The following is a 72089-nucleotide window of genomic DNA, read 5'->3' on the forward strand; positions in this document are numbered from 1 at the left end:
AGCCGTTAGATAAGTCAGGTCTGTAAGAAGAAACAAAAACTGAAGACAAAGCTTGTTTCATACAAAGATCAGCCTCCCTCTCTGCATCTGTCTGCCTCTCTTTGCTCAAGGCAAACCTTTTCATCTTGTGTACCCACCCAAACAGCCATCCATGACACTCATGAGTCCATTTGAATCCAATGGAATAAAGACCGTGAGTAGCAGCTGATCTCGCCAGTCGAAGAAAATTACAGTAATAATGAGCAGCGTCGATTATATAAGATGTCTGATGGATCAGCATATGCCCTTTGATGGAAGTTTATCAAACTGAACAGGAACAGGAAAAAGAGAGAAAAAGAAAATAGTTGTATGCCAAGTTGTACTCAGTGTTAAATTTAATGGTACAAGTCAGAAAGGCTGAGTTACATCAAAGGCCACTTTAAACAGTGGGTTGTTTTTTCTGCTCAAATAAAAGACAAGCTGTCATCATCATTAAACTTGGCAACAGATTGTTTTTTCTCTGCTTTGCACAGAAAAAAAAGGTTTATCTATCCTCCATTCCTCCCACTGCCATGTAGGTCAGTGTCAGTGAATCAGATGTAACATATATTAGGAGAAAAAATGCAGAGCTGTAGCCAGACCCAGACTGGCCATCTGGCAATTTTGGCCCATGCCTGAAGAGACTTTTGAGCCATTACTCACAGAAATTATTTGATGATAGATATTTGTAAAATATTGTAGTATGAATGTGAGGGGGTGTTTCTCTGAGCACCTTCACGGCGTTTTATTGTGAAATCAAACCACTTGGGGTGTGCTCAGAACAAATTGCAGTCTTGCATCAAATATTTGGAGACTACAAACTACAGATTAACTACAGATTCTCCTTGATTTTTCAGGTTTGCTTTGGAGACAACATATTACATGTGCAACAAATAAGAAACTCCTGATAAAATTAGTACTTGAAAATGTGTATGTCTTTAAAAGTGGCGTGCTATGTCTACGCCTTCATGAGATCCCATTATTCCACTACAAATGATTCTTGGTTCTTGGAGTTTGTGTACCCATGATAATGATGATGTAAATCCAATATTCACTATTCGTTTAGCTCTGTTTTGGTCTCAACCAACTCCTGAGGGAGATACCAGGCTCTTCAGTTGCTAAATGTTATATAACTTTGAGGGGAACTGCAGATCCAGGTCATAATTCTGATTAATTGTTAATAAAAAAATAGTGTTGATGAAACCATTTTTAAGAAAAACAAAAGAAAATGTATCGCTAAAAAAGCAAATTGAAATTCTTCATATGTACTTAGGTGCACCTATTCACACACAGTCCTGATCCAGTCTTGGGTGATTTATACTTTTACATTGTGATGATTCCTCTGCTGGAGGTGCACCTGTGAACCCGGTTCAGATCATCAAAGGAAGTGCCGACCGTTCACATTCTTGTTCCTCGGGTCTTACAATTAAATATAAGAAGATCGGGTTAAGTGATCAAAGACCCTTGGTTTCTGGGGCTTAAGTGTTGCTCTATTTCATCAAAGGCCAGCAGTCTTTTTAACCTCCACTACCTCTAGGTAACATTAAACTAGCAGGTAATGGAGCTTTGCCTTTCCTGTAAATACTGTACGGGTCTTCTTCAATGGGAACCAATGCGAAAGAGGATATATTGACACCAAATGGCCGCTTCTTTTTTTACATTCCTCATACGACCGACAACAAAGGCACCTGTCTCTTTAATCTGCAAAGAAAAACAATACAAACAGACTTCAAAAGAATATCCGGCTGACACTTGGTTTTCCTCCAACCAAAGTGTTTATCAGGCAGGCATATATCAGGCCAGTCTGGGCATTGTGTTGCCTGTAACCCACTTCCTCTAGCCCCTGGGTAATTGTCACGACATGTGTCCTTCTAAACCACAACTTGGGAGCTATTAGTATTAGCTTCCTGTTGATGACTAATGTATTCACACGATGCTTTGAAGCCCTCGGTTCAACAGAACAGCAGTTAAAGGCATTTGTTTTGTGTTCCTCAGCTGGTTTATTAATCAGATATAAATGGACAAACTCTTTGATGCAAATTATCTTTCACGACATAATCTCATGAGCAGTTTGAGGTTTTGCTGAAGGCCAACAAAGGACAATAATGCTCTCATACAGGACAAGGTACAAACACTGTCAAAGTAAAAGAGCTCAGTTCTTACTGAGGCCACCCATGGCGCATCAGGGATACTGTGTGGCACTTTGGATGAAGTCATCCTCAAAAAGGCAAACGTTGACCAAATATTTCAAGGAAAAGACTTCAGGTGATAACCAGTTAATCAGGTAATCAAGTGCATGTGCTTCTCCAACTCAGGCTGTTTTCCTCTGGTCTATTGTACCAAACTGCTGCCGGCTCGACTAGATGGAAAGGAAAATGAGGCTCTCTTTCTCTTCGCCTGTCTCATCCATTCTTCTCTGTGTGAGAGACAGAGTAAAGGTCAAACAATATGCATTGCAGACAGACTCCTAAACATAAGGCGAGCATGTGTTGCCATGCTGCTCTGTGTGAAACTCAAGCCTTTCTAGTATGCACAGCAGCCACATCCCCATCGCCCCGGCCTCACTGCCTGCATTAGAGCAGCGAGTGATCGCTGCGCCTCTCACACAAGAAGTGCTCGCACTGACAGGCCCGAGTGGCCCGTGCCTTGTGCTGCTCACTTTGTTTGCTTCAACAGCTTAATTTCTTATTTTTTTTCAAAAATGTTCAATTCAACAACCATGACCAATTCACGCAGCGATTGGCCTTCCCTAGAGTGTAACACAAAATACTTTTTCAGATTGTTCACCATTATAAAATGTGTACGATTTATCGCAATGGCAGGCTTTTTGCCCCACATTTAATGGTAGCTATTGATAACTGGCTATTGACTTTTGACATTACGTAAAACCAGGTTTGTTTCAAGCTCAGGCCTTAAAGCTTCTTGAGAGAGACACTGAACTCCCTCAAGCTTGATCAGCCTTGTCACTAACTGTGCACAGAGATCTCTGGGGGAGGGCAAGCAAAAAGAGATTTATGTCTATCGAAACATATGTTTACATCAATGATGACTGACTAGGCGATCGATTTAGCATTTGACCAAATAAGCATCTAAAGAACTCCGTATGGTCCACATGATTCCCCTGCACTAATGAGCACCTTGTTTCCCTCTGGGCATTTATATTCTTCAACATAAAACATACCTTTCCCTTTCTTCTAGCTATATCGTCATTGCTGGCCTCTTCGACACTTGTTCTGTCTCCTTCTCAGTATCTGCTGCCAGCTGGCTGGGAACCTAAGCAGTGCGCTGTGTATCGGTAAATATTCCATACAGCTCTTTGGCCACACTTTTCACTGACAGTAAATTTTGTGACTTCACAGCACTAATCAGATATCCTTTGAAGCTCCACTGATCTCACTTTGTAGCCGACAACAAATAAGATGCACTTTTATTACTTGCTGGACATTTTGTATTTTTTCCCCTAATCCTTTCAAGTTTGTCCTCAGCAGAATTGTATGTGTTGTGATCCGTCTTTTGCTCCCTCCCTATGCCTCATCCCTCTCTTTTTCTATCTAATCCCAGACGAAAGGGAGTTGGACACTCATTCCAAAAGTTGGATTTGTAAATAGCTTGAACCACATCTAAGGGAGAGACAGAATTAGCAAGAAAACACCAACTCAGAGCAGAGAAAGAAAAAGAGATACATACCATATTGTTCAATATTTAGTTCCAGAAATAATCTAATGCATGTCCCATACAAGAGGTAATGCAAGACGGTAATCTACATTCTTAACAGGGGTTAGTAGTCCAAAGTTAATATGGAGACATGCACAATTTCCATCCTCACTTAAATTGTGTTTATTCTCTGTTTCTCCACTAAGGTAAGGTAAAGGTAATGCGATCAGTTTTAGTACCAATAAGAAATCCTAAACATGAACAATAATAACCATGAAATCTGGAAAGACCCATAGTGACCATCTCAGAACCTTCATACTTCAAACCATCTCTTTTAAATGTGGGTGACGTGTCCTGCCTGCTTCTCCAGGAGACGCCAGCAAGGCACCATGGTACGATTAGGGAGCTGCTGGCGAACAATACCAGGGCCCAGTGCCATCTCCAGCTGCTTCCTCAGCACAAAGGCCCTCACTGAAGTGGATTGTACTTATTTATTCCTCTTTTATAAGTCTGACATGAAAGACAGAGCTGTTTATGTCTGTTTATTATGACTTGGTTTCGCAATGGGAACCTTAAGGAAGACTCCCTCAGAGTCAAAGGGCTGGTTTGTGTTTGATGCTGAACCCTTGAATGCTGGGATCAGCTGGTTGCTCTGGGTTCATTAATTCTGCTGACATCCAGGCATGATGTAGCATGACCTCAGCTTCTCCTCAGCAGTCTCGCATAGCCAGACCTACCTCCACATTGCTGTGTCAGCGCTAAAGAAAGGACTGGCTGCACAAATTATCATTCTGGTGTATGGGAGAAAAACGCTCTGGCTTGTTTGTATTTCTTGAAACCACAGTTTTGGAGAAACAGGATGTAGCGGCGGTCCCCTTGCAAACTAGTTAGTGGAAGGGAGCATGGAACAGGCCGCATGAAATTTACGGCCGATGGCAGACAGTCGACATTCAGTGAGTCAGTCTGTCTCCTCAGTAGCATGTGCTCCGTCTCCTCTGCAGATTTGAACATTATGAAGACTAACGGCAAGGTGGCACACTGAGTTCTCAAAACCTGAAAGTGACGACGCTTCAGCCATTGTTGCACCAAGTACCTCCACACTCACTCTGAACACTTGGCCACATCCCATGTGCAGCCCTGTGGGGAATGGCAAAGCCTCACGTCTGCTGCCGATTATGGAGAGAGATTAAGGCCTGCCAGGAGAGACCAGGCCATGGTGGAGGTGTGGGTACCGGTAGAGATAGAAAGAATAAAAGACGAGTTCAAACCACATTAGGCCTGCTGGGCTTATCCACCATCAGCTCCATAGTGGTTGGAGCTTCCTGATAAAGATGCAAGGAGTCATGTTGGGAAGAAGGAGGGGAAAAAATAAAACGTTGGACCATTAAGTTTACATATGACCACCAATTGCTTGCATGCTATCCAAACTCTGCTCGCCTTTTGCTTCTTTTACCTTCATCTCATCTCTCGTCCGATGTGATGGCCGCTTTGATTCTATTCTCATGCTGGTGCTTTAAGCTCTTTACCAGCCAAAGCAGATCTTTCTGTTCTCATTGTAATTTACAGTACGATATCCCTCTGCATATATTCATTCCCTGATGAGAGAAAACTGTCTGATCCATTTATCCATTAGACATAGTACTGACAGTTTCTTTTGGTTTCAATAACATCTTCATCTGGAACCCTTTTCATCTTGGTTTATAAAGAAAATTGACTTAAAATGTATGTTTTATTAGAAGAATTCTACAGTTTAACTAATGTCACTGGATAACACATATCACCAGTGGGCACAGTGAGCATGCAGAGTAGGGTACCTCTCCAGGTAAAGCCTTTGTTGGCACAAATCAACTCATTAGCTTCTCCTTTCTGGTTGAAGCCGTGCTCATCAGTGAGACATCCTGCTGTAAATTAGGTTGGAAATGTGTAGTCCCTCAATGCCACATGCTTATAAAATGAATATATTCTGAAATTAACCAATTATACCATGACGGTATAATTAGAAGATCCAGTTGAGATGGACCAATCAAAGATCCATTAATCAGTGTTTAGCTTTGCACATCCAAATCATTTCAGGTTTGTCATTTTTAGTGCACTGCTGAATTGGATGCTTCTGTCTTTGTCCTCTTTCTTTGTTTCACTCAGCTTTTACTGAAAGGCACTGACAATGTGGTGGCAGATATGTATATGTATTAAAAGATTTCAGAGGATGCGTATAGCTTGGTTATGTTGTTTGGACCTGCTTTAAACTGTGATTATGTGGTATAAAATATCCCCAAAAATCTCAAATATCTTCCAGTAATTCTCTACTTATAGTCAGTCTCATTTTGAATCAGGAGCAGCTCCACCATCTAGTGGTTACATCTGAAACACATCGGCTTTCTTCAAAACGCGCCGACCTCCTTCGCAATGCAACAGAAGATAAAATAGTACTCATGTTGCTTCTATGGTAACACAAATAACTCCAAGCCAATCATTTGAAGTTCATCCATACTGTGGTAATGATGCTAATAAGGCTAATGACAAAGAGGATCCTCAGTTCTCCTTTCATGTCAGCCACGGAACAAGAACAACATCTCCCTTCCTTAGGATAGTATTGAATGGATTTTGGCTTCAGAGAGTTTCTCAAATCGCTTTGAAAATCTAGGTTTTCTTTTTTCTTTTTTTTTCGTGAGAGAGGAGGCGACTGGAGCAAGTGAGAGAAAGCGGGAAAAAGATTGTTTGGAGTCAGAAACACATTTCAAAGGCTTCCCCAAAAAACAGCCTGCAAAATCTGAGATGAAACCAGCTAATAAAGCGCCACACGGCAATAAATAATGCAACAAGAGGAAACAACATGAAAGATCTTTTCATCTCCGTATGGTGAGGAAAAGAGGAAGGAAGCAATGAAAATGTGTGTACGCTCAGTTCTGTAGTCAATATGCTAGATTGTTGGACTTTCCTTTGAAACTTTGGGACATTCGGTCAAGAGTAGAAATATGTTCCTGGTTTCCGGTCTTGATGGTGTGCCTAATTAATGTTGCAAAAAAAATGTAAAGGTAAAACATGCTTCAATAAAGCTGGGGACATGAGGAACATCATGACCTTTGACATTTGCCGTCTGTTATTTCTTCTGTGTATCTAGCACATCTTCTTGTATCTTCTGTGTATCTCTTTTGGTCTAATTGTCTCTCATTATTACATTAGATTAGATAATCCTTTATTAGTCCCGCATTGGGAAACATTTCAGGATTACGGCAGCAAACCGGGTAAAATGCACACAAGAGACACATTAAAAAATCAAATTAATGTCGTAAACTTTGTGTTGAATTTGTTTTGCTTTTATTTCGCCTTTTTCCCCATCAATCCACGTAAATAGAATAGTATAGTTTCCCTGGTTTTACCGCCACTGCAGCCCATCTCCCTCCTCTAGTTGAACACGTAGAGCCAATTCTTATGACTCAGAACAATCAAGAGGCCAGAAATTCCCCATGCGCCCAACCAAAATAGTTCCATCCACCAGCTGACAGCCAAGGACAGAGATCAAACCGACCACAAGCAGGGGCGGCGAAACAAGAGCAACAAAAGGGTTTCCTCTCCTAATCTCTGTTAAATTAGAGTGGACGTGCGTGGTGGTGTGGGCTTCCTGGACAGGATAAAGGGGCTTGAATTGTGACTGGAAGTGAACTGTGTGGTTATGATGTTTTAATTAAAGGCAGCATTGAGAGTGGGCAAGTGCTAAAGCTGCATTTAAGACTAAAGTGTGTGTGTATGATGATGAAAGTGAGTGAGCAGCCGTACAGTTGTCTAACACTGACATCTTGTGGCCAGATGTGGAAGCTCAGCTATTAACCTCAAATTGGACCATAAGAGGCAGTTGACCCTCTGTTACGTTTCCATTATCCTGATAGGACTGCTCTAATCAGAGAACTAATGAACGACACTTTTTAATTTTTAATTTAGATTAAACTGTAGTATGATGTCAAATATTTAATCTTGTCATGTTCTCAGGTGCACCTGTCCTGTATTCTGAGCATCCATACAACTCTGGGCACACACATTGTCAGTATGAGAGTCTTTGAGTCCTAGGAGTTGGGACCGTGCTGCAGTGTGAGGGAATAACAGACAGCATTGGAGATGAGAGTGTTGGTGTACACATACCTACACAAAGAGTTGTTTAATCAGGCAATCAGGTAGTAATGCAATCTGCATGCACTGTCAAAAATGGACTGCAACATATCCTGTCTGCATAGTCTTAATTCCAGTTGGCTATAATAATGGCTGTTTAACACATTTGGAAGACCTGTGGTAAAAGAAAAAGTGCCAACCAACCAGCGCCACACTGGGATACTATACCTGCCACTAGTTTGTGGTAATTTAATGGAAAACAACTTTATGTCACCATTTGAACAGAATCTACACAAACATAAATAACTGAAGGATTTGTGGGGCCCCTCGACAGTTTCCTCTGTTTGGTAATTAAGCCTGGAACATCTTATTAGGCCTACATTTGAAGATAATGTAGAGTCACAGTAAAACGTTAACGCCAGTAGGAGGCGACAGAGACCAATTAAAAGTCTATCTATCTATCTATCTATCTATCTATCTATCTATCTATCTATCTATCTATCTATCTATCTATCTATCTATCTATCTATCGTATGTATAAGAAACTTCATTTAAAATGTTTCAGGGCTGACAATGTATAGTATTATAATTATTGAAAATATATATATATTTACTGATACCGACTATTAGCAGGTGTGTAAACAACAGTGAACTCGTCGTGCTTTTGCTTGCGAGGTTCCCCGTCACCATTATTACAACTTTATGCGAACGTGTGTTATGTGTGTCAGAGAGAGAGAGAGAGAGAGAGAGAGAGAGAGAGAGAGAGAGAGAGAGAGAGATTACAGTCGCCTAAACCGCGTGCGCCGAGCCAGTCTGCATCTCTCGCGTTTACCTGCACTGGACTTTATGAAACGCACTTTAACGGGGACCTCGAGCCGTTCCTCCTCGCGCTGCCTACACTCCAGGTGATGATATGGATTAACTGACTTGTTTCTGTCCCATGAAGGTGCGGCTTTTTTTGTGAGTAGCGCTTTTCGAAGTTGTTCCATATGCAGGACGGTCGGGACGGTTCTCCCTGCGCTCAGGAGGCGGATTAGAGAGGAGACACCGTATACCCGGTAAGGTCTTTACGCCTAATACCTCGTCATCATACAGCCAACTGACTGGATAACAACCACACGCATGTATTTACCTTTAGTGCCCCACTGCAAGCTAGCAAAGCAAATGACGGTGCTTTGGCTCGACAAACAGACAGAATAATTGGCATCAATTAATAGAAATAAAAGCCAAAAAAAGAATGCTCAAAAGTCTTAATTATTCCACCAGCTCACTGATATCCGGCTTATAGTTTAACAAACTGGAAATTATAGCAAGCTTGACAGGTTTAGCTGTCCAATTGATGCCTTACATGTTCCCATTTAAATCCCAACATGTATATTTGAAACCTTGCTAATTATGCTAGCTAATTGTAATGCTCAACCTAACGTCCGTGAACGTTACACCCACTTTTTGCCAAAAGTGTCTCACAGCTAGGAGAGGACACCAGGTGAAAGTTACCACCCAACCACGAATCTACCTGTTTTAAGTCCACCTCAGGCATATGATGGAGGATGGAGGCAGGTGGATGAGGGATGTTTAAGCTTAGATTCTCGGATGTAGATTGTTTAGAAAGGGAGGTGGTCCTAATGCTCTGGATGTCTCACTTCAGTCAGATGAGATACGAACAGACAGAGACATCCCCGGCTCCTTTCAAAGCAAATGACTCAGTCATTTTCCATATTCAACTACTGCTAAAGAATTGATGAATAGACTAAAGGTACGTAGTCTGTTTGAAATCAAAATGTGTTTTTATAAATGCATCGCTGCTACCAGGAACATGCACACACCAACATCAGTATGCACACACAGATATATTCCTACATGCATTTGACACATTTTACAGTCATGATGTTGCCCCAGTTATTCTGCTGCATCATGCCTCACCCTCATGAAACAAGGCACACTGTGTTGATGCCCTTGTAACATGCTAATAAGTGGAACAGTCTGCTGTATGTGGCTTGACTTCATGTGCATGTTAAGTGTATGTGCCCATGTCCCGTGGGTGTGTACAGTACCGGTATCTGTGTTTCATGAAGAGACATGAATTCAAAGCGCGCAATGACACTTAGTGCAGAATTGAAACAGAAGAAGAAGAATATGTGGCTGGCTGTGTTCTGAAGCGTTTACTAATTTATGATGTTATTTTTAGGCTCGGCTACATTTTTGATGCTTCGAATTTGTCAAGTTTAATGCTGAGTGAAAACTCTGGGTGTGTCTGTCAACTTCTTTGTATGTGACTGTGTGCACACACATGTACAGTACACACACACACACACACACACACACACACACACACACACACACACACACAAACCGCTGCACACATACAGATGATGTATGGAGGTACTCATAAGGCCCCTTAGCACTGCATTATTCATAATAATAGTAACGTTGATTCCTAAGACCAACGTTTACAAAAGTGCCTGACATGAAACTGTGCACTGTTGAGCTTTAGCTTACCTGATGTAATTAAATCTCCTTCAGCTCTCTCTTCACTGTCTGAGCCTCAAAGTTTTACAGCCAACCGTAAAATAAGAAGCATAGTCAAATGTTGTTATGTCTCCAAACCAAACAAATGACGTATTGAACTTTCAACCCCAAAGCTCATTGTCGCACTTCAAATTGTGCTTTACTTAAGCTACTTTTAAAACCTGACTCCCTTAATAAAGCTTCTAAAAAAAGGCATAAAAAAATAGGAACACAAATAGGAACAAAGCAAAACTGTGCCTCTGTAATGCAAAAAAAAGAAGCTTTCCCTGATTTATGGCTTAATGGTGAATTAAAAACTAAAGAGGTTGGATGAACTGCTCTTATGAGGTCTAAAAGGTTTTAGGTCAACCCTAATCTCCTTTGCCATATAGACTGCACTTTCACCTGGTTTGGCTTCAGTCTGAAACTCCTGATTAAAGGGTTTTCCGACAACAGCAGAAATAGTTCTTTAAGCGCTTTTAGTTCGGTAGGCCCATCAGAGGCTATCCATCAGTTCTTAGTAGACGGAGACAGGCAGACTTCTTCCTGCTGATTCAGTGACCTTTCTTTTAGTTCAGATTTTACCTCTAAACATTATTATGCTTATCAGGTATTAATGGGAAATGTAGGCTACCTAGAGCTGAAGGAAAACATGCATTCTAGTAAGATGCTAGAGGCATACATCAGTACACAGAAAGGGATGGCCGTACTCTGATGCAGACTCTTATATTTTATTCTTTAAAGATCATTGTTTTAAAACTTTGCCTTTTTTCAGGATCTTGAAGAAGAACTTTAGATCGTAAAATAAAAACTATTTCATCAGAGTTTTAAACATGCAGCCTTCCTCTCCTCCTGTTGTTAATTGTGAAACAATCCTCAGCCATTCAGCCCCACTGGGACAATGTCCCCCGGATCTGGAAATTAAGTGGCTCATTGCGGCTCGCACGGCTCTTTTCTCCACTACGCTTGCTTTTACATGCTGGGTCTATTTTTGCTGAACCAGATCATTTCTTTGAAGGGTGAAATACACCTGTAAATGTGTATAAACACTCATATTCGTAGACAATTGATACAAAGTAGTTGTTTGTTAATGTCACTTCTCTAACCAAGTGTAAAGCAAGAGAAGGAATGCAACAATTTTCCTCATGCTAATACTCAATATTGAGAAAATACAGATACCAGATGTCCAGATGGCACACTGTGGTACAGTTATTAAAATAAATTAGGTATAGCCACCAAGTATGTTACCACATCAATCATAAATGAGCTTTGATCGTTAATTCAATGTGCTCATAAAGACATACAATGTCCACAAAGCAATTCTGATGGATGCCAAATCAATAAAAATGGGTTCATGAATACTAATGAACTAAATAGTAACAACATTATCATAATCAGACCAAACTATGACATTCGCTGGGAGAAATATCTTCCTTGAGATTAATCTGCTCGGTTTGTTACAAAAATGCAGTTTGAGTCAATGTAGTGATGATTTTCCAACAAGTTAGAAGCAAAGACATTGGATTTAGTCAATAATAATAATACACACAATGACTAAGCTTGTGTATTGACAAGAAACTGGTGATACGTTGTATCGTGATACCAGGGTTATGATTGAATATATTGCAAAACATATATTTTCTTTTTAGGAAAACTGTCATAGGATAAAGACAAACAATGTCCGCAAAACATTTCTGGATGTTGTGGGCTAAAGACGCTCTGCTTCAGAAATGCTTTCAGTGGACATTTGAACAGTGGACTCTGAATGCCACACGATGCATCCAGTGAACATTAGGATTAAACCAGTGCTAGCTAACTCATCTGGTCCTTGACAGGCTTGGTTTCAGTAAGCGAACTTGGCAAAATACCCAAATTACTCTTTGGAACTATTTCTCAAATTGCCAGCAATTTGGCAGAAGAAAAAATGAGTCAGCCAATATGAGACAACATTTCCAGTCATTAATGATCTTGAGTTAGCAGACCCAATCCCAGTGCCCACATACAAGTGGATTAATTAATTACCCAGCAGCTAAACGTAAAGCCAGTGGCTGTGTATCTGTGACTCACTAAGACAAACACTTGATGCCTGTCTCCCTCTTCCGTCTCTCTTGGCATTAGTAGACGGATATCTCACTAACAGGATGGAACTAACTGGAGGCTCATGATCTCAAGCTGTTGCCTTTAATCAATTCACAAAAGCATTTGTGAATTAAATAAATAGAGACAGAGTTTGCAGCATTGGCTACCTCCTATCCTATTCTTATATCTGCCGTAAACACCCATTTACCTTATTGACCGAGTGGAGATCTTAGATAAATGTGTTCTCTGAATCAAAGCCAAACTTCTGCTCCCTGAGACTAAACACTTTACATTAGAAATTGCAAAGAAATATGAATCAACTTATGACAGAAATGCGACATATCATCTAAACCATCACTCTGTCTGGCACCGCTTATAAAAACCAAATTCTTGAGAAATCTCTCTGGACTTTGTCCCAACTGTAAATGAAATTACTTTACTGTAGTGGAGACGACATGTACTGTAATTCACTGTGTGTGTGTGTGTGTGTGTGTGTGTGTGTGTGTGTGTGTGTGTGTGTGTGTGTGTGTGTGTGTGTGTGTGTGCGTGCGACGAGAGCTGCTAAGTGGATTGTGTTCCCACTCTGCTGTCGTTCGTGAACAAATAATTATCTTGGGTCAAGAAGAGAACAGACAGGAGAACAAAAATAAATGAAAGATCTGTAACATCCCAGATATGTGAATCATAAATAAAATGTTGACCGAGAGCATGAACTAATGCAAAGAGGCTGACATGTTGCGCAGCCACTGATGGACTCATACTGTATATTTTATTATTTTATTCAATGATTTTGCATGACTGCCGACGGGCAGGGGAACTTTATTGTTTCTTTGCTCACTCTGAGGTGAAAGCAATGGAGACGGACACAACACCATCACCAGCCTCCAATAGCTACATGCTCCCTGTGCAGGAGCGCGATGTGAGGCGTGTGCTCAGAGCGCTGAATCGGAGGAAAGTTGCAAGCCGTGATACTGTAACGAGAAGGATGCTAAAGGTCCGTGTGCAGATCAGCTGCCTCAACGACTACCGTCCGGTCGCACTCAGAGCGGTCATATAAAAACTTGACTAATGCTGAGTGGGCGTAGGCAGCTTAGGCTTGCTAGCTAAGCTGCAAAAGCAACACAGCTTTTTTACGAAGCTTTGCACATCCAGGGATGGAGCAGCCAAGACCAGCGTTGTGATGTCCCACAAAATTGCAAAAAACAGCTATTCTCTGATGGGGAGTTTATTTAAATAGTGTTTGGTGGACTCTGCTGCACTACTATGCCCCCAGAAAAAAATAAGCATTCGAGAATCTGTCCCTCTCCAGGCAAGGCGTAACTAGGAGGATTGAGGACATCTTGGAGCTCAACTGCAAAAAAAAGCAGACAATTTCAACACAGCCCAGTCAATCTTCTCTCGCATATCCACCTCCGACATTCAACCGGACTTCCGTGCACTTGTTGAAGCCCAACACAGACTGAACAGAAAAACCCAAAATGTGATAATGACTATTTGCTCCAACCAAACATCTGCAATAGGAATAATGATTCAAACAAACAGGCACAGGGATCACGTTTCTGTTAAATTAGTACTTTTATCACTATTGTTTGTTGTAACTCCTTTATACATTGTTGTTCAGTTTGGGTAGTTGGGGAGGGGTTGTAATGTGCAAAGTAACTCAAACTAAAGCTGCCAGACAAATGTAGTGGAGTAAAAAGTACAATATTTACCTCTGAGATGTAGTGAAGTGGAAGTACAAAATTGAATACAATGGAAATACTCAATTAAAGTACCTTGAATTTGTACTTAAGCAAATATACTTAGTTACATTCCACCACAAATCATAACATTTACTCTTACCACTCACAGCTTATCAAAACTATACAATTTACAGCTTTTTATAAAGAGGTGGAATAATATTGAGCAGGATTGAGTTCAGTCTATTGGTCCGGCCCTCCACAACAGTCCCTTTTTATCATGTGGCCACTTAAGAAAAATAATTGCCCACCTTGCGCTACGCCCTCTACACTCAAGGACTGTGCCCCAACTCATTACGCCAACACCACATCACAGTCACAGGCGGCTGTGGATAGACTTATCTCAGGAAAAGTGGCTGTGGTCCTTCTACTGCTGCTCCATCGAGAGTTTGCTGGCGTATGTGTCACTGTGTGGTATACCAGCTGCTCAGCAGCAAACAGCAGAGCCCATCAGAGGGTCATCAACAATGCCAAGAAGATATTCGTTGCCTCAGTAGAGCAGCCAATATAGTAAAATACCCGTCCCACTCTATACGCCACCTGTTTGATCTGCTGTCCTCTGGTAGACGCTTCAGTTCCATCAAATCACAGACAAGCAGACTCAAAAACAGCTTCTACCCCAGAGCCATTCATAAACTGAACATTGTCAAACACTGACTGTCTACGCTGACTAGCAGCACTGCAATACTTAGAGTTATAGCTACTTTCCAACTGCAGTCTACACAGAACTCTGCACAGATGTTCTGCCAGAATGTTACTGACAATACTTAAAATAGCTTCTAGCATAAACTCCACACAGCCACTCAAAGTTTGTTCAAACACTGAGGATTGATGCCAACTAATATTTGTCACCCAGCCAGGTGTGACGCATACTGTTCTTTAATGTTCTATAGGTTTCCCTGTCCATCATATCCTCAACTTCTTGCTCCATTTTGTCATGGCTCATATTTCCCTTTCTCATCATTCCTCTCTGCTACCTCATGTGTTTCTCTCTCTCTCTCTTTCTCTCTCTCTCTCTCTCTCTCTCTCTCTCTCTCTCTGTCTTTCCCTCTCACTCTCTGTCTTCCTCTTTGCGTCGGTATGCCTGTTAGTTGTTCCTGGTAGAGTGAAGCGGCTGCATTATCTAGATACATTATTGATGCACGCAGCACTCTGACTAACACACACACACAGACACACATTCCGAAACACCACTCACTCACATAATAAAAACATACAAACACTCATAAAATCAAACACATCGTTGCACATAGACATATACATTCAGTACACGATCACAAAGAGCATGTGCCTCAATTTGTTTTGGAATGTGAGTGAGTAGAAGAGGGCAAAGAGAACGGCAACACACGTGCAGACTGTTACTTCACGGCTGAGAGAACACAGCTGATTTTGCCGAGCCCTGTTTTCAGAGAAGAAGAAGCAGTCATTCTGTTTGAAATGCACAGGACTAAAATTAACACTCTATTGGCAACCACACGCTGAGCTTTTGTGCGAGCTTGCTTAACACCCCGTAGTACTTTGGAAGGAGTTGAAGAGACGGAGGAGCTGTAGGAAACAATCAATCTTTAAAAATAACTAAAGAGTATTCTAAAAAGAGATGTTCGGAAAATCTGGGAAAGGCAGCAGAAAAGACGAAGAAGAGGGAGAATTATGAAAGAGAAAAGTAATGAAGGGTGAGGTTTTGAGTGGCGGGGGAGGCGGAGGGAGGGGGCTGAAGAGTTCCCAGCATCTCTTTTCCCAGGGCTTTGTAAGGGCCTCATTAAATATGGATGGTGATGGTAGAGCAGGGGCAAGTGGGACTCCGCAAACAGCACAAGCAGCCCAGGCAAGCCCTTCTTGCTGCGACGGGGCCCTGCTGTCTTTTTTGCCTCGTCTGTCTCTCCTTCTTCCCCCCTCTATTCACTTGACTATCGTCCCTCTCTTCCTCCCTCATCCATTTCCTCTTTCACAACCTTTCTCTCTGCCATCATCTGTGTCTGTTAACAACCGCTCTGATGACAAAGTGGGTCTTTTTTCTGTGCTTCATCCTCTTATTCCTTATTGTTTACCTCCTCACAAAGGATGTATGAAAATATAAATACACTTCAGTATCGCAATATCATTTTTTGCAATACTGTAATGATTCTCAAAAACAATTGATTTTTAATTAACAGTTTATATGCAAATATTCATAGCACACGGAAGGTCAGATTGCACAAAAAGTTACAAAGACCGTGTTCAATGCAAAGGCAGATCCTGTTACTGGTACTACGTTAGTACATTGATAACATTGATACTCTTGCATTGTCTTTCTGTCAATCTGACTATTTTCCAATATGCAAAATTATTTGTACTGTGTGATTCAGACTACAATAGTTGAATGTACCCCACAGCGTACCCTCTTCACTCTTAATTGTGATACTGTTTTTGCCTTCAGGAGATGAAGACACACCCCGCTGGTCCTCTTCAGCAGAACGATGGACGGAGAGAAAGCAGAGCGGGACTGTAACCGGGGCCTTCATGGAGCCCTGATACACAGGGCAGACAGCAGGTGTGTGCTTCTTTCAGTAAATACAAATGTGACACAGATTTTGTTTGCGTGTGTGTACACAAAAAGAAAGATGACAAAATTAAAGGATTAAGAGAGTGTGAGATAAGGAGAGAATGAGACGGAGGCCGACCATGAGAGGACAGTGAGTTGTGAACCACAGACAGAACCATACCTGTTTTATAGTTTAGTATATAGTATATATATTTATAGTTTAGTCTGTCGCCCGAAACAGACCTGTGAGGATGAGGTGCAGCTAAATCTAATCTGGCTCAGAAGGTGTGACGCACAAACTCCCTGCAGACACATTCTGTAATCCTGTGTGTGTGTGTGTGTGTGTGTGTGTGTGTGTGTTTGTGTGTGTTTGTGTGTGTGTGTGTGTGTGTGTGTGTGTGTGTGTGTGTGTGTGTGTGTGTGTGTGTGTGTGTGTGTGTGTGTGTGTGTGTGTGTGTGTGTGTGCTTTCATCAGAGTATTATGCAAAAGTTGGTTATCAACTTGTGATTAACGCATGTTCCAGCATATACTACACACAACCATGCTTCATGCAAAATATGTTTATATACTTCTTGTTTACTTTCACAAATGCCATTTTGAGGCATTGCCACTTTTCTTTTATTCTGGCAATATGACATACCTAGACTACGGAGAAGTCATGGGACCATTTACGGTAGCTTGAGGCTAATGAAATAATACTTGGGATGGGAAGGATCAGGGTTTTGGTTTAACATGGACATCAGTTAATGCATCCGATCTCATGCTATAAGTCAATGCTGACCTGTAAATCACAACACCAAATTCCTTGATTTTATTATGATATTGTAAATGATATAATAGAAACAGTATAGAAACAGTATGTCATTGATAAAAACGTCACTTGAGTTGCTTTACTTTTACCATCAAATGTATTTTCTTGTTTTTAAATAAGCTTAATTAAGTCTTAGCCTTAAATAAGTCATACTGTAAGAATTTACAAGAATCAGATGACTGATTGAATGTTTCTCCTTCAGATTTCTGTCAGGATACAGATGGTTAGTTTGGCTGAAACTTTGGAGATCTCAAGTAAAGTTCTTGTAATATGTGATGAAATTAATCATGTCAGGAGCTGACATGGAGTATACACAGCTCTTTATTTGTTGTATCATTTTTTAATTCAGGCAAGGTAATATAAGCCATTACATTATTATAGACTGCTCTATGTGTGACTGAATAGTTTTCACTATAAGAGGAAAAGCAGGTGATTACAATCTTTTGTGCACTCTCAGTATCTGTGAAATGCAAACACACATACTGAGATAAATGGGGATAAAGGAAAATGACAAGTGACAAAGTAAATGAATGCAGGTTCAAGGGAGAGCTTAAGTGTGGTAGTGGGGATGATACAGTAAGTGCTGCTGCAGCCCCATTACTCAGATTGTGAGTGTCTGAGTTTTTCTCTGCAGCAGTGCTTACCATGCGTCAAAGGAAATATCCATCCTAAAAACACCTCATTACTGGGAGAGATATACTGATATCATAATGTGAAGTGAAAGTGTAGAGAGATGTTATAGATTTGGAAAAGTAGAGGCAAACAACTGTGTTGGGCAAAACCAGGTGAGGAAAAAGTCACCTGTTTTTTCTATTCAGAGAGTTGTTATAAATAAGAGCACAGAGCCTCAGTTGACCTCTCTTGTCTGGAAGGAAGAGTTTACCGCCTCCACTCAGCTTTTTAAAACTCACTAGCGATTTCAGGTTTTCTTCCTCACCTGTATCTAATATTTAGAAACATATAGGTGTTATTGGCATTCCAACTGCACAGTTTAACAGAAAATATAAAATGTGCTGCGTTAAGCAGCAACATATTGTAATTCAAGTGGTATGCCCTTTCTGGAAGGCAAAAATATGAATCAGAATAATTTATTGGCCAAGTACGTTGCCCATACAAGGAATTGGAAAGGTACCAGTAGTAAAAAGCCAATATTTTGAAATATAGCCCTTATCCTGCAGCTCTGCTCGCTCAAGAAGGATAAACTATTTGCAACAGTTCCTCTCCATCTCTGAAACGCTTCACAGATAGTCAGATTCTCTTTTTTAAAAGTCTATCTTCATTTTTTGTGTTGCTCTGCAGTGTAGGCAGTTGTTTCCCAAGCTTGCAAATTATATTCTGCTGTTGAATCAAACTTTCATGAAGGGATGTGCACGTGCATCTGTCGATCAGCCAATAGGAAGTCCCTTTCTCTGAATCAACTGTGATTGGACAAAGTCTCCCTTAATGATACCTTTTCTGAAGCCAGAAAAGAGTCTAGTTTTCTGACAGCAAAAATAAACTTCCTACCACTTCTTTAACCACCACTAAAGAAAAACATCCTTCAATGCGTGAAACCACAATTGAATTTTTACTCTTAATTGTTTATAACTGCAAATGTTGTTCTTGTGTGAATCATTGTGATTGTAAATTCAATTTAAGTATGTCTAAAATGGTGAACTCAACTTCCAAGAGACTTAATCTTGAGCACTGTGGCGCTGTCCCAACTGTGTGGGCGGCGACACAATAACACACCCATGAACATGGCACCATAAAAGATGAACATGTGTAGGTCACTCACATCTTAATTATATTTAGTAGAAGCTATACCCATATAAGCCTTTCATTACTAAATTAAATGGATAGATTATGTCTGAAATCCAATATGATGTAGATAAATAATATGAAACGTAGTAGGAAATTATATGACTTGTAATTCTTTGAGGGTGGAGTTTGTCTTTCAGCTCCAATTTTTAAATTGTTTAAGAGGCACAGAGAAACAGATGAGAGAAATCTGATTGTTCCCACATTCAATACAAATCAATAATCTAATCATCTCACACATGGAGGGGACACAAGTGAAGGATTGAATGGTAATAGCAGCAATATATGTATGTGAAAACAAGACATGATGTGCGCTAATCAAGATGAAATCCAATGAAGGACTAGTGTAAAATATTTTATTTCAGAAGGGAAACTGAATGAGCAACATGCCACAGTAACGGATGTACCAAGACACACACACACACACACACACACACACACACACACACACATTGAAAACATTGAATACAACAGTTAGAGCATTACAAATCTGTTTTTCTCCAACACTGTTTGATGGACACAGGATGCGAGTTGAGCTGCTGCTATTGTTTGCTCAGTTTGTTAAGATCTAGATCAGCGGTCCCCAACCTTTTTTGTTCCACAGATTTCACGTGGGCGATAAATATGACGTAATAAATATGACGGCATATATGACAGGCATAAAAACAAATGTGCATAAAAATACAACTCAACATTACGCTAAATTAGCGGGAGATTGTTTATCTGCTACGAGCCGGTCCCACCTCGGAGTGACGGGAGACAACGACACCCGACGTGTGTTCTTTATGTCCTGTCTACTCCGTGACTTAAACCTTTAGTCCAGTCTCCGTAATTTAAAACCCACTTCACAAAGACAGGATGTTGAAATGGACGCAGGGTTTCAGAGCTTCTTTTTTTTTCTGCCTTTATTTTAAATCCAGAACACCAGCAGAGTTGAAATGTACATTTAAGTTGAATTTTTGGGGTAACGTATCAGGCGACCTCTTGACATGTGATCAGACGCACAGACGGATGTATCTGGTCATTTTTCTAAAAAAAACATCTTTCCGACCTCGATAATCAATCAACATTATTTATTTTGTTCATTCAATCTTTCTGCGCAAACCGGTACCGGGCCGCTGCTCTAAATGATTAAAATCCTTCATCCGGTTAAAATATATATTTAAAATCACCACCTGGATCTGCTTCTGGCGGGCAACTACAGCTCTGACACATTCATAAAGGAAGGCACTGTTCCACAGTCGGCACTCCAGCAGGAGGTAGAGAGCTAAGAATGCTTCCAGTCACAAGCCGTCCTTTTCCTATTCTATCTCATCACTCATCAATCTGTTATAAAAAATGGCTAAACAAGTAGAAAATGCTTAAAATCCATTATTTCCATTATAAGAAACCAATAGTAACTGTAACAGTCAGCGAATGATGCACCAAGAATATTCATGAAAGTTTAATTCTGAGAAATGCAACGTTGTCTTGTGTGTAATGTGCGAGGGAAGTACAGTATAATATTACCAGCAGCCTCTAATGTTACACCTTTAAAAAAACACATTTCCTGTCATCTTATATCCTGAACGCTGTGGTTGCAAAACAGGAATTGTTTGGAGCGGATTGTATCAGTGGACCACATGGTTTGTACTTCATCAGTATAGTCGATCAAAGCCACTTGAGAAGGGAAACATGATTATGGGATTAGAGGGGATTAGATGTGTATAAAGGCTTCATCCCAGTGTTTTTGACATTTGAAATGCACAGACATTTGGCTGGAATCCATCACTGATCATCCACTAGAATGATTAACTCCCCTAGAAATCCACGATTTTCAGAGCTTGTTTCTTAACATTTGCACATGTATCCATTTCACTCGGGATAAATCCATGCTGGTGAGCTAGTTGGGATACTCTCAAACCTCAGTACATGTCTGCATTGTGTGTTTGTAACCTGAGACTCGGGATACTGAGCAAAGCAAACAGGAAGAGTGCGCTATGGAAGAGATATAAAGAGGGAGAGAGAGAGAGAGAGAGAGAGAGAGAGAGAGAGAGAAGCAGGAGAGTGATATTCACAGACAGATGGATGGATAATGTGCTTATGACTCAAGATCCCCCAGGAGACATTGCGGTCTGGGTTTGTCCCTCGCCACTTTCATTACTAAGCTTTACTCTTCTCTCACCTTCTGTTGTACTTTTATGTTTTCTGTCCTCCTTTCGTTCAGTTTCCTGCTGCTGTCACATCATACTGTACCTGATGATGCACCGGACACCTCGCTATTCTATTCGTTCCTCAGCTACCCATCTCACCCTCCCCTCTCTCCCTGCCCTTTGTTTTCTCTAATGGATGGTGCTAATGCCCATCATCAGCAACGTCCGTCTGGGGGGAGATTCCTTCCTGTATCTGCTCACTGAGGGACACACCAGGCCTGCTGAGATCATTCACTCATTCATTCCATCCATCCCTGAATGCATTCAATTATCTGCCCCCATCTTTCTTCTATCCATCCATTCATTACTCTTATATCCACCTTGGTTAGTTGATCATTCAGAGTGAGCCGATTCACTGTACATGAGTATCTATTTTCCACTCAGTCGAGTAGATTCAACCTTTGATGATGTGAGGGGGTATTGGGTAACGGCTAATGACCAAGTCTTTGTCTGACTGCCTCAGTCATCAGACTGGGAGGAAGTGTGTGTGTGTGTGTGTGTGTGTGTGTGTGTGTGTGTGTGTGTGTGTGTGCGTGTGCGCGCGCGTGTGTGTGGTTAATATGTAGATCCTACAGCCTATGCTAGTTTACTAAACAACAGTAAACCATTCACTATAGTCACAAAAGAGCAAACAACATTGTTTTATGTGAGTGGTACCTACCATGGAAGATGCATTTAAATGTAAAAGTACATATATGTGGTGCGTTAGCTAGTTTTTCTTCTTCTTTTTTTTCTTTTTCCTTTTTTACAAAAAGTGTGTGTGTATCTTAAACTTAATGAATGACTAGGTTTGGAAAGTATGTGCTGTCAAATGTGATCTCAACTCTGTAAACATCCAATGAGATCAACAAAAGGTATTTTGATAATTAAATCATTCTTTGAGTCATTCTTTTAAGCAAAAAGGCCAAATCTGTCGTTTTCAGCATCTCAAATGTGAGAATTAGATTGTTTTTCTTTGCCATATATGTCATTTTGAATTTAATTTCTTTGGGTTTTGGACTGTTGACTGTTTGAATATGTCATCATGGGCTCTGAAATTCAATTGAATTAATACATTCTAAAGAGCTTTCACCAACATTTTATAGACAAAGTGATTAATAGAACCACAGAGGCGACTCATGTCCATTACATCCAGCTCACCAACCACCAGAGCCTCGCCTCAGTTTTATGACGGCCACCAGCCTCACAGCAACTACAACAGGGACCCATTTAAAGGAGACGCCGTCATTATTGATAATTAGGAATTATTGATATCGACGTTTACTGAGACTTGAATGCAACAGGCAAATGGCCCATAACTCAGACTAAGAGACTATTAGGCTGCATGCAGTGACATCATTGTTGGCCTCAGGCCATGTCAAAGACACAGAAGCCAAACCGAATGTTTGTCTGAAGCACTGCATTTTGCAAGCTATATCTGCGATGAACTCTTATCTTGCATTCTGATTGAAAACATCTGATGGAGTTAGATGTCACTTTCTCTCACAATTATTTTTAAATAGAAATAAAACACTGGAGTTTGGATCTGGTTTTGATAAGAGTATTTTCGTATCTTAACCCTCTGCCTCTGTTTAGATTTGTAAATACTTCCTGGCTGGTATATTTCATCACATTTTGTCGTTAATATAGAGCCATATAAACAGCTACACTGTAAACCCTTTGACCTTGGTGCCCTGGTAGGTAAATGGAGGTGCAGGACAGGAGCCGCTCCCCATCCCGTAAAACCAGCCGGGTGGAGCAGGTGGTGGGACGATGGCTGAGACGGTCCCGAGACCTGGGCAGCAGGTCTCACTCTCTGAGCAGGTAGACCTCTATTTTGGTCTGATTTATGTTTAGTTAGATTCTCCATTTCATCTGACCTGTATGTCTTTTGACTGAGATCCTTTGTGAAAATATGTAAATCATAGGAAATCCACATTAGTGATCTATAAAGCCATCTGCAAATGTATTGTGCTGTATCTTGCTAGTCATAATAATGTATGTATTATGTATCCTCTTATCTGTCTAATATACACCAATAAAAAGATCTGCATTGGTCAATCTGCCAGAGTAGAAATGCAAATGCATGATATGCAAGTTAAGTTCTGAATGAATCATTTTGTTTTTTTGTCCACCTGCTCCTCTCCAGGGACCGGGTTGCAGTGGATGGGCAGTCAGCAGAGGGCAGTGGCTCTGATCAGAGTAATTACCCCTTCCGCTTCATCGTCCAGATCCAACGGGACCAGGACCTCAACTCTCATGGCCTCACTCTGTCGTTGCAGACCCCCATCCTGGTGCAGGAGGTAACCCCAGGTAGGACGAGACATATGAAATGTAAAGGTAGAAAGCAAAACAAAGGGCAAAGCTACTTTACAAAGACGTGCAGTCAAATATTATTTAGTTATTGCCAGCTAGGCCCCTCTCTTCCCTCTGGTGCCTGTTCTGAAGGAGCAGTTATAATACGGATGGAGATCACATTCTACGTGCCAGTTCCCATTGCCAAGCACTGCAGTGTGTTAGTCTGCTTTGTCACTGCTACTGTTCATATCGGTACTGTAACAAGAGCTAAGCATTGTTGAATATGAATAGAGACAGAAAAGTATGAACTCATTGCAGTGTGTACTACATTTGCATGTGATTTTGGCTGACAGGACCATAGTTGGTAGGAGGGTGTTGTAAAATATATGTTCAGATCCTGGGAGGTGGTGTGGGGAATAAGGTCCGGAGTCCAAAAAGAGTTATACTAATAATTATTTAATAAAAGAATGATGACAGAACAGCTTATGCAAACCCCATCGGGGCCGCTCCTTCCTCAACGAACTCCAGACCGCAGGTCTTGTCCAGTCACGTGGGGATTTAAAAGGGCCGCTCTTCTTGCTCACGTGTTAGTTATAGGTCTCATTCACAGAGCTCAAGGCCACTCATTGGTTAGTTCTACGGCATGCGATTGGCTAAAAGTCCCACAGGGGCGGAGTTTCTCTTGGCACAGGTTTTGAAGATGGCTCCATAACGTTCATGTTTTCCGGTACCTGAAGTCCTCACTCCGCCCTCCTGTGTTTGCTAACGCAATATTTGACCTAGAAGAAATTGTTATTCAGTTCTATATGTTACAACTGATGAGACTACAGCTTTCAGTCAACCTTTCACAGAAACCTCTCTTCTCGGCTGGCTGACATGCAACTCAAATCCCCCACCAGTTCCTTATCTCGTGTCATAAACCACAGGATGAACCACAGGTGGTCCATTCTCTTTGTTCCATAAGACCAAATGCTCCTTTGTAAAACCCTCAACCACTGTCCGTGTGTAAATTACCATGTGACCCTCAGCATACTAGTGGCTCTGTGACCTGATAAACAATAATCTATCTTAAGCATTGCAATGTACACATGGACATCATTGCACAGTAATAAAGTGACCTTCATATGCATACAATTACAAATCCCTCATAATATCCCTTATTAATTATCATATTTCATGCATTGTAATCTACACATAAACAACTCATCTTACATAGATGTGCAAGTCCAAATGTGACAAACCAAGCCTAAAAAACACTGAGAACAGAGCTTTTTTTTGCCCCCTTTCTTCCCGTCGTTTCATATTTTGCAAGTCTCCACGGCAAATATGATAGTGGAGCTGTGCCACTGCAGGCCTCTGGCCAGTGTACAAGGCAAGCTGTAAAAAGTGGAAACTCGGAGGGAGGTTGAGACCGTATGCTCATACAGCATTCTGGTACACAAAATTGCATTAACAAAAGATAGCGCGCGCGTGCGTGCGTGCGTATATAAAGCATCTTCAGTATAATGAAAAGGCAAAACAAAAGAGGAGCTTTTGAAGCACATCGATTTGTTTCCCTTTATTGAGGCAGCACTTCCTCCTGGGTTGTGTACTGTCGCCAACAGCCTCTTCCAATCAAATGCCAAATGTACTTTCTGTTATGTAATAAGTGGGTAAGATTGAGGTTAAGGGTGTGATCTGGGTCTCAGTGACGGAGAAGGGATACGCAGTCAGCATATACAATGGAAGCTTTACCCAGGCAAAGGAAGTCCTCTACTAAATTACTTTACCTGGCATAAGGGACTACGACACCGACACAAATACTTAAAGCAGTGGTTCTCTTTTTCTGTAAATAACATCATTTTGTGACTCCATTTGTGCTTTTATGAATAATAGAATAAAGAAAATTGCAATCACTTTCCAGTAAACCAGATTGCTCCATCAGACCAAAACAAATTTGCAATCACTTAGAACCATGAAAATAAAGTTATATCTGTGCAAAAAATAACTAATATTTAGTTACTACTAAATAGCTTATTGTGGAAAACAATAAGCTTTTTTTTTTTTTTTGCAAAACAAAACAGAATTAGTGCAGATATGTGAGCCATCAAGGTGTATCAGTATTAGTGGCTGCAGTGAGCTGCTTTCCTCTACAAATCTTTTTTAAACGGGATTGTAGACTTGATTCGGCCGCTCTCAATTCATGCTCAATGTTGAGTTGAGATCTGTTTTCTGTTTGAGACGCAACAGCAGAAAAGCCGACCTCACGAAGGTCTCACGGAGATCGGCTTTTGGCAAAACGCCAAGAATCGGCGAGTCGCGCAAGTGTAACGTAAACATTTATCCAAAAGTACAGGCATTTCTCCATGTATCACTCATATTTTACATGGTTGAATGTACCGTTCTAAAAATGTACCTGTAACGATCCCTGTTACCCCACGAGTCTCGGACAGCACAAAGAAGGCAGCACACTGTAGTTGGCAGGTCTGTAACAAGCTTTATTTCGGACAGTTAACGTGCAGGTATGGCTGGGTCGTCGTTCCCTCGACTGTCCACCGTTCCACCGTCTCTGCGACCTCTCTCCACTCCTCCTCAGCCACTGCTTATATGGGAGACACAGCCCCCCCCTCCCACACACACACACACAAACAATTGCCCACAGCTGAGGCTGATCACACTGATCACACCTCATCTCGGCACCTGTTCCCTGAGTCGCTTCTCCCCTCCCCCTCTGCAGCTGCGCTAACCACGCCCCTGCCACCACAGTACCGTTTATTCACATTTTTCCAACAATGTGAATGAACCAGTTACACAGTACATGTATATATATTTAGCTTGTTATAATCCTGGACATTATAGCTAGATGCTGTATTCATGAATGTGCGAAACAAATGACAATAGGATGGTTTCCATCACTGGAAATGTATGTTAAACTGCATTCTAAAACAAAAACCTGTACTTTAAGTACTGCAAATCCCCCCAAAGAACTGCTTTTCAATTTTACTATTTGACTGAAATCAAACATTTACTTTAAAGTAATTAACTACAAACTATGTATTATATGTAACCTATAATTGTGCACTGAATTGCATTTTGCAGCTGAGCTGAGGTCAAGGGGCAGATTACCTCGCTTTCGCCTGTCTGGTTAAAGTCTACTCTGTCACCATCTGCTTCTGCCTGACACACACGCACGCACGCGCGCACACACACACACACACACACACACACACACACACACTCTGTTGCTCATGTCTCCAGTGGCCCCACTTAGCCTTGGCTCAATCTGTCCTCTCTCTCTCTCTTTCTCTCGGTCATGTCCTGCAGCATCTTGACAGTGAAATATGAAGCCTAGCATTTTCAGAGCTATCGGTGTCACCTGCATCTGTTTAAGTTAATTCTGGATGTAACATCAATTAATATACAAGTACGTGTATATTAATTCAATAGCTCAGTATTGTAGTATTGCTGCTGACAGTTGTTGACGACAGTAATAGGAAGACGATGGCAGGGAGTGGTCTATGGATACAGTGACAGGGTTTATGTCTCCGTTTATGAGAAACTATTAACCTGGTTGACACTGAATCCATAGATTATACACAGTTTAAGGTACAAAATGAGTTATTGAGTGCATGTTACTTACTTAATCCTCTTTGTTTTCTGTGGAACATAAGGCTGCTACACTTCCTGCCTCCATCTGATCATGTGTTGTCACAACCCCAAGTTAGATTTTCAGTTCCGAGGTCAGAGTTTTCTACCAGGTTGTTTTTGGCCTCCCTTCTTTCCTCTTTCCATGTGGAGTCCATCTTAAGGCTACTTTAAAATGTGGTCCAGGTCCATTCTGAGGAAATGCCCTCCAGCACCAAACTTTATCCTAACTGAGAAGACTTCCCCAATAAGTAAACTCTTCGACATAATCAAGAGAGTTTTCATCCATACTGATTGGTGCATGTTGAATTTCACTGCACATCAGTTGAATTTATGCACATCACTTGGGCTTTGGAGATGTTATGGTGTGCACATGGCAACACAAATTCATGTGAGCTGTCTACAGTCAGAACCACACTGTTTTCTGTGCTGCCTATTGCTGTGAATTACATCGTGTCTATCAGCATTTGTATGGTGGAAACTCAACGACACTGTTCATGCCTTTGTGATTGTGCACAAAAATAGAAATGCATGCTTTATCCCGGGATATTAATTATATTAAATCAGATCTATTAGATAAGAAAAGAAAGTGTCTTGTTACATTTTGCATAATGAAAATGTAACAACCTAGAGTTAGAGCTATCAGTAGCTCTGTACAATGAAATATTTGAAACAGTGAATGAAACAGTTGTTTCTGTAATAGCTTGACCAGGGAAAAGTTCAACGATAGGTTCACATATGGAGTTTGAAATAGGTTTCACTTGCTGTAATCATTCCTCCTGACTATTAAAAGATCCCTTCTTAATGGACTCCTAATGTAATGGCCAGTAAGAACAGGACGAATGAGTACAGCAAGAACCTGGCTATTCTTTTAAGACAGACTTGAAAAAGTCCAAACCATTCTTTAAATATGCACGATATAAGACATCATCATCCACTTATTTTAAGATTTTGAGCATCGGATGTGCAAAACAATATTCTCACAACTCTGTTAAACGATATGTATAGTGCAAGGTTGTATACATGGTTTTATTTCCATTCACCTCTTAATTCAATGACATAAGCCCAAGTGGTAACACGAGTTTCCATGTAACTAGTCATGTGAAAAAAGATTATAAATCTACGCAAGAACAACCCACAAAACATTGTAAAATTAAATCTTCACTTAACGCAAACAATGTTTATAATGTATTACAACTGTGGGAATTATAATACACTATTGTCCTTCAAAATGAAATGTGCAAATGCAATTGAAGTATCATGATACTTGACCGTATGTCGTTATAAATCATTATTAATGATGTTTTATGATTATTGTTATAAAGCATTATGAGTATTTCTGCGTTCTTATTACATAACTTTACAGTGCTATACGCAGGTCGTAACGCAATAGAAGCATGTTGATATTGCATTATAGAAATGGCCGTCAAAGAAAGTGTTAACAAAAAGGTTTATGTGTCTATTCACGACTGAAGAGAATCACACAGAGAGAAGATTTTGCTCCTATTGTTATCAGTTGTGCAGCTATTTAGGGTTACCTGTTGACAATAAATTAACAGTGATATTGATGGTACAATGATTCACGTAAATACGGCAGAGGGATTTACAGGTTGTTTGATATTCCCTAAATGTAGATGTACAGTGATTAGATTGCTGGCAGTGTGAAGAATTATGCATCACTGTGAGATGAAAGGAGTTCATTAGAATACAAGCTACTGCCTGCCATCTACCCAAGCCATCTACCCAAGCCAATTGAACACCCTCAGGCATGACAACACAATGACATTGTGTGTATCCAGGTGGTCCTGCAGATGGTCGGCTAGTCCCTGGCGACCAGCTTGTGAAGATCAATAACATCGCTGTCGATGACCTGACCCCAGAGCAAGCTGCTGAAATAATCAGGTCTACACCGTCAGCTCACAAACACACATGATTATCAGTACACACACACAATGCTGTTTGCACATCAAGTCTAACCTTATACAAACCACCCTTTGTTTTTATTTTTCAGGGAGTGTCAAGATTCATTGACAATGACTGTCCTGAGAACGATGCTGGTGAGTCCATTGCAGCTAACACAGTTAAACAGAAGCAAATTCAAGATGAACTCAGAACATCTCCTCTTGTACAAACACACACAGGCATGTATGTGTGCACATGCTTACATACTATATATGTACTGTGTCTCTATACACTTGGGATTTTAAAATGCTGATCAACAAACCTATTAATCATCATGTCAATGAGGGTATGGGGGTCAAGCGCCATTACTAACAAGCGTCCTGTCACCACGTTCCCACCACTACATCAGTGACAACACCCTCGTAAACTTCGCCTCACAGACTAAGATACATACACACACTATCACTACATATGTGTATTTTTACTGTGTGTGCGTAGGTTGTGGATCTCACTCTGTGAAGCTGACGTGTGTGTTTGCACTAAGGTGAAGTAGATCGGTAAATAAATGGCCGCTCCTCAGTGATTCTCATCAGCGGCTCTGCTGATGGAAGCATCTTTTTACCATCTGATTCATAGCTCACAGCTCCTCCAAGAAAATCGCATTGAGCTTTAAGAAATTATTATTTCCCAGAAAGTATTCATCTCTGTCATGCATGGTGATGGTGACAAAACATCAAAAGTATATATAAGAGTATAGGAGGATTGTTTTGTCAGTTTTTTCTGGGGTTTTCAATCCACCATCCACCACTAACTGGCTTTGCAGTAACGAAGAAAACAATGTGCTTATCTTCTTACTGAGCACCTGTACTTAAGATTAATATGAATGCATAATTGTTATCTCCTTAATGTAAATGCCTTGACAGAATTGCAAATAGTAATATTACTATTTCTGCATTAAAGGGATAGTTCAGATTTTTCTAAGGGGGGTTGTACAAGGTTCTTATCCAAAGTCGATGTATTACTACAGCAGATGGCAGTCAGCATGCACCCAGAAACAGGATTGAGTAGCAGCACCCGGTGCAAAGCAATGCACTGCTGTGGACTGGGGAACCAGCAAAACACATGTTTATCCACCTAAAAAAAATTATATCAGTTTAAGTGTACTCTATATATAGAATATTTTCTCCACTTTACCTTGTCGTCAGAGAGTCCTTTCTGACATGGAATTGGCACGTCATATCCATCTATGCTCTCTGCAAAGCCACAAGACTCCACAGGCAAAAACAGTAATTTTACCACACAGAACAGTGAGTTGCTGGTTTACGGCTATCACAATGTGGTCTGTGTTATTCGGTGGATTTGGTGAATTCAAGCTAATTGTAGGTAATCGACTGACTATGGATGAGTACCTCATACAACCCCATTTCAAACAATCCGAACTATCCCTTTAACTAAATGTTTTAAATGGATGAACAGTTGTGTATATCATAATCACTTGTCATTTCTGCATTTCTAAAATGCTATCCAGTATCCAGTGTGCACATCCTTCCCGGACAGTGCTTGTGATTTTCTAGAACTTGTAACAATTTCAACTTGTTTTAATTGAATAATCACAGCTTATCCTCAGCTGAAAGTCAGCGTATTTGATAACATGGACATTTTGGTTTGATGTAACACTTCTTTCAAATTGTCTACAAGCTTTAATGTCAGTCGTGATATTGGAGCTGGCAAAATTACTTTCACTGTAAGTCTGCAACCTGCCGTTGAAGTCAACCAAAGAAAAACATGGTTTGTATTATCAAACAAAATAAATAAAATGTGTTTGGTTAAATTTCTGTATGCATGCATGCAAAAGCAACGGGCTGTGTCTTTTCATTTCCCTCATATATACCACTTCACTGTTCTTCATTAAAATAACATCTCTTATTAAATTATTTTAACATAAATACTATGACAAACTGATTCATTGATTTTAATCCCTCCTTCCTGCCCAGGGCCCAAAGTCATCATTCATCACACCAGAGAAGAGGGCCAAGCTCAGGTCCAACCCTATAAAGGTTCACTTTGCTGAGGAGGTGGAAGTCAATGGCCACTCTCAGGTGAGTGAGAGAACATGGGTTGCTGTTATTTCATCCCCTTAACTCAGTGTTTCAATGTGTATATACCTGTCTAGAGCAAAATAAGATACATGGTTTAAAGTTCAAAATGAATGTAATGAATATCACTTGCATTGTTGAAGGAAACAATGCAAACAGATAATAATAATAATAATAATAATAACAATCATAGTAATAAGCTCACATTGAAGAGAGAGATGGAAGATCTCAAGCTGATTTGTAAGCTATTTAAAGCTTGACTTTGGAGTTTTTGACCTCAAGCAGCGCTTCCTCTGGGTCCCTTTTTTCCCTTCTATCACGCACAAGGATGCACATGCATACCCTGGTGACGCGATACACAATCTTACCAATGCTGTCACAATATGCCACTGATCAACAGATGGTGAGAACATGCCAAGATGCATCAGTAAAAACAGGGAAGTTGAAGAAGCTAATAAACATGGATGTAAACAATGGTGGATTGGCAAAGACACTTTTGTAAAATGTGATTAACTAATTGTACCTTTGCACAATGACAAAGACGGATGTTTTATATTTTGTCAGTATTCTCTTGTAAGCCCGGTTCTGGTTGATCAGAGTTCTCATCCTGCCAGCGGATGTGACATTAGCTGGATGAAGAAAACCACAGAAGCTGGAGTGGCCATTACTAATCACAGAGAAAACACGGATCGATATCTGCCTCATCCTCCAGTCCTAATGTCTGTGATTACAGGATAATAAGCAGCAGAGAAGGGAGAATTGTCTCCCGAGAAGTGTCTGGATAAACCATTGGCACTTTACAGTTTTAAAACAATAGTGTTGCCACTCCTGCCATTACATTATATTATATTGCAATTATTGATCATGGGATTGATTTACACACATTTATTTTGTGAGTCAGATCTGAATCCGCAAGGTAACCAGTAACATTTTCTGTCAGGTAAATTCTACAATATTTTCCTCTGTAGAAGTACACAGTAAGTGAGTATGTAAGTAGTATCCAGTTAAGTTGTCTATTTTGAAGTGCTCTTATGCTGCGTTCACACCAAAAGAGTTGCGAAATATTCACGCAGGTAGATTACATGTAAACAGGCCCAGCGCCAGGCACTGATATGCAGGGGGGCCTTACTTTGCTCTGGGGGGTGCACTCTTCTTTTTTTCAGCCACATCATACCCGTGGTGCATAGCCGCAACGACAAGTACTTTGGGAAGAAGCATCATTTAATTTTCACAGAATACAGCTGCGTGCGCAGCGAGCCCTACTTACGTGACAGGGTAAGAACTTCAGTCAGGGTTGCACATTTATGAAATTACACCGTCGAACTGCATCATGGGTAAAGCTCGCCCACTTATCATGAAGTTTCCTGTGCGACGGAGTTCGACAGGACGACCCAGCATGCAGTTTGGCAGTGTAATTTTATAAATGTGAAACCCTGACTGAAGTTCTTATCCCTGACACCTAAGTAGCTCCGCCCGCTTCGTCTTGAGTTAGAGCTGTGAAAATTAAATGTTACAGCGCTGCCTATGATGGTATGTGAAACATTCAAACCACACAGAAATTTGAAGCCGCTATACAGCACAGAACTATGTGCAGTAAGTGACTGACAGACTAGTCCATCCAGGGTGGGCTCAACTGAGTCCCAGGGCGTGCCTGGCACCCCAAAGTCCGCCCGTAGAGCCGGGCCTGCATGTAAAGTCAATGCACAGACGCGAATGGTTGAGAAAATTTGCTTTTTCGCTTAGAAAAATTTGCCTGAAAGCCAATCAGCGTTGAGAAGCTCCGCTCGTCGTCACCGTCGTCCTGCTGTAGTTGAATCAAACTGCTGCTGGTCCGCCTGAAGGAGCGCTGGAAGCGGCTTCATTCAGACACTCGTCCTGGAGGAGTCGGAGCTGTGTGTGACTACGGAAAATATTATGAATCCAGACACGGGGGCGTTTGATGTTCTGAAGTATGTGGGACTTCCACAACCAGTATAAAGCAGAACTAGTGGTTATTTCAATGGTGAATGGCGGAAATGGTAAATGTTTTCACGGAGTAAAGCCACAGAGATAAGCCGCGCCCCCTTTCTGCAGCGAAAAAGCAAATTAACCACATAAAGTCGAGCAAGTAAAGTCAGGCGGAAAAGTATTGCGGAAATTCACAACCCTTTTTCTGTGAACGCAGCATTAGCCTAAGCGCCTTTTGTACATTATTTCGGAGTACAATGTCCATTCTGAACAGGAATAATGTCAACGGGCTCTGCACTAGTCTGAATAAATCCACTACATATCAAGCTGTCAGGTTGTTACTTACAATGCCCTTGAACCGCCAAGTTTAACGACGCTCACAGTTTCATCTGACACTCTGACCCCAATTCTGCTTTGCAGGGCAACTCGCTGCTCTTCCTGCCTAATGTTCTGAAGGTGTATCTGGAGAATGGGCAGACCAAGGCCTTTAAATTTGACCCCAACACCACAGTCAAGGTAGTATGCAGTGATGCAGTCTACTATATGATATCCATCCTTCATATAATTTGTTTTTAATATATACTAGCTAGCTACTATAAATAAAGATTTGGGAGTTTAGAGATGAAGCTGATGTTCATTATGTAATGGAAGTATTTTCTGTGATTCTTAATCAAGTCAAAAACTAAAGCATTTTTTATGACCACACTGATGATGTAGTGTAAAGTCTGCAGCAAGCCTTATATTTAAATATATATATATATATATATATATATATATATATATATATATATATATATATATATATATATATATATATAACTGAGATCATATTGGATTACATTTACGGTCTGATTTAAAAGCTACAACTGATGTGATTTACTCACTCTCTCATATTTTCTCAGTATGAGATATGCTGTGCATCAGTTTCTTTGATTTGTCAACTACTCAGATGTTATCTTGCTCCATTGAGACCCACAAAGCTCAGACCAGCTCACCTCAGCAATAATGTTTCCTGATGTCATAAAATATTGTCTATCTAGAGGTAACGTTCTTCCCTGTGCACCAGGACATTGTGATGACACTAAAGGAAAAGCTTCCTCTGAGCCATATTGAACACTTCTCCCTGGTGCTGGAGCAGCGGCACAGCATTTCCAAACTACTGCTGCTACATGAAGAGGAGAGGATACAGCAGGTACACACACACACGCACACATTAATAACTCCTGTTTTTTCGTGCATCTACATCTAATCTACTCTAAAGCTACATTTGAGAGTGAGTTTAATCTGTGACTACTAATGCTTTTAATTGAATTCAAAGAAATACAGCGTGTGTGTGTGTGTGTGTGTGTGTGTGTGTGTGTGTGTGTGTGTGTGTGTGTGTGTGTGTGTGTTTAGGTGGTCCAGAAGAAAGAGGCCCACGACTACAGATGTCTGTTCCGTGTTTGTTTCATGCCCAAAACCCTCCAGACAATGCTGCAGGAGGATCCCACAGCCTTTGAGTACCTCTACCTGCAGGTAGATTGATGAACTTCTGACCCACCCTTAAACTAATCTGTTTTGATAATTCGTAGGTTTTCCATTATACCCATAACTTACCCTTGTGTGAAGTTGTGTGACACCTCCATCAAGTTCAGTTATTGTTGCAGTTGACACATTTCATCGTGATGTAAATCAATAGTTTGACCACTATAGTTTTATTCTTGCACTGTACTTTTAGTAAATTCCTGTGTCTGTTTCAACAAATATCTTAATTTTGGAACTCACCTTTGGAACCAGGTCCTTTCCTTTATTTAGTTTTCTACTGCAAATAGAACAGTGTAAGCGGGATTCTCAAATGATTGCAACAGTGACGCTGGGTGAAACTGCCTTGACATGACATTATCGTTTACGCAACATTTGCTGAATCCTCTCATGGGCAAACAAGCAGAGAAACGTCTGCATTTCTTTATTCATACAGTGTAGTTTAGAGCACAGTTTTCCACAGAGATTGTCCGAATTAGGATGCACAGTGGTGTCGTGGCGTCGCCTTACAGCAAGAAGGGGCTCGACGATGCTCTCTGACCAATAAGTGGTCTGCATTGTTTTAACTCCACCTTCTAGTATCGACTCAGCTCGCTTGCTACCTTGACCAAGGTGGTACCACAGAAAGTATTAGGTACCAGGTACTATTCACAACTTTTGCTCATGGAAAAACAAAAAGCGGATCTAGTTGTGTTGAGCCATGTACTGTGCAATCGAGATGCAGCATAAGTGGCACCCTATTGTGATCGATATTTTAGCTTAGCTCACAAGTAAAAATGTAAATGCTACAAATGAGACATGCCAGTAGTTTACAAACTACATATTTATGTATGTCTGTTTTCACCATTTGTACTGATTTGTGCCTTTTGTGTGTATTAGGGAGTGAATGATGTGCTGCAGGAGCGCTTTGCAATAGAGATGAGGTGTAACACCGCCCTGCGACTCGCTGCGCTGCACATCCAGGAGAGATTGGCGAGCTGTGGACAGTCACCAAAGACCAACTTAAAGATGATCACGTGAGACACACAGTTTAAATTATTATATTCATAACCACTAAATGAAACTATAATTAACATTATAACAAGTGGAGGTCTTGTCTTTTTGGCAGGACAAAAATATGTTTTTGTTGTTGTATAGAACAACTGCAGTCTTTTAGCACTCAGCCATTTAGTGAGCATCAAGTATGCATTTCAAGATTGGAAATTGTATAGTCTTCAAAAATGGTTTTGGGAAGATATTCCCATCACATTTATTGTAAATTCACACATCCTGAATGTAGTTTCAGCTCTCTAATAGTATTGTACACACAAACAGACCCTCTTTCTCAGTCTGTGTTACTGTGTTTGCTCTAGGAAGACGTGGGGCATAGAGAACTTTGTGTCATCCACCTTGTTGAGGAACATGCGAGAGAAAGATCTGAAGAAGGCCATTAGCTACCACATGAAGAAGAGCCAATCACAGAACGATCCCAAGCAGAAGGGTCTGTCAGCCGATCAGACCCGGATAAACTACCTGGAGGAACTGAGTGATCTCAAGTCATTTGGAGGGAAGTCCTTTAGTGCCACTATGATGGTAGGGCTCTGAATTGTTTGCTGTACATGTATATTCATTTTTTAGTGAGTGGTTGTTGATTGGAGTTTCAATCTCCTCATTGTCTATAATGTCTATCTGTTCAACGACCCCTCCCCTGCCCCCCACCCTTTAGCTTCAGGATAGGGAGTCGATGGTGACCTTGTTGGTGGGGGCGCGCTACGGGGTAAGTCAGGTGGTCAACCACAAATTGAGCATCCTGTCCACCCTCACCGAGTTCACCAGCATCACACGCATCGAGCTGCTGCCTGAATCCGACAAGGTCAGCCTGGTCAAAATATACCTGCAGGACATCAAGGTAAGAGCAGGAAAATACGCACTTAACTAATTTACAGAGGGAAGACAAAATACTGTAAACCTCATTTACTTTGAAGTAACTGAATCAGCATTGCAAGCAATGTTACAAAAGTGGGTTGTATTAGGTTGCGTATTAATTAGCAATATTTGTTCCCCCTTTGGTCACAGGAGATTTAGCTTCTTTGGGGGTCTGAAACTCACAAATCAAACTGCCTCTTTAATAGTTTAGTTCGCCCCAAATGAAAAAAACACATTTTACATCTTACCTGTCGTGCTATTTATCAATTTAGATTGTTTGGTGTTAGTTGAGAATGCAGACATCTTACGGATAATGTATCCCAAAAATAAGTAGCTAACACAAAAACAATCCAGATTGATGAATAGCACGACAGGAAAGAGGGACAAACTGTGATTTGGATTACTATGAATTAGCATTGAATTTAACATGTCGATTTTAATTGGGATTCATTTCTTCGAGTCTGTTTTTTTACTGACCCATCTGCATTATGTTGTGTTCCTCCTCTTGTAAACAATGTGCAGACTTCAGCATTTAAAGAACCATTATGACCCTTTTGGATAAGACAGGATGACTAAGTGTTTTTCCACTCTTGAAATTGACTTTCCATGCCTCTACTTTCCTTGTCAAATCTCGTATCATCTTGTCTCCTCTCTCATACAAAGCCCATTACATTGCTGTTGGAGTCAACGGCCGCCAAAGATATGTCCTGCCTAATAGCAGGTTATTGTCGAGTGTTTGTTGACCCCAACCTCAACATCTTTCCATGGATACATGATTTCAAGAAGCACAGAGTGTCTGCTGAGGAAGGTACACATTTACAGTAATATACTGTCATAACATGTATCCATGCTTCCATAAAGTCACAAGTATGTTCTAAATAATAAATAACTTGTGTTCATATTGGTGTATGTTCACAGGTTATGTGTCACGATGCGGCAGCGACTCGGACACCTCCTCTGACTTGGACATGAAAGCTTTGGTCACCCTGGTGTCTCATGACGAGAGGCCCTGCCATCGTGTCAGATCCTCATCAGACCCAGAGGGAAGAAAAAGAAAAGACCGAAACAGAAAGAGAAACAAAGATGGCAAGGAAAAGGGAGATAAACCTTGTGAGGGTGAAAAGCAAAAAGAAGAAAAAGATGCTGACACTGAAAAGGAAAAGTTTCCCTTAGATAAGAATAGAGAGAGAAAGAGTGAAGATGCAGAGCACAAGGAGGAGATGGAAAAGGCGCAGGATGGTCAGCAAACACGGACGGAGATAACGGACAATGACTCTAGGGAACAAAGGGAAAAAGTGGGACAAGAAGGTGGCGTTGAAGTACGAGCAGTAGAGGAGCATCCATCTGTATCAGAGACATCAGATTCTTGTAATACTGACTCTCGTGTCATCACCAGCCCGTCCAGCGACTCCCTCGACGCTTTGGAGGAAGATGACTTAATTTCATGTTCTTCCTCCTCCATCTACTCCAATGCTCCCTTACAAATGCATAGCCTCTCCCCTGTTCAGCTTCATCCCTACTCTCATAAGCGCGTTCAGCCCCACCTCCTCGCCCCTCCACCAGCCCACGCTCATCCTCTCATCCACCTCACAACTCACGACAGACAAGGAGGGGGCTGCAGGAGGTCGGGCGACGGAGCTGATCCTCAACTCCTCACTTTGGTCTCACCCTCTCCAAGCCTTCAACATATCCAAAAATGTTCAGGTAACCCCTGCTGTGACGACAGCTCCATGTGTTTCGCTGAGCTCTCCCGCCTCGTGGACTTCCTGCCAAGCCCTCCGGAGGCCAGCGAGGACGATGAAGATGAAGAAGAGGAGTTGAGGAGGAGGAGGAGAAAGTCGGCGAGAAGAGCAAGTGAAAGAGGAAGTGTAAACTCTGAGGGCAGTTTTAAAGAACATCCACTATCCCTGTCACCGTCCTCCCACATCGAGTTTGTGTTTAACTTTGACCAAAGCGACGCTCGCTGCTACTACAAACTCTGCTCCAACATCACCCCCGACAGCGCTCGCAGCCTTCCCCGCCCCCTGCATCATAATGAGGGAGAACAGTGGACGGAAGTGAAGGAAGATTCGGCTAAGGCGGTTGACCTGGAGCCTATCCCAATCCTTCAGCCACCGCCTGGCTTTGGAGACAGCAGCTCTGACGAGGAGTTCTTTGACGCCAGAGATCGCTTCACCTCACCTGAAGACCCAACCTCGGGGGCCATGCCAAGAGGTGATTTGGTTTTCGTTGTGAGGCTGATCTCATGAAAACACAGGCTGTTAATTCTGCTTTTGCTGCCATCTAGTGGTGGACCAATTTACTCCACAAAAGTAACACAACTGCACTAAAGAGTAATAAAACATAATTGCCAGAAAGTAGCAGACCACACTTCTGACCACACCTACTGTTTCGATGACTTGAGGTCCACTGTCTGTATAGAGTCACACTAGAGAGCCTATAGAGCTCAGTGCAATCAAGCTCTCCTGCCAGAGAAGAAATAGCATTTCATCCATTACACTAAACTGTCCAAAGATATGTATTAGTCTGGTGGTGGAAAGTAACTTAGTACACTTACACACTCAAGTAATGTGCTTAAATGCAATTTTGAGGTACTTATACTTAACTTAAGTATTTCCACTTTGTTCCATCTTAAAAAGAGTAACACATTTCAGCAACAGAACTTTTTTCTTATTTTATGCCCCATTAATCATCTCACAAATCATCCGGTTTATTTTATGACTTCTGGATGTACCACTGTTGTACCAATGGGATTAACAACCTAACCAGCTACAACAGTGAACTGCTACATTTGTGCATCAGCATATCGTGTCATACATAATAATATATCTGTCACATGTGACATTTTTCTGCAGAATGGGTACTTTTAATTATAATATTTTAGCACATGTTGCTGATAATACTTCAGCCCCTATTACTCCCAAAAATACGATAGGCCAGTCCATGTTACCTGACAGGTGAAATCCATTGTAATAGAATAACTTGGTTTATATTGCACCTCTCAAAACAAAGTTACGAAGTGTGTTCTAATAAAAATCATGCTAAAACTAATCCATGTGTCAAGTGATCTAGAACTTAAGATATAGATAACTACAACAATATACCATCAGTTAAGAAAAAGACATAAAAAGCCCAGACAGCAAAAGCCCAGTTGACTTTATTGACAAGTTGGGATTGTTTTATGGAACTATTACATGAAGTAAGGCCCTGCTCCTCTCAAAGAGCGATCAGGCACATATGGAGTTAGCAAATCACAGTGTTAAAAGCCTGGCTGCTGCCATTTATGTCATCATCATCATAATTTTTATCATTTCTCATTATGATGTATCATTGCAGAAAAAAAATGCTTTTAATTACAGTTACCCTGCTACTCACCTTAGACATAAACCTTTAAGTAAAAATGAAAAACTTTGTGTTATTCAGTTGATTTGGGTTCCCTACACTATGTTTACTTCTTGCTTCTAATTATTGAGGAATTTGTTTTGTGAATAATTGTGATGGACACTCTGTTTTAAACACACTTGCTGAAGTTGAGACTTTTTGTTTTACTATGTTACAGATATTCGCAAAGAGATGAAACTGGACTTCCTCAGCACACTCAGCATTAGTGACATTAGAGTTGTGGTGACAGATGCAGACAAAGATGGAAAAGAGGAAGAAGAGAGAAAAGTAGGAGACGAGGAAGGAGGAGGAAGAGAAACATTGTTTCAGCTCAGAAAAAGATCCCGTAAGCGTCGTTCCTTCATGGAAACCGATTACACCTCGAGGGTGTCATATCCAGAGCCAGATCCAGAATTGCAGAATCTGGTCTCTAGTAGGCTTCATAGGAATCTCGTGGCTGAAGCCAATGATGCACAGATTCTGAGTTCAGATCCTGAACCTTCAGAGCAAACCCAGAATCCCAGTCCTACGGTCTCCTCTTTGACCCACTCTGAAGGGGAACCGACTCAGCTTGAGTCAAAGCCCATTCTGTCTAAACCCCACTCGCATGTACTTGCCTCTCATTGTGTTTTGGGGTCTCATGAGCAGACTAGAGACCCACAGGCCACCTCCAGGACCAGGAAACAAGAGATGGAGATGGAACCTGACGCAATGGAATCCAAATCAGTCACAGATCTGGCGAAGGCAGCATCTCCTACCATCACCGTTGTCCGCTGTCGGGTGGATCCAGATGGAAAGGAGAGTGCTGATCGGAGGGGTGACGGAAAGGAGGAAGGGGATGAACAGAAGGAGATGAGTGAGGAAGAGGAGGAGGAGGAGGAGGAGACTGCAGGCGTGTCGGGGAAAGGGGCGTTCACCAATCATATGTTTTTGCCAGAAAGCACTGAAGAGGAAGGTAAAGGGGAAGAAGAGAAGAAAGATGGGGTGAGAGGGAACTCATCCAGTTCAAAGAGACCCCTCATTGGTGTCGAGAGGCAGCCAGAGGCCAACACACTGCCTACATGTTTGATAGATGTGACTAAAAAGAGGAGTAATGGCCTTTTGGGAGCCCGTCTGATTGCCCTCGAGCAAAACTCGTATATAGAGGATCACATGCTTGATGGTGTGTGTGAAAAGTCAAACCCTCCATACTCGCCACCACCCCCTCCACCGTCATCCCCTGTTCCTCCAATACCAGTTCTTCACAAATCCCAAAGTGACTATTCTTTGAGGGGAGAAGGGGGCAGGGAAAACACGGGAACCTCAAACAAAATGTCTTCCTCTTATTCTGAAGGGATGTTACAAAGATACACTAACAAAGCACAATTGCATTTAGACATCACCACCATTATTATTGAGGATGATGCCAACGGTGTTGTTAGCTCTACTTTGACTAATAGCGATGAAGTTACAGACAGCACCAATTCGGACAATGTGTTTTTTGACGATGACATGAGTAATTCCTTAACTTCGAGTTCAAGTGACAAGAAAAATGAGTGTGCTATAGCTACTAGGCATAGCATCAGTGCAACTTTGGCTACAGCAAGTGAAGGTGAGTCTCAAATTATTATCAAGTCTCTTGCGAACACTGAAGCTCATACAATAATTAGTTCAGTAAATTCTGACTATACTCGTACTATAAACTCTATCACTGCAAAGCTTGGAGTTGCAACAAGTGCCACATCGCCTACATTTAATTCAGGTACCAGATCGCAACTTGAGGTTGCACATGAAAGTGCTTCAGGTTTGGATCAAAATGTCGACAACCCCACAAGTGATTCCACTATGCAAAGTGCTGAAGCTAAAAATAGCTTAGCTAGTCCTAGTGTAGTGAAAGCTAACACAGTCACAATACACCATCTCTCCAAGACGCCTCCTTCCCCAACTCACTTCCTCTTCCAAACCTGTTCCCCGAGCATTATGGGTAGCTTATCTGCCTCCACACTCAGAGGGAAAATTCTAAATTTGCCCCTTTATTTATCGCGCTCCCACGAAACCCTCAACCAAACTGGAGTGGGGAATGTACCTCAGAGTCCAGCTGAGGACAACAGTAGGGATGAAGTCGAAATCACCATTAAAGTTACGGACGTTGATGACGTCACCCAAACTATAGACTTTGAAACGTGCACAACTGCAGAATCTGTGGAGTCAGATGATTCGGATACAACGGTTACAGGATCTGAGGTGGACGGGGAGTTTTTTGTTGAAACAAACTCGGCAAAGAGTTTTCAGTCAGTGTCAGAGGTGAAGGAGTTAAGCCCTCCATTGCCTGTCCAGACTGAGCCCAAACCCCAACAGCAACATATGCCTCTGTTCACTGGACCTATCAAGAACATATCAGGACCGATAACAGACCCTCCAGCCTCCATATCGAGCAGCCTCCAAAGAGACTTGTCAGGCCTAAAAATGGAAACTCCTGGCCCTATTAAAGATGCTCCTGAATCAAAGATGAAGGTTACAAGTCCAGGTGAAGAGTTTCCAGGTTATAAAATGAGCAATCAGTCACGTTCTATTGCCCATCCGATAGTGGTGACAACACAGAATCTAAATGGACCAGGACTCCCTTTTCATAATCAGGCACAGAAAGTAAGACAGCCCAGTAGTGACAGGCCTTTGATGGGTCTTTGTGGGCCTACAGGGAAGAATTCTGACTCACCAAAAACACTTTCTTCAGGCTGCAGGGTCTTTACTATCTGTGAGGATCCATCCCAGACAACGAGCCCAGCTATAGTGGGGACCACCCCACCCTTGAAGTCTGAGTTTGGCTGCACTTCAGTGCTAGCGTCTGGATGTGAGTCAGTAGTGGAAGGGGTGCAGGTGCCGCTGGATGCTTGTGGTTGCCCAACGGTCTATACCAACTGCTTCAGCAGCGGGGACAGCTTCGACGAGGAGCTGACGGTCTACGAGTACTCCTGCCGCACACAGAGCAGCGATGTGACTTCTGGAGCAGGTCTTCCTCTCGTGACGTCTCCACCCGTTTCCTCTTTTCTCTCCACCTCCTCCAACCACTCTCCCTCCTTCCCCCGCTCCAACCTTTTCTCCTCCTCTACCTCTGAGCTCAGCCCTCTCCTCTCACCAGTATCTGACTCCTCTGACCGTTTCCTGCCCCAAACGCACAAGGACACCATCAGTCGGCTCGGCCAGCAGCGCTACCCAGAACCCCCAACAGGTTTCCAAGTACTCCGCATAGACGTGGATCAGCTCCTTTCCATTCTGGAGACTACCGGTGCTGACAGAGCCGTAGCGGGTTATGGAGGTCGCCACCCAAGGGACACCTGCCCTGCCCACTTTACAGAGAACAAGAGGGTGCTCCAGATAGAGGCACGACGACTGATGTCAGGCTGCCAGAAGGTGGTGGGGATTGGCCAGAGCCCAGAGGAAATGCTTCATTCCCTGGCTGACAGTTTCCGGACCCTGGTGGAGTTGGCAGGTATATGCCTGTGGTTCTCTGGTTGCGAAAGGTGTGACCGGAGGAACACAGAGGCCGTTGCAGGTCTAGCAGATGTGGCCCGTTCGTTCAGGGACTTCTGTCTGGCAGCAGAGCGGGCCAGCAGCAAGCGCAGCTGCCAGGACCTGAGCTCCAAGCTGCTAGCGAAACAGTGCACTGCGCTCACCGCCTCTGTCTTCTGCCTCACTCAGCTGTTCCGTACCCTCACTGCACTATGAGTGAACTGCAATCTCTGAAGTCTTATGTGTAAACCTTGAAGCAACCTGTGGTGTGTAATCTCAGATACATTAGGTCACCAGTGAGCCCACAGCTGATGCAGGTGTGGGCAGAGTGTGACTCAGGACAGTCATGTTTAGGATGTGAGATGAGGTTACCTCAGAAACACAGTGGTGTCAGTGAGCTCCATCACAGCTCAAAGGACACAGAGAACTCTCAACATCATGGAGCCAGTTTGAGATCGTCGAGGTGCATGTGGTTACTGACTATATGCTGTGCACGTTCTGTAGCCCACAAAACAAACAGTCAGCCAACAACCAGACAGCAGAGTGGTGCTGCTTGTTTTCCAGTATTGAGGAACTGATATACTTGAATGTATTCTATATTATCGATTTTGTTTATTTATTCATTAATTTATTTATTTAATTACAGGTTACTACAGTGAGCAAATAAGGAATGTAAAGACAAGGAAGAAATTAATTGGAAATGTTTACAGGCATATCTTTAGATGGAGGAGTAGTGGGCCTTTTACACACGCACATAAGCACACAACCTCAAATACACAGAGTGAATCAGTATGTGATTCCTTTCTTACACATGCCTTTTGTCTGACTGACTGACCATGTTAAGATAAGAAACACTGCAGTTTACTGATGCTTATATATCTTTACATTCTCCAGGCGGCCAGTGAGGACTTCTTTGAATGTTACTGTTTACAAAACCAAAAAACTAGAGTGAGATATTATTTGCTCAAATCCCACAAATCAAGCCCGCAACTGTGCTGGCCATTTTATAAACCTAGTAGCAGAATGCTGATGTATGCGCATTATGTGACTTTATGAAACAACAGTTTGGATGAGGTACATCCCTTTGCACATTTCATTTGTTCTCATTTTGTACACATATTCAGTATGGTTTATGGACATGTGATGCATTTGCTATCTTTTCTCTTGTTTATTTGTCAACACTCTTTCTCCACCTCCAGTGGAAACACTGAACCCTCCAGTGCATGGTGATGTGGCCGTCAACCACCAGTGTTTTCCAAATAATTATCTTTCTATTGTTTTCTCTTTAGTAGTAACATTTCCATTGAAAACAGTAATCTCCAGAATCATATTGGAGACTTGGTGATGATGCCCAATATATATATTTATGGTATGTTACATTGTTTTTGGGAATTTTAAGAATCTTTAAGTTTTAAGCAAATTGCAAGCTTTTCAAGATCATAAAAATGTGCACGCCTCTGAGCTTTGGGGACAGTCAGGAACGACTTAGACTACGACAATGTCCCTTACACTAAGTGCATTATTATTACAGATTTCCCAGTATGACCACAACAAGTGGTAAACCAGTGACTGAACACAGGTGCAGATAGCCTGAGTACGTAGCACAGGCTATCTATCTGTATGTGCTTTTCCATCTTTTGATCAACCTATTGAGGGAGAGGGTCAGAGAACATCTGTCAAACTGACCCAATCATTGGTTGACAGCCTATCATTAGAGTGTCTTGAACTCAACACATTTGCCACCGAATCATTTACAACACTGAGTTACGTGAAGCTTATTATTGTGGATAAACTGACATATTACAGCATTTTCACTTGGAATGTTTCTTAAAATAAAAAAAGGATTGAACACACTGGACCTGCATGTTCACTGGGGAAATTAAAGTTATCGGAAGTAATTTCACCACTGCAGTGCTGGGAACACAATCTATTGCAAACAGTGTTTCTATATACAGTATATATTTATAATGGCAATTGAAACTGTATTGTTAACTTGTCCTGTTTTGTTCCCTGGGGTTGCAAAATAATATAATTTTTCTATTTTATTCCCAATTTTCCGCAGTGAAGCATTTCATTACTTTTACTATGATCTCCATGAGAAAATTGCCCCAAACAAATGATGAAAAACTTTTTTTTAAATAATCTGTGCTCACAAAGCATGCTGTAATAAACCATAAAATGCATTGTTGTTTCATCAGGGATTTTATCTGTGAATGACTGAATGATGACATCTGCCCTTGCTTTGTAATGCTCAACTCCCACCATTAAAAACAATGTCAAGATTTTCTTTTTATGATTCCTTTATTGCTCACCCATTTGTACCCTCTAATTACGAGGACAGGTTTGTTTACAAATGTTGAAAAATAGCTTTAAAGGCTGAATTATAACATTGAACACTCCTCTAGGAGCCATGTGTTTAACAGCAGGCACTGCTGCATGTGAGGGCTCCGTGTTGATGCAGAAACAAAGACAACTAGAGTCCTTTCTGGGCCTTTATGCATATTCAGGTATGTATACATGTTTAGATCAAATAAGATAAAACATAGATACATTTAGGTAGATTGTCAAGAGACCCTTTCCCAAAAACAATAATGTGTAGCAGTAGTATTCTTATTACTTGTCAGCTCTGCCCATCCTACAGTAGTTATATCAGCCCGATCCAATTGATTGTTTCATGTAAAGAACATTTGTAAGAGGAATGAAACAGTGTGTTTAGTGATTGGCTGCTACGCATTTTTTCTAATTTAAGATTGATAAAAAATTCACCTCAATGTCAGATATATTTATTTTGGATGAAATGTATAGAAATTGCGGATAATGAAGTTTGTAAACTCTTTGATCGTCAGAGAACCATACTAGCATGTATATTTTTAAAAGAAGAGCTCTGTGTCTTTAGGTGGGGTGGTTGTCCAATAAATATACTTTAGGTCAACTTTAAGGTCCCCTGTTTCTTGGAGTAATTTTTCATTTTTAATGTGGACTATAACAAACAGTATATTCTGATTATATGACAACTTGTGTTTCAACTATTATTTCATAACAAGCATTTTTTTTTAATTATCATTATTAACACAGAGTTTTATGAACACATTTCCCCTTTGATGGTCTTCATGATCAGTATCATCAGCTGTGGTCACCTGGGGGAAACTGAACTAGGAGTTTCTTGAGCAGTCGCAGTGAGTAGAAATGCTTTGAAGCCCCATCTGTGTTCATGCTGACGTCACAGCCTACTTGATGTTATTGACTTCTACAGTATAAGCTTACCTTTGAATTTTCATCGTTGATTAATAATGTTTTTGTCAATTGCAGGTGGTAAATGTCACTGGTATTTCCATTGGCGCTGGTTTGTCATCCACCAGAGAAACCCTCATATCTGTGTTGTGTTGTCCTTTCCCCTGAAAAAAAAGCAGCTCAACAATGAGCTTTTGTAGCATGTTTGTTTTCTTGGCCTGCTCATACCTTTGCTTAGTAGCGTGATCGGTGTTGTTCAACCCCACTTATTTATCTCCCTGTTTCATGCAGACGTATGGGAGCGGTAACTTGAAGCGTGTGGGTGTGATTCTCCAGAGGGGGATTCTGAGTCTTCTGCTGGGCCGTACTCACCAACACTGGTCAATCCACAGGTCACAGGTCAACCCCAATGTGTTTTTGTAGCAGAGTGGAGGGGAGGATGGAGTCTGTGATTGCATCGCTGACTCTGAACTTGTTGGCCTCTGCTATTTACTGATGGCTTAATGTGTTACATATCCATGATATAAAGTCTTTTGAATAAATACATTGCTTGTCTGCATGTGAAGATCTGTATGCTCACTCTGCCGGTGAGTTTGGTGAACATTGTTTTCTCTCCTAGTGCGTAAATAATTGGTGAAATCAATAAAGGCTTATATCTGCATTTATATTACCATACTATTGTAATATAGAGTTTGAGGAAACTCAAAAAGGGAATGTCTGTTTTGTTTAAGCTTATGAATGAAATACCCTACAGATCAAGTTATTTTAGCACAGTACTGTTTAAAGCCTTTAAATTCAATATTGACACAGTGATTTGTAAAAATGTCCACAAATGCCAAATCAAATTAACAATGTTTTTAATGTTGGTCTTCTGTCTTCAGGCAGCTTTTATGTACCAGCTGCAAAGGCATCATCTTCAAAATCATATGAGGTCTCTTGACACAATGCTACTGATGTGACATTTTAATAATGGTCAAGTGGAAGTATTTCATAAACAAAGCCTAGAAAAAGTTGTTTGACAAAGCCAATGTCGTCACTTCAAAATTAAAAAAACAGAGCTGTAAAGAGAACACTGCAGCATTCACATGCCAAAGAGAAGCACAGTTTGTTTCCGTACCTTCCTTGTTTGTCATGTTGGGTTCAACAACAGTGTGAAGTGGTTATTTTTCTCTCTATCATGAGTGTAGAAAATTAACTTGCATGTGCAAGATGCGAGACCGACACTGACGTGCCACACAGGAAAGCACTAAACATGTTACGTATTATAACTTGCATGTTCTAACATCTGAAAGTCTGTTAGTTGGGTTATGCAACTCGGTCTTTACATGTGACGGAACAGACTCCATATGCTGTAAACAGAATGCAAATCTGACTATTTACATTGTATACGTTATACTTCTACTTCTTCTACATTCTGGAGGCAAATATTTTACTGTTTACTCCACAACATGTATTTGATGACTTTAGTTAACAAAGTATAAATCAACTAATATGTTCTTATAGATTAAGAGACCCAACACAGCAGTATATTATGTCATTCAAATTAGCTCCACCTTTACCAGCTGCTACTTTGAAGTGATGTGCATGTTAATCCTTCACTAGTTATAATCCAATAAATCAATACATATGATTCTGAAATAGGCAATTTTGTTGAGAGTACTTTTACTACTCCAAGTATATTTAGATGCTAATACTTTTGTGTTGACGCCCCCCCCCCCCCCAAAAAAAAAGCAGCTGCAGGAGGTGGCTGACAAGAGGACCTGTCCGTGACGTTCTCACCGCGCGTCACGTTGTCCGTCACTGTTCAAGGGAACTCAGCAGGAGCAGAAATTAGCCCGACCTGTCTGTTCAGAACACCGCAGTCATGGACGCTTCTAGTAAAACACCAGTTGAATATTCCGAGGGCGGGAAGGAAGCTCTGAAAGCAGAGGATGCGGCTCGCTCCGTCCAGGGCTCATGTCTGGAGAAAGCTCGTGGCTTTATTCCGCCAGAATACCGACACGAGCTGCTTCAACTGGTCAAACTGGCGGGACCAGTGGTAAGAAGACGAGGCTCAGTCCACTCCGTGTGTGTGGTGCCTGAGCTAAACCTCAAATGAAACTTTTGAATTAATTTACATTTTGTTTGAATGTCTTCACGTTTCTTACACTTTCTGTGCGTTGTGCAAGCATTAGTAATTCGTTTGTTGTAATTTAAGGAATACAGTTGTGCTTTTGCTTTACAGAGATGGGGACTCTCCTGAGACTTGAGGGATTAGTGAGCATTTTAGGGTTTGAGAGGCTAGATTAGGATCTGTTATTACAATAGATCATTAACTGTTATGAATTGCAGACCCAGTGTTATACAATACGGTTGTACTCTGTCATTGAAAAAGTTATGTTAATGGTTATTATTGCATACACACAATAGTAGGAATTATTTCCTGTAACCCTGACTAACTTTATTTTAGGGGCAAAATGTGGGGATTTACTTTCAAGGAAAGTTTTCAAAGTTTGTTTTTCATCTTGCATTGTATCAGCTTGTTTAAAGTGATCGCATACCAAACAACTAATTAATGCTGATAATGTTTTCTAATAGAAAATGCAAGATGATAAATGCCTTAAATATATGCAGTGTTCTAAAAAAAACATGATATTGCATTAATTGCAACTACAAGACACTTGACTTTGACTAAATTACTTCTCAATACTGATCTCAATAAACCCAGGCCCCTCCTTGAGGAGGGGGACTTTACGATCCTTCAATTCCAGTTTGTATTGTGGCTTTAGTGCCTTCTGGCTCCTTGAGGGTCGGGGTCCATGAACCCTTTCCCTCAGATTGAAGGTTAAAGATTTAACATGAACGTCATCATTGTCTAAATACTTAAGGACTGCACTGTTAGTACACCTTGTACTGTATGTTTATTTATGTATTCATAGGCATATGATTCACTCACTTGTCTTCATGCTTGTGTTTCAATGTGCAGGGATGTATTGGAGTTGCTTGTATTTTTAGTTTGTCCAAGATCATTCCATTGTTGAATAAAATGATGAAGAGTATTGTGTTTCTTTTTGTGCTTCAGGTCATTTCCCAGTTGATGGTCTTCATGATCAGTTTAGTCAGCACTGTGTTCTGTGGTCACCTGGGGAAAACTGAACTTGCAGGAGTATCGTTATCGATAGCGGTGAGGAGACTTTCTGGAGTGCGAACTGTCTGGACTGGTATTCCAGCCTTACAGTACTGGCGTCTCAATTATCATTTAATAGATGTGTTTTTTCCCTGAGTTATGTTTTTTTAAGGTTTTGTTTTGTTTTGCAGGTTGTTAATGTCACTGGTATTTCCATTGGAACTGGTTTGTCGTTAACTTGTGATACCCTCATATCTCAGGTAGTGTCCTCAGCAGATGTTGTTCATTCACTTAATTTATCTGACCTAGACAAACACAACTGCTACTGCTGGGTTCCCAGGTTGTCCTGGGGTCCAACAATGAGCTTTTGTATCATGTTTGTTTTCTTTGACCCATACACCCTTGGTCATTGGTGTGATTTGGTGTCTAACTCTGCTTATTTAAGTATCCCTCTCCCTGTTCCATGCAGACGTATGGGAGCGGTAACTTGAAGCGTGTGGGTGTGATTCTCCAGAGGGGGATTCTGATTCTGCTGCTGGCCTGTTTCCCCTGTTGGGCCGTCCTCATCAACACTGAGCCTCTCCTACTCGCTGTCAAACAGAGCCCAGAGGTTGCCAGGTGAGCCATTGTTCAATCCCCTAAGAAATATACACCTTCAGCATCTTTCCCTTTAGTGACTACTGTACATGTTGCAGTGTTTCCAGGTGTCCTGAAAAACCTGGAAAACAGCTGCTCAATTGTCCTGTTCTGCAAAACTCATGAAAAAGTCAAATGTCCTTTTCCTTCATTCACATATTTTCCAATCTATCAGAGTTTCCAAAAAGGATAACATTGCAATCTGAAAAGGCCAAGTTATGTTCAGGATCATATTAACGTTCAAATGTTAGTTTATGGATGAGAGTATTTTGTTTATGTTGTGGAAATGCTGTGAGGTTGAAATGCATGCAGGTTGGATGACATTACAACCGAACGTGTCTGAAACTCTGAACAAAGTTCCATTATCATTCAAATATAAATATTAGTGCTGATTGGTACCTAAGAACTGATTTCATAGATAAGTTATAGGCAGAGACCGCCTGTCATTTAAATCAGACATGCATGGCACCATCCATGTCTGTTATACATTTGAGATCATCATCATGAAAACATCACGGAAAATGGTCTCTACAAAATGAATGGGAAGCCTGATGTGGCCTTAGCTAGACTTCCAATCGTGTAGCAGGCTGTGCCACAATACATCTAGTGAACCCTCAACACCATTCTCTAGACCAGACCTATAAATAACGTCTAATCAGTAGGGCTGACTAGTAGCGATTGAGTTTTCACTGGTGGAAATTATATTTCGAGATAGTCAAAAACAACATACACCTTGGGTATCTCATTTAGTGACACTGCTGGACATGTGGCCTTATGGAGACTGGCAAACAGTTAGATATTAAGAAGTGGAATGAATGCCACAACTTAACACTGTTAAAGCTGTATTGAGCAAAACATGTTGGCCACTTGGGGGCAGCAGAAAAAAGCTATCAGCACAACGCTGTAAGTATAGTTATAGTGGCAACCTATTGCTTATTTACACATCCCTCAGACACAGAGCAACTATAGCTTTCATTTAATCTCACCGTCTGATAAGATTAAGGTCCAATATTCATCTATAACCAGAGATAAAAAGAGATCTCATCTATGTTCAACAGCTAGTCTATAATTATGTTCAGCTTTTAATGAAAGAGAAATGTATTGTTTTTTGTCTCGTAAGACTTTTATAGTTAGATTAATGATTAACAATTTAGATCCAGACCCAACATTGTCACCAGAGGATGAATCCCAAAGAATCATATTTCAGTCATATGTTTCAACCTCACAATGACATTTATGTTTGTTATCTTCCTTCATTAAGTGTCGCCCAGCTGTATGTGATGATCTTCATGCCTGCCCTGCCGGTGAGTTTAGTGCATTCTAAACTCTGTGTATTAGGATAATAAAACAAAACATATAGAGGTTTTCGCTCAATTATTTCTCTCAAACTCAAATTTGCCAACAGTATACCAAAGTGATACTGCTCAAATGTTCTATTTCCTTTTTCAGGCTGCTTTTATGTACCAGCTGCAAGGGAGGTATCTTCAAAATCAGGTGCAACAATGCAAATCTACTAATGTTAAAGTTCATGGCTGGATCAAAGTTATTCAAAATTATATTAATTCCTGGTGTTATGGTTTACAGGGAATTATATGGCCTCAGGTTGTGACTGGAGCGATTGCAAATATCCTCAACGCAATCATCAACTACGTTTTCCTCTACCGTCTGGAGTTGGGCGTTGCGTGAGTTTTCCAACACATTATTTTGTAAAAGAGCTGAACACTCAATTGTGTCATTAGAAACACTCAGATGTGTATTCACTTATGCATGCTTGTATTGATTGACATGTCACATAAGTAAGTTGCATTAAATATGCTACAGTATATACACTCGGGTTGGATGGTTAATCAAATGTAATTTTCAATTAAGATAATCAAGATAAAACATTTATTGTACCATATTCCGTTTTGCAGATTTGCTCTCTTTTTGAGTTACTTACTGGAATATATTGAATACAGTTGAATATATACTAGGTTGTAGCAGTGAACTGCAACATAGTTAATTTTATTTATTATGACTTCTTACTGATCATGTTTTCAGGTTGTCTGTCCGTCCGTACCATTCTGATGTTTTTCATTAATATGTCAAACAGCTGTCCAAGTCAACATTTAATATTATTTGTCAGTTTCACTAATGTAGTGTTTATTACCAGATTGTTGTATTTTGTGACATTGTACAGAGACATCCATTCATCTTGTCACTTGTTGCGTTATTATTCAGTAACATGTTTTATTTTAATCTGAATGAGCTTCTGCACACATACTGGATATCACGTTTAGTTTCATAACCATGAACAGCTGTCAGAAAAATGTGAATATGATTTTCATTTCTTCTTTGGTCTTAATCTTCTGTTTCTTTCTTCTTTAAGTGGTTCTGCTGCAGCCAATGCTATTTCACAGTATTTGCTGGCTGTGGTCTTATTCGTTTACATCAGCTGCAGGGGTCTGCATAGGGCCACATGGGGAGGTCAGTGGTAATTTAAATTGATCTTGTTTCTTATGGGTTTGACTGCATTAAATATCTTATTCTATCTAGTAATTTCATTATCTTTCATCATTCAAGCCTCTGGTCTTTTGTAACTTCTTAATTATTGTGAACTTTCCAGTAATTAATGTTTGACAAGATTAGTTACACTCTATAACTGTGTATTGTAAGTGGGCAAGAGAGGTTACAGGGATGACGCAGCTGGCCCAAGTTAGAATGTACTTAAGACTGGCAATAATTATAAGTAGTGCAGTCATTCTGACATAAAAATGATTTACAAATCGAGTGAATCCTTTCAACTGGGCTCTGTTTAGCTTTTAGCCCACTTTTCTTTTTTTTTCTAAAATACACTTGCAGTATTTGAATCATTTCAAATAAACTCATGCAGATATAATTTGTCTGTTGTCAGTCTATGTCCATCCTTTTCTGAATTGTGATTTTATCATAAACCACCCGCTCACAGGAGTTAGCTCTAACATGAAATAAGAAATGAAAAAATACGCTGCAGCTTAATGTCAGACATCCGACCCACAGGTTGGTCACTGGAATGTCTGCAGGAGTGGGGACCCTTCGTCCGACTGGCCATCCCCAGTATGCTCATGCTTTGTCTGGAGTGGTGGTTGTTTGAAATAGGAGGATTCCTGGCCGGAGTGATTAGTGAGGCTGAGCTGGGAGCTCAGTCCATAGCTTATGAGCTGACTGTTGTAGCTTACATGGTAAGTCTTCTAAATGTTTTGCCCATTAATTATGTCTTAATTGTAAAGGCTAACCCTCTGCTTGTGTGTTGGTTACTGCAGTAATAAAATTATAGTTAAAGGGATAGTTCTCATCTTTTGAAGGAAGGTTGTATATGGTCCTTATCCATAGTCAATGTATAGAGTAGATGGCAGTATATATCCAGTAGATGGCGGTATATATACAGTAGATGGCAGTATATATACAGCAGTATATATACAGTACATGGCAGTATATATACAGTAGATAGTTTGGAGAAGCCGACAGGAGTACCGGAACGGGAGCAAAGCAAAGTAGTAGCCAAACATATTTTAGTCACACAAAAAAGGCCCAGCTAAAAAAAATCTGTTTAATTTACGCTATATTAAGAATATGTTCAGCGCTTTAACTAACTTTTATGTTAATTCGGATCTACCAAAGTCACACAACAACAGAAACAATCAAGACAGCAGTAGGCCAGTTTTGTAATTGGAGTCTCGTGGCTTTGATGAGAGCAAAGATAACAGCGTCAGTGTCCCAATGTAAAGGGCTGAAAATAGTGTTCCTTGCTGGTATACTTGTCTCCTTAAAACACAGACTATGGGTGAGTACCTCATACAACCCCACTTCAGAAAATCCATGCTATCTCTTTTAGGAAAAGCAGCTTTAATACATTTTTGGTCATTACTTCCCATAGTTCCCATTAGGACTCTCTGCTGCTGCCAGTGTACGTGTTGGGAATGCTCTTGGTGCAGGAAACATAGAGCAGGCCAAGTTGTCTAGCAAAGTCCCCATCATTTGTGCAAGTAAGACCTAATGCCTACTGTGTAGTACATTTTGCCTGAATAACCTTTTCACTTGAGCGGTAGTTTAGTAGTTTAGGGGCCATTTGTATTAAGATTATTTAACACATTACACTCATTAACACAAAAGCCCTCTTCACACTACCAACATGACATCCAATAAATCAGCAACTGTATGCCAATCAATTGAAAATACAGTGTCATACATGTAATAATGATATTTATTATCTAAAAGCAATGCAGAGTAAAAACAAGATAAACTAAATACTTGATGGAGTGATCAAGCGGTCTACTGGGTCATTATGTTCCGAAAGATCTTTTTCTGAGCCTTATCGCCACTCCTACTGTTAATGTCAGCTCTCGTGAATACGTTGTGTTTGAAATGATGTTTGGTCTGAATGTTCATTTCAAAACGAGCATTGCCATGTAATTCACCGAATGGCCTGAGGGAGGAATTGAATTGAACTTTTTAGACCAATTACAAGAGATATGAGAGAAATCTGAAATTAAAATGAATGATTGAATCCAAAATGGGCTCAGTTTAAATGTATAGACTAACTAAACATTTGTAATTTGTAATTCTGGGCTATACAAAATAAACTAAAATAATTTAATTTAATTAATTTAAATATGTAAATTGTTCTAAAGACAGTTTTCGTTCAGTGGTCAATATATATTTATATATTTTTGTATTATTCCCAATGCAGTCATAATTGCCTGTTTTGTTGGAGTCAGCTTATGCTTGGCCAGAAATGTCGTTGGATACATCTTCACATTTGAGCTGTGAGTAAAATCTTTGACACATTATTCTTCACTTTCTTTCTTTCCCTGAGGAAGTGATTCAATTTGTTTACCCTAATTTAACAGTTTATGTGATATACCAGGCTTAGTTTCATATTGGTGTCCAGACTGTCATATAATAACTAAGAACACCATCTTCATGCTGGCTCACAAACACTACATTCCTTATTGGGGATGCCACATTAAACACTGCGAAGACATCTATTTTCAAAAGGTCTGCCGTAGACATCTTTGGCCCAGCTTTTTTTTATCATTTCAGTTTAGATAATCAAACCTAATCAGTCAGCTGGAGATGTTTGTATATTAAATTACAAAGTGGTTGATGTCAGGCCTGTGAAGGAACTCAGAGTGATTAGTCAGCATTATTGCGCGTTTGTGAACACTCAAAAGGAAGTCAGATTCTCTGAAACGAAACGTACTCTGACCCATTCAGGAGTTGGTGGGGGTATCAAGTCCGCTTTGCGGTTCGATTAACCTGAGCACTGTGAACACAACCTGTTTCTGGGTTCGCTGTGTCCTCGCCTGCGGGTTGCCATTAGGGATGCTCAGTCTGATATTCAGTTAAAATATGCAAACGCGATATCACCATTAATGCTTTCTCCTCGTCAATCCCTGATGAACTGGCAGGAGCTGCCAGCGGGCAGCATAGTCCAGCTTGGCTAAGTAAAGGAGCTAACTGCTGACAACATTGATGGAGGTTGCATTGAAAAATATTACTGGTATATTATTATCATGATGTGTTCAATTGCAATCTTGTAAAATTAAGTTTTCAGCGAGAGACTTGAATAAATACAGTTGTTTGAAAGCGATATTTTCACAATCATATTAAATTGATATTTTAGAGGGAGTGAATGAGAAAAAGCAGAGAATCTGCTGAACTATAAGACGCTTTTACAACGAACAAAACTGTTTTCTGTATGGAAACACCTGTGCCAACCATAGAAATGTAAATGAAGGGAAAGCATTGAGCAGCAGAGTTATGAAGGAACTATAGTGTGAACAGAAAGAGGCCAGAAACAGTCCTCTTTCAAATGAACTGACGATGTGAACCCAAATAGAATTGAGTCCTGTTTCTGTTGTTCCACTTTAAGAGGACTGAGTTTGGTTTGTTTAAAAAAGGACTCTAAATAACTAATCACTGCTCTCATATCCATGTCCTTGCCAAAACATGTAATGCCCATCAATAATTTCTATCTTCCTTTATAGAGACATTTTACAGAGAGTGGCTGATGTCATGATCATATTTGTCTTCATGCATCTTGCTGATGCTGTTGCGGTAAGAAACTATTTCATGCAAGTAATCAGGATTTCAGACCCAATATTGACCGGTACAGAATGTGACTTAACCAAATCTCTGTTTGACATGGACAGGGTGTGGCTGGAGGTGTTCTCAGAGGAACGGGGAAACAAATGATTGGTGCTGTGTGTAACCTGGTGGGACACTACTTGGTTGGTTTGCCTATCGGTGTGGCCCTAATGTTTCCAGCAAACATGGGCATTGTAGGTAAGACCAGACCAGTAATACAGTGTTCTGAAATGAGTGCTGCATGTAATCATACCTCCTGCTTGTCAAGAAGTGTTCTGGAAAGCCATTCAAACACTGCTATTACCCCTTTAAAAGGACTATGGATTGGGCTCACCACTGCTGTGTGGATGCAGTCAATTTTCTACATCACATTTGTCTGCAAACTCAATTGGAAGAAGGCAGCTAAAGAGGTGTGTGCCTACATCCGTTAACCAATCAAAATGAGACGTTTTGATTTGTCTTGAGATGTGTTTAAAGTGTAAAATACTACTTACCTGTATTGCTATTTATCAACCTAGATTGTTCTGATGTAAGTAGCCTAGTTTTGGAGATATCGTCCGTAGAGATGTCTGCCTCCCCTCAATGGAATGTGACTATAAGGCACTATTTTCTTTCAACCATAGTTCCTCCATGAAACTGTTTACATTAAGGTTTTAGGATTATCTTTAGTAACCAGGTCATAAGACATTACTGTTGAGTTTTCCAAATGACACCTCAAATCGAGTGCCATATAGTCCCATTATATTAGAGAGAAGGCAGACATCTCTACAGCTGATATCTCCAAAACTAGACAACTGACACCAAACAGTCTAGATGGATAAATAGCTCTATGTAATAGGAAAGGTACGTATTTTGATTCATGGGTGATCTGTCCCTTTACTAATTGTCTTGAATGTCTCGGATCAGGCTCTTGTGAGATCAGGAGTCCAGATCAAAGAAGAAAAAGAGATGGTCGTGATGGGAAATACAGGTAAACTACAATGCACACTCACTGAAACATCCTTGTGTGGCAATATTTTGTGTATACTATCGGTTCTCCCTCCAACCTCTAGACTTGACTCAGAACCCGGCTACTGCATCCAGCGCTGAGGAGGACAACACGTATCAGGAGGTGCATATTCCTGGCCAAGATATATCCACTACCACTACCGTGGGAAATATTCTGTCAATACCACAGCTGGTTTTACGACGTGGCCTCGCATTGTTGATCATGATCGTTCTTCTCGTCGCTGGAATCTTGGCAAACATCTTCCTCACCAGGCTGCTGACATGAGTCATCCGCTGACATGAAGGCAGTCAGACTGATGGCTGTCAGGATCGATGGCGTCATCGGCCATTAACAATAAATAAATCACCCTGTAGTGAAAAGGGTTAATGTTACTATTAATCCCATGGAGGATCAACCCCTGAATCTGCTGCTTTGAGCAGCATTTAGCCAACAACCCTCTCATATGTGACTGAGAGACAGAGAATTAAACAAGGCGATATGCATGGAATATCTAGCAAGCCAAAAATACCCAAATAGTTTTTGAAGAGTGAGCGGACCAAACCACTTCAAAACCAGTTTGTATAACAGTCTGGACAACAATATGAAACTATATCAATAGAGCACATAGTTGCTTAAAGTGGCAACATACATCTTTTCAACTTCTCCCCACTAGCGTTTCCAAGTCATACTAGCTAATTGATTCATTATACATTTAAAAAGTATATTAGAAAAACAGTTTGATCAAAAAAGTCAACATTTCAATATGAGAGGCCTTAAGAGGTAGACATGATTACACTGTTTTGATGACTGCGAACTACGTTTCAAGTCAAACTGTTTGTCTTATGTGATTTTGAAAAGCCGAATGAATCAGATAGCTATGTCCCCCTCCCACAATATGTAAATAACATTGAGGACACTCCTCCCAATGATTGAGCATGCCCATAATATATTACATTTCTGCCAATTAATCCCCCTTAATCCTACACACTGCTCCTTTAATGCAACTTTGCAATAATTTCAATATCAGTAAGGTGCTGTATTGTGCAACATAGGGGAGCATGCCAAGTATAGCTCAGGTAGAGTTAAAGATTGTTTGTTTCGAAGATGTTTTGATTTTAGAGGACCATTTACACACATTCTTGAATATGAATCCATTTTTTAATAGTTAAATAGTGACATCACAGAACCCCTGGAAAAGAGTGTGCGTGTGCAACATATGGCAATTGTACTTTATGACCAAAGGTTTGTTGCGAGACCAAAAGTGTTAGTGTTACTCTTAGTTTCATAGTCAGTTGTAGTATATACACTACATACATGTAGGATTGATGTAGATGTTCCTGAATCACTGTGTGGTATATTATGCACATACATTTCAATGCTCTCTAAATGTTTCATTACCAAATACAGAAATCCAAGTGAAGATCATCAATAAAAAGGAATTTATTGAAGCAATTCCTTGAGACTGTTTTTGATTATGAGTAGTATTCTCATCATTGTCATTTCAATAAAGTAAAAGGTTTGATACAACTGTGCTGTACGTATGTGTGTAATCAATAGTACCTCACACTATACCTGATATTCAAAACTTTGTTTCACAGCACACATAAGAAAATATATCTTTCAAAGCCCTATCAGGGTTTGGTTTCAGATGTGGAAGGACGTTCTTATCACACAGAAATAAAATGTATTATTATTGCTGGAGTAGAAGTAAAATCATTTGTGTTGAAAACAAGTAGAATACAGGAGTTGCCATTTTGCAAAATACATAGTTACATCGGGGAAAATGTGTTCTTTGGCTTTTGAGGGAGCTCTTCAAAGTCAAACAAAATAACTGATGATGCCACCAGCTTGGAGACGTCTCACACATTGACCATTAAAGCCACTGGAACACAGAAACAACTTGTGCCTATTGACACTCATGGTTACTGTCTTTGTATTTTATGCTCTCAGTTTCTTTATTTACCATCTTATATATGATTCTAGCTTTTTTTTTTAAGTGTGGTCAGTCTTTTTCCAGACTAAAAACATATAATGCTGTATGGTGAAACAACACATACAGCTAAAGTGTGACATACATCTTTAACGTTTTAAAACCACAGTTTTACCCGTTTTAGCAGAGATACCCAAACATAATTACATTTTGGCGGTTTCTCGCTGATCTGACCATCCAACACTGTACCATTTGAGAGTTTGCACGCATATGCAGCGCTGTTAACTGTTAACTTTACACCTCATTGTCTGGAAATGACCATTTCTGCTGCTACGTGATGGAAAGAGTTGTGTTCGACTCATAGTTTGGTAAGCAACAGTAATATCCTGCTCAACAGCTCAACAAATGCAACATGAACCTGGCTAGCGTTACCAGAGAAACTTCAGAGGCCAAAGTCGAGTCGAAGTGATGTAACATTAGCTATTTGATCTGCTCTTTGATCTTTTTTTGTATCTGCCAGACTTAATGAGAGCCTGCTTCGTCACCTGTCCTGGTATTGCCACTCAGGCGATGGCTACATTTACTGAGTTAAATCAAAAAGTTCCTCTAAGTCAGGAGGTCATTAGACTGAGGTGAGGACTGCCATTTAGTTGGAGTTAACGTTAATATTTCAGTGTTTCAAGCAGTTTGCTAACTTATTCTCATTTTCATGAATCTATAAACGACGGGCTTTCACTGTTTGCTAATGTTATTAGTTCAAACAAATATTGGGGATCAAAACACAGGCGCTGATTGCATGATTGAATGCATTCAGGGTGCAGCACACTATTTTCATTGTAGTTGGTTGCTTAATCTGATTCTGCAAATTGCAGAAACTGCAGATTGATTGCTACAGTAGCATGCACTTCATGGCCAAAACATGTTTAATTTTAAACATGTTACGTGATTATTTCATTGCTAGATGACTACAATATTTCAGCAATATAGCCACTGAACCAGATTCACTGTGATTAACTTGGTTCGATATCAAGGCCACATTGTGTTATTGCTTTCATTCCAACTTGTCTGGAAAAGTAATGCGGCGTAAAGTATTGCATTTTAGTCGCTGTGAGTAAATGGGCTCTGTTAACCAGTATAATGTCCATCCATCCATCCATTATCAGCCGCTTATCCGGGGTCGGGTCGCGGTGGCAGCAGGTTCAGCAGGCCGACCCAGGCTTCCCTCTCACCCGCAACACTTTCCAGCTCATTCTGGGGGATCCCGAGGCGTTCCAAGGCCAGCCGGGAGATATAATCCCTCCAGCGTGTCCTCGGTCTTCCCCGGGGTCTCCTACCAGTTGGACGTGCCTGGAAAACCTCTAATGGGAGGCGTCCAGGAGGCATCCTGACTAGATGCCCGAACCACCTCAGCTGACTCCTTTCGACACGAAGGAGCAGCGACTCGACTCCAAGCTCCCTCCTGATGTCCGAGCTCCTTACCCTATCTCTAAGGGTGAGCCCGGCCACCCTGCGGAGGAAGCTCATTTCGGCCGCTTGTATTCGAGATCTCGTTCTTTCGGTCACGACCCAGAGTTCGTGACCATAGGTGAGGGTTGTAACATAGACCGACCAGTAAATGGAGAGTTTCGCCTTCCGGCCAGTATAATAAAAACTCCTCCAATGAATCGCCACCTTAACGTGGTGGAGGAGTTTGAGTGGCTCAGTGATCCTGGGAGCTATGTTGTCCGGGGCGTCAGCCCCTGGTAGGGTCTCCCAAGGCAAACAGGTCTCGGGGGAGAGCCCAGACTAAGAGCGGTTCAAAAAACCCTGATGAATAGCAGCCCACGGTCTAAAGCTACATCGCCCGGACAAGGGAAACCGGGGCACCCTCCCGGAGCCAGACCCAGGAGGGGAGCTTGTCGGCGAGCGTCTGGTGGCCGGGCTTTCGCCCATGGGGCCCAGTCGGGCTCAGCCCGAAGAAACAACATGGAGCAGCAGTCACCCCCTGGACCCACCACCCGCGGGGAGAATTATCGGGGTCGGGTGCTATGCAGACCGGGCGGCGGGCCAGGCAGGAGACCTGGGCGAGCCGATCGCCGGCAGCATAGACTAGCTCTAGGGACGTGGAACGTCACCTCGCTAGCGGGGAAAGAGCCGGAGCTGGTGGAGGAGGTGGAGCGGTACCAGCTAGATATAGTTGGGCTCACCTCCACGCACAGCATGGGCTCTGGAACCAAGCTCCTGGAGAAGGGTTGGACTTTGTCCTTTTCTGGAGTTGCCCAGGGTGAGAGGCGCCGGGCGGGAGTGGGGATACTCACGAGCCCCCGGCTGAGCGCCGCTATGTTGGAGTTTTCCCCGGAGAACGAGAGGGTCGCCTCCCTGCGCCTACGGGTTGCAGGGAGTAAAGCTCTGACTGTTGTTTGTGCTTATGCACCGAACAGCAGTTCGGAGTATACGGCCTTCTTGGAGTCGGTGGGAGGGGTCCTGGAAAGGGCGCCGCCTGCCGACTCCATAGTTCTCCTGGGAGACTTCAACGCTCACGTGGGCAATGACAGAGAAACCTGGCGGGGCGTGATTGGGAGGAACGGCTTGCCCGATCTGAACCCGAATGGTGTTTTGTTGTTGGACTTCTGTGCTAGCCACAGTTTGTCCATAACAAACACCATGTTCGAGCATAAGGTGGCTCATAAGTGTACCTGGTACCAGAACACCTTAGGCCGGAGATCAATGATCGACTTTGTAGTCGTATCATCTGATCTGCGGCCGTATGTCTTGGACACTCGGGTGAAGAGAGGAGCAGAGCTGTCAACTGATCACCACCTGGTGGTGAGTTGGATCAGATGGCAGGGGAGTCGGCTAGAAAGACCTGGCAAGCCCAAACGTGTAGTGAGGGTGAACTGGGAACGTCTGGCGGAGGATCCTGTCCGGGAGGTCTTCAACTCACACCTCCGGAAGAACTTCTCACAAATCTCGAGGGAGGCTGGGGACATGGAACCCGAGTGGACCATGTTCAAAGCCTCTATTGTGGACGCGGCTGCTCGGAGCTGTGGCCGGAAGGTCATCGGTGCCTGTCGTGGCGGCAACCCGAGAACCCGGTGGTGGACACCGGGGGTGAGGGAAGCCATCAAACTGAAGAAGGAGGCCTTTCGGGCCTGGCTGGCCCAGGGGTCTCCTGAAGCAGCTGACGGGTACCGGCAGGCCAGAAGGGCTGCAGCTGCGATGGTCGCGGATGCTAAAACTCGGGCATGGGAGGAGTTCGGGGAGGCCATGGAGAAGGACGGTTGGCCTCAAGGAAGTTCTGGCAAACCATCCGACGGCTCAGGAAGGGAAAGCAGGGCCTACCCCAGGCTGTTCTCAGCAGGGGGGGGAACTGCTGACCCGGACTGGGGACATTGTCGGGCGGTGGAAAGAGCACTTTGAGGAACTCCTAAACCCGGCTAACATGTCCCCCGGAGAGGGGGCAGCGCCGGAAGTCTTTGGGGTGGTTTCTCCCATATCCCTGGCAGAGGTTGCTAAAGTAGTCAAAAAGCTCCTTGGTGGCAAGGCGCCAGGGGTGGATGAGATCCGCCCTGAGATGCTGAAAGCGCTGGACATTGTTGGGCTGTCTTGGTTGACACGCCTTTTCAGTGTCGCATGGGGGTCGGGAACAGTGCCCATGGACTGGCAGACCGGGGTGGTGGTTCCCATCTTCAAGAAGGGGGACCGGAGAGTGTGCTCAAACTATCGTGGCATCACACTGCTCAGCCTCCCGGGAAAAGCTTATGCCAGGGTGCTGGAAAGGAGGCTCTGACCGCTTGTCGAACCTCAGATTCAAGACGAGCAGTGCGGATTCCGTCCCGGTCGTGGAACAGTGGACCAGCTCTTTACCCTTGCAAGACTACTGGAGGGGTCCTGGGAGTTTGCCCAACCAGTCTACATGTGCTTTGTGGACTTGGAGAAGGCTTTCGACCGGGTCCCTCGGGGGTTTTTGTGGGGGGTGCTGCGGGAGTATGGGGTGCCGGACCCGTTGGCACGGGCTATCCGGTCTTTGTACGCCTGCAGTAGGAGCTGTGTTCGTATCCTCGGTAATAAGTCAGACACGTTCCCGGTGGGTGTTGGCCTCCGCCAGGGCTGCCCTTTATCACCGGTCCTGTTCGTGACCTTCATGGACAGGATATCTAGGCGCAGCCAGGGGGCGGAGAGGATCCGGTTCGGGAGTCTCGGGATCGCCTCTTTGCTGTTCGCGGATGATGTGGTCCTGTTTGCCTCCTTGGACTGTGACCTCCAGCATTCACTGGGGCGTTTTGCAGCCGAGTGTGAAGCGGCAGGGATGAGAGTTAGCGCCTCCAAATCTGAGGCCACGGAAACCGGTGGATTGCTCCCTCCAGGTGGGGACAAACTGCCTACCCCAAGCGAAGGAGTTCAAGTATCTCGGGGTCTTGTTCACGAGTGAGGGTAAGGTGGAGCGGGAGATCGACAGACGGATCGGTGCGGCTGCAGCAATAAAACAGGCGCTGTACCGGTCCGTCCTGGTGAAGAGGGAGCAGTATAATGTAGTAGAGCAAAATCAAAACTGTCTTGGTTATGTCACAGTGGTGAATGGGAGGCAACAGGGTAAGGACCCAAATGCAGGCAGGAAAGGTTCTGTGATTTTGTGTCAAAAATCATTCATAAATACAAACAGTAGAAACAGAGGTGACAGGGTGCATGCAGACAGGCAGGTACAGATACCGGTAAGCTTTCAGAGTAACAAGAAAAAGGTTTCAGCGACATGGAACGAAGGGCATGCAGCAAAAAAACAGCAATGTAACTGACAAATTGGCACGGAGTAAGTGGAAAGAGCTGGTTAAATATTTACAGGGATTACGTGGAAAGTGGGAACAGGTGAGAGGGAAGATCAGGTGACTGGAGGATATGGGGTTAGTGCAGGGCAGGAGCGATTGAGGAGACTGGACAGGAGAAAAGGTATAAGGGCATCTAGCGGACAAGTAAAAAAAGCTGTTTAAAACATCTCTGCCAAAAAAACTGTTTTAGCATAAATAAGTATTGAGCATACAACTCGATAAATGAGATAAGTCTGTTAGTAAATTGATGACTTCTTAATTATTGTGAATCTGTATTCATCAATATCATAGTCCTGATATAGTGCAGAGCACATATCAGTGGGACAGACAATCCATTGTGTACATGCACTAAGTAACCTGAATTCCTCAATGTCATGTAAATGGGAAAACCCTGTTTATGTAATTTTAGGAAACTGGAAAAACATCATCTCCTGAGCGAGATTCCTCCTGAAGAAAGAAATTTTTTTTGTCAACATATGTTTCTAATCCACTATATTTTGTGCATGGCAAAGACTAAAGACAAGGACAAGTTATCTCTGTGCCCTGCTGGTGAAGGGAATGATGACAATCATTGAATGTAGCCAATACAGGAATGTCCTCTCTGTCTTGCCTTGATGCCCTTCCGAAAATCATATGCCCTGCAGCTCTAGTACTTAAAATACTGTTATCTGCTACTGTTTGTCCTTAAAGTATGGTTATCTGTTCCTGTTTGTCTGTGCACTTTATTTATTTTTTTATATTCTATTCTATTCTATTCTATCTAAATTTAAACATGCTCCCATTTCTTGCACTCTGTTTATTGTTTAATGCTATGCACCACCCGTCATAACAAATTCCTTTTATGTGAAAACAAATGGGGCAATAAATGGTTTCTGATTCTAATGCTCCGCCCACAATGCCCCAGCTGATTACGCTGTTTTCTCCTTTGCCTCTTCCACAAAAAAGTCAAATTTCAGCAAAAGAAAAGAGTAAAAGGAAGAGCAGCTCTTCCCATGTCACCCAGAGAGGTTATAAGTAGGTGCAATGGATCATAAAACTCACGGTTCGGATCGTATCATGGAACGAATCACAGATTAGAGCACAACAAAAGAAAAAAGATCTTTTAGAGATCTCTGATCACATTATTTTGCCACCGATACTAATTGCAGATCATTGCTGATTCATATTGTTGTTTGATTATAGCAGCTGGTCTACAAGGCTCAAGACAATTATTTTTGCTAGCATCCCAAAAATCCTTTCAACTGCTCTGAAGTCAGTGTAAACCAAAAAACATTCTAAATATGATCCTTTTACTATGTTATATTCATTTATAGTGTTATTTTTATTCATACAAACACACACAATTCAAATGATAGGGAACATTGGGAAGGTTCTGTCCTGGCTGTAAACTGGTCAGGTGGAGGTTGTAGGGTGCTGGTAAAGGTCTGAGGAGACTTCGACATGAGTTTTCCCAGTTGATGAACTATTGTGTGGAGTTGTTTGGCTGTCTGATGTTCGGTAGTCAACTCAATTAGTTATCCCTGCCATTAAAGTCCCGGAGATGCTGGGACACCTGCATGGGGCACTGCTGACAGCTCAAATTAATTGCTGATTAATTAATTATAATCAAATGAATTGACTAATATTTTTTTGCTAGCTCACGGACAAACATTTCTTTTAAGCTACTACAATGAACTTTAATTTTGTTTTGATTTTGCCATTCCTTGTGAATGAAAGTGGTAGTGTTTCGACCACCAGAGGTCCTTCAGAAAACCTCTCATTTTGCTGCAGCAGGGTCTGACGCTCTGCCCCGCTCAGTTTTGGTTCTGGTTCTCCTGTGCCTCCCTTCTCTCCAGTGGGCCCAGTGATACAGCCTGGGCCTAAAGCAGCATGGAGTCAGTGTTGGCTTCCACACCAGCCACAGTACATCTTTAATGCAATGATTGGTACATGAGGTTTTGTCACTACACCCACTGCTCTCACTTCACTGCCCCTGATTCATGTGTTGTGTTATTCAGCATTCAGACTCTATTTCAACACACTGTCATTCACCTCTGCCCTATTAGCATTACACTTGCCAAAAAAACTTTTTGCAAAATCAAAAATGCATAACGGTCTGGATAAAGATGAGTAAAACAAAATTTAAGGTGAGAGATGATGCAGCCAAGAGAATGTGATAGAATCAATAGAAGCGATAGTTTTAACAGGGACAAAATAAACTAAAAAGTACCTGAAATGACCGAAACATAACTAATGTGAAACTGCCAATAGCAAGGTGGGTTGTCTTTATTTGAGGAGGTGTTTCCAAGAGCTGGAACTTATAGGACTTGTGTGTTTAAATCATGCTTAGTTGTATTCCAAATGAAATATTATTCCAGTTAATATTGAATATTGTTAACCCTAACCCATTAGAAGGAAATCTTTATTTTGGACAAATGAACTTGGTCTTTTTACTTACCAAAGCTATACTGGCAAACTCAGATACAGTCAGGAGGAGGAGGGGTGGTCTGTGACATTTGTTCTTGCTCCCGTTTGGTCCGTGGACAGAATCTGTATTCAGTTACATTATTGTGATCTTCCGGACTTTAGCATGAGCAAAGATAAAAAAAAACTGGACCTCGTTGAACATTAATTGAATACCCCTGTATGAGTACATCTGCCTGGCAAGGTGCTCTAAAGTTATTGACAACCATGGCTCTGAACATCTCTGGTGTAATTGCAGTGGTAGTGTTCTATATCCTTATCCTGGGGACAGGTCTTTGGGCTGCCCGAAAGTCCAGAACGGCTCAGAGGAACAGCCATGGAAGTAGGACTGAAGTGGTGCTCCTTGGAGACAGAAACATCAGCTTGCTGGTCGGGATTTTCACCATGACTGGTAAGTTGTTCTGTGCGGCTTAGAAACTTGTGTTAGCCAAACTGTGTATCAGCTCTTTTTATTAGTCATTTGTTTTGCTTTTTTGCGAGCAAGACATGGGTGTTGTGCAAAGATATGCAATATGTAGGTTGCTATATGCTTACACTTGCAACTGTGCACATATTGCTCACAAGTACAATACATTATAATTGAAGTGTGTGTGTCATTCTTCTGTAGCTACATGGGTCGGAGGTGGTTTCATCCTGGGTGTGGCAGAGGCGGTGTACTCTCCGAAAATGGGCTTAATATGGGCTCTTATGCCTATACATTACATGGTGTCCTTCATAATAGGTATGACAAGCCATATACTATAGCGGCAGAAGGCTTATTGTTTTAGTGTGGTTTATTTTGATCTGTTTTATAACTATTGTATTCAACAGCTACAGTATATGTTACTTAGCACTTTAAACTGTGATGAATTAATTGTGTGGACCTTGTTGTACTGGATACCAGCAGCTTGCATTGCACAGTGCCGACAACATCAACTAATAATACTAATAATACATTTGATTTATACAGCGCTTTTCAAAAAACTCGAAGACACTTTACAAACGTTTAAAATCATCATAAAAGAGCTATACAATAAAAACATAGAGCACACAATCACATATTAAGCAGTTTTGAAGAGGTGAAAAGAACGCAGTGCAAAATGTGCAACACAAGGTTGAGAGTGAATACAACACACTAATACCAGCTCATCCACTGCACAAGGTGGTCTTTTTTTTGCTAAGCCAATGAGGGATAAGAAGTATGTCACCATGATGGACCCATTCCAGATAAAGTATGGCAATATACTCAGTGGTGCTCTGGTGCTGCCTTCTATACTGGTGGATGTGCTGTGGGTCTCCTCCACTTTGCTTGGCTTAGGTAAACATATATACCAACCTCGTGAAACCACATACAGTATTTTTCATGAGAGGATGCAATTAAAGCATTTCAATTCCTGTGTTTGTGGGTTTGTGTAACAGGAGCAACTATGACTGTGATACTGGACATGCCCTATGTCTATTGTGTTTGGATCTCATCAGCTGTTGCCATCATCTACACTTTGTTAGGAGGCCTTTATTCAGTGGCCTACACTGATGTTATCCAGCTCTGTCTAGTTTTCCTCAGTTTGGTGAGTAACTGCTTTATACAGTAGCACATGTTCATTTTAAATATAATAATAATAATAATATATTATAATAATATTTGTAGAGTGCTTTAAATGGTACTCAAGGCACTTTACATGGTAAAAACAAAGAATATAAGCAACAACGAGAGAACATACTGAACTAGCATCACAGGCTGCTGGTGGAGTAGGTAGTGGGTGTGATGGTTTTGGTGGAGATGTAGAGCTGTAGACCTGTGTGTTGTCAGTGTACCTTGAGGGACACCTTGAGGGACTGGGATTGTGTCAGACTTTGAATTATTGATGATAATAAACTGCTGGCGGTCGCAGAGGTATGACTTGAACCCCAGAAGAGGACTGTCGGGCAGCCCAAAGACCTGTCCCCAGGATAAGGATATAGAACACCACCACTGCAATTAAAGGAGTTGCACTTCGCAGCTGTGCAGGTGTGAGAGAGATTGTCCTTTGGTTTGAGTAGTTAATTCATCGCGGAGAAGAGGACCTTGGGGTTGGCGGAACCGGAGTTTATGATGCCGCAGTAGTAGGTGGAGCGGGCAGTATTGAGAGCCAGTTGTATTGCTGTATGTAGTCATGGCCAGAGTGTGTACTGTAAACCCGGTTTTGTTGGAGAGTCCCTCTAGCTTATTTAATTATAAACAACCCGCGGCAGTTTATAAACCGCTGCTACCGCTGCTGAATTTTCAGTGTTGTTTACTTGAGCGCTAGCAGCTGCTGCCAAACTCCCTGCAGCCAAACGTCCTGTTGTCCTCCCCGCCCCACGGCGCCTCTCACCCCGCCACCCTGCTTGGCTCTCCGCCGGCACCCGCCGACGATGCCCCCACGCTCATGAGGAGGCGCAATGGAAAACAGGTCTGACGACGAGTGAACCCCTAGTGGTGGGGAAGGCTAGCTCGCGCTGCTAGCTCGCGAGCTAGCGCTGACTTGTAGCACAGACCTGTTTTCCATCGCGCCTCCTCGGGTGAGCGTGGTGGCATCGACAGTAGAGAGTCAAGGGGGGTGGCGGGGTGAGAGGCGAGCGTTACCTACTCCTCTTTTAAGCACAAGATCTTCTGATGCATCTCCGGTATCTGTCTTCATCCTCCATCTCTGTTCTTGAATGGGCATTAGCCGCGAAGCCTTTCCTGCCTGTTAACAGACTGTTGTGCTACTTGGCTTTTATAAGATAATTTGTTGTTGGTTATTCATTAATTGTTGTGTTATAACAATGAGTGAGAAGTGTATGCAGTTATTAGGGGTTCACTCTCAAAATATTCATTGCTTGTCCCCGCCGCAGTGCTCTTTGCGGCAATGCGTTGTAGTTTATGAAAAATGCATATTGTGTCGGAAATTAAAACCGGTATAGCAGAAGAGCTGTTATACCGCCCAGCACCACCACAATCCAGTTAATCCTGAACAGCACTTGGCGGTATGGTACTGCACTCTGGTGAAACTTCATCTTCAAAAAATCAGTCCATGCAAAAAAAGGAGTTCACGCCTTTAGAACCTGTCAATGGAAAGGGGAAAAAACTAAAGGTCTAGACTTCCAAGACCATCTATGCCAAAGAGCAATGGATTGAATGTCATATTTTTTTTTTACATCTAACTTGTTGTATCAAAGGCTTCCGTCTGATCTCAGTATCTATTTACAGTGGTTGTGTGTCCCCTTCCTGCTGCTCAACCCCATATCTACAAACATTGCCCAGACTGCTTTCAACCACACGTTCCAAGAACCCTGGGTCGGCACTCTGGAGCTGGACCAAGTCTGGAAGTGGATTGATGACTTCTTAATGCTTGTAAGAATAATATTCATCAGTATTATACTGTCCTGCCTCTAGGGCTGTCCCAAATATCATTTTGGGGGCCTCGAATCGTCAGGGGATCAAAAAAATTGACTTCAAAGGTTTTCCTTTTTAATTAGAGGAAAATGGTGCCAAATTGTGCGATAGTCACATCAAATTAATTACAGTGATAGCATATATATATATAGGAAAAAATAGACCTGGTTGAATGAGGCCAATGAGGTCTGTCTACACAACAAACAGCACTACCAGTCTGAGAATTACATGCATAATGAATAATCCTGGATAACTATTCCTTATATCATGTGCCATTTGGGATTTTTGCATACATTTATAGAAAAATAAAAAAATAATTTGAATACTAATAAATGATCATGGTAATGGTTGAAGCCGCAAAGCATGCAGGTCAGCCTTACCTGCTTGCATTCATAAACTCAGAGCTCAGCTACATGTCACTACGTCAGTGGGACAGAGAAACCACCTTGAAATGGACTCAAATCTGGGGTTGGTAATCTTGAGAAACTAGCAAGAGTACGCGAGAGATTACAAATTAGTTAACTGAAAAACCCAGTCCAGTGTTGCCAACTCTTTTCCAATTAAAGTAGTTAGCAGTACTAGCTCTAAAAGACACAAAATCTTACAATTGTCATTATGAACGGAAATGTTTTATAATAGACATAAACAACAAACATGGTTGTTTTTGGTAATCCCAGCTGTCTAGCCAGCACCATATGGAAAGCTCCAGTGACAAACAATAAGAGCACGGGCAGAGTGCACACAGGGAGCTTGTGCAATCATCCCATCAGGCCAAATGAAAGGATTGGAATAGATCTTTACACAACTGCTACAGCCACATGTACTGGATTTTCTTGTGTATACCCCTTTAGTAAGTAACCTGTGTTTTTCAATGACAATGAAATGTAAATTATATTTAGGCAGGAGATTAGAGAAACCTGATTACCCCAGCCAGATTCTTCTTGTAGAAATTCATTTTTGGGATAATGTATATGCACAATCATTTGAGCAGTATTAAAAAACTGCACAGCCATGATTCTCCCTGAACTAAATCACTGATTTCCTCCAGTCTGAGGGAGTACCTGTACTTGTGTTTCAGTATATTTAATTATTTGGTCATCTTTCTCATATTCTCTTGTCCTCAACATGCATCTCCCTCCCTCTTTCTTCAGGGTCTTGGTAGTGTTTCATTTCAGAGCTTCCACCAGAGGACGCTGTCTGCATCCTCGTCACGAACAGCCCAGTTAACCTGCCATGCTGCTGCTCTTTTCATCGCCATTCTGGGAATCCCCCCTGCCTTGGTCGGGGCTGTCGGCGCCTCCACAGGTGGGCGTTAGGTTAGAGATGACAGACACTCACATTGTGGCCTGGAGCTATTTGGATTGTTTGGCCAAATCTTTTGCAGAATATGTATAATACTCATTGCTTGTCTTTTTTTTCAGACATTTTGCTCAGTAATTAACAGAGCTGCTTCTCTGAATGTATGCATTTTGACAAATGTGAAATGCGTTTCTGTAATTTTACACATTAACCCTTAACCTGAAATATGATTAATATATATAGAGACCTTCTTGGTCTCTATAGCTTCCTCTCAGCCTGCAGAACATGGCTAGAGTGAAGCGAGGACCGTTCAAAGAACAGGGAGGGAGTGGTAATTTTTAGTGTTGGCTGAGTTGACACGATCGCTCGAAAATCCTGAACTCAAATAATTATTAAAAATACTTAACTTCACTCAATCAAAGCCAAACTGTATATACTCCTAACATATAGAGCTATGTTATATATTAAATTGAGTTTTTCAGTTATATATATATTTTATTTTTTACAAGGTTTTCAGGATAGGCAAGCAAATGTAGCTAATAGCTGGTGAAGCCTTTACAAAGAGATAGTTTGCGGTGCAT

At 41.6% G+C, this 72089-nt stretch overlaps 3 protein-coding genes across 3 annotated transcripts in view; all 3 read left to right on the forward strand.

The window, feature by feature from the left end:
• Positions 1-23111: 23111 nt before the first annotated feature.
• On the forward strand, positions 23112-43785 carry frmpd1a (FERM and PDZ domain containing 1a; the record flags this gene model as incomplete). The annotated part of the gene is made up of 14 exons (XM_079220196.1): positions 23112-23230; positions 23556-23719; positions 29128-29230; positions 29340-29385; positions 31225-31329; positions 33694-33789; positions 34340-34465; positions 34669-34788; positions 35674-35810; positions 36147-36366; positions 36500-36682; positions 37363-37507; positions 37618-38913; positions 40259-43785. 14 exons carry the CDS (start codon positions 23112-23114, stop codon positions 43783-43785), a joined length of 6387 nt encoding a protein of 2128 aa, XP_079076322.1.
• Positions 43786-48781: 4996 nt separating this feature from the next.
• LOC306737433 (multidrug and toxin extrusion protein 1-like) lies at positions 48782-57923 on the forward strand (the record flags this gene model as incomplete). Its single annotated transcript, XM_079219167.1, has 16 exons — positions 48782-48838; positions 49862-49963; positions 50098-50166; positions 50376-50524; positions 51804-51846; positions 51992-52036; positions 52127-52224; positions 52911-53008; positions 53561-53742; positions 54438-54546; positions 55251-55326; positions 56551-56620; positions 56716-56848; positions 56966-57060; positions 57557-57620; positions 57703-57923. The coding sequence occupies exons 2-16, from the start codon at positions 49877-49879 to the stop codon at positions 57921-57923; spliced, it is 1539 nt and encodes a 512-aa protein (XP_079075293.1). The 5' UTR covers positions 48782-48838; positions 49862-49876.
• Positions 57924-67040: 9117 nt separating this feature from the next.
• The window catches only part of LOC306737434 (high-affinity choline transporter 1-like), a gene marked incomplete at both ends in the record, with an annotated part of 6878 nt that continues 1829 nt past the window's right edge, over positions 67041-72089 (forward strand). The window contains 6 exons of the mRNA XM_079219168.1: positions 67041-67224; positions 67441-67554; positions 67975-68130; positions 68232-68380; positions 70024-70167; positions 71361-71514. Coding sequence (XP_079075294.1) covers positions 67041-67224; positions 67441-67554; positions 67975-68130; positions 68232-68380; positions 70024-70167; positions 71361-71514 — 901 coding nt within the window. The remainder of the gene's footprint in view (positions 67225-67440; positions 67555-67974; positions 68131-68231; positions 68381-70023; positions 70168-71360; positions 71515-72089) is intronic.

The sequence above is a fragment of the Taurulus bubalis genome (assembly GCF_910589615.1).
Source record: "Taurulus bubalis genome assembly, chromosome: 6".
Classification (NCBI taxonomy): Eukaryota; Metazoa; Chordata; class Actinopteri; order Perciformes; family Cottidae; genus Taurulus; species Taurulus bubalis.